Genomic DNA, 70,788 nt, shown 5'->3' with positions numbered 1-70,788 from the left:
GGCAGCACCAAACAAGGGATGTTTTCCACTGCCCAGGAGACCCAGCCAGGGACTGATGTGCTAGAAATATGTTGGGAAAAGGGACTGTCTGAATTGCCAAGGCAGGGAATGAACAATCTACAGTAACATCATTAACCACAGACACACTCTAGCCATGCTCCAGCCAGTAGGGAAAAGGGCAGGAATTCTTGCTGCTCAGCCATGGCCACATGTACAGAGCTGCACAACAGTGAGTGTGCTGGGGAAGCTGGTCTGAGCAAACAATTGGAAATGACCCTTCAGTGAGAACAGAACCAGAGTGTAGAAAGATCCACGTGTTAAGTGGTTGTGGCTGAGGGCTTAAGGAGCTGGGCTATGACACCATAGGGGTTTTTCTGTGGAAGTTTGATTCTTGCCAGCTAGGGAAGGCTGGTGTGTGGTGTCTCCATGGCTGTACTTTCAATGATGCAGATTTCTCTCTCCCATCGTTTTGTGGGCATCCTACTAGATTGCCAGCTGCCTTTCAACTGCAGTGTGGAGACTTTGTGTGTGTGGGGAGAGACAGTGAGTGTGTTGAGGTAGGTAGGAGCAGATCATTATTATCCATACTTGAAAGAGGGAGGAGCTAAGGCTGAGAAAAGAGAATTGACTTGTCTTAGGTCACACAGCCAGCCCATGGCAGAGTTGGGAATAGGACCCAAGAGCCCTGATTTTCAAACTAACCATCACATCTTGAATTTCAGACATTGAATGACCTGAATAAAGTGCTCTCGGATGAGCTCCAGACCAACAACCGTGCACAGTAATTATTCAGCAAGTATTTGAGGAGAACTGCAATGTTAGAGAGAATCATGAACTGCTCAGAGACCATTAATGCAGCAAAGCAGCAAAATTCATCAAACATATGACTGGTTCTGACTTATTTCCTTGGTCTTAAAAGAGAACAACAAGGACCTGAGTCTCCTCCCTGTCAATAACCCCCTGCTCAGCCAATCAGGGTAGAGACTGAGGATGGGAGGCTGAGGGTTCTCACCAGAGAGCCCAAAGGATGGCCCAGGCCACCAATGGGGATCACTGCCCGAGCACTATTTCAGCCCCACATTTTTGGGTGGGCCTCCCACAATGGGAGCTGTCGAGCACTCCCCCGCAACACACACACACACACGCACGCACACACACACTGCTCCTGGTGTTGGGAGGGGAACACGTGAAAGGACAAAAGAAGCAAGAGACAAAGAGAAAGGAGGAAGGGATGGATGGAGGAAAAGGTGAAACAAAAAGGACAAACTCTAATGACCACAGTGATTCTAAAGGACAAAATCCCAGGTGCGGAATAAAATTCTGCCTCCTTAAGTTTGTATTTTCCATGCCTAAAATTCAACTGTCACTAGATGGATCAGACTGAACAGGTTTCAAACCTCGAGGAGGCTCTTACCTTCTAAACTGGGATGGCTGTTTTCTAGTAAAATCAGGAAAAGGAAAGGAGAAAACTCTAAAGAGGTTCCTCCTGGCGCTCACGTACCTGAACCGGAATACTCTCTCTGTCCTCAAAGAGAGAACTGGAGAAGGAGACTTGCTGAAGCAAAGCCACAGGGAAACCTCTGAGGTTTCCCTGGCCCCTCGCCCCTGTCCTGCCTGGCTGATGTCAGCATCTCTCTGTGAAGTCACCACCTCCCCACCACCTTTGACCAATAGTCTGAGGTCCTGCAAAAAGCCTTTGTGATGTCACTGCCACACCCCTCCCTTGCTGTGCTAATGTCCTGCCCCTGGCCAGGCACTTTGGAGGATTGAGCTACTCCCTGTGGATCACCCCACTCAAGAAGCGTTCGTTCTAGGCAGCAAACCGGCTAGACAGGAAAACATCAGACACTTCTCCCAATGCTACACTCAGTTTTTCAGAAATTAGTCGACTTTATGGCCAGAAGAGACCATTAGAGCATCTAATCTGACCCCCTGCATATCACAGGCCTCCTATATGACACAATAGCTACTTTTGGGGCAAATACATTCTAGAAAGGCATCTAGTCTTCATTAAATGACATCAGGAGATGGCAAATCCATCACTTTCCTTGATAGCTTGTTCCTGTAGTGAATCATCCTGGCTGCTGAATATTTGTGTCTTATTTGTAATATGAATTTGTCTCTTTTCACCTTCCAGCCATTGGGTCTTGTTATACCTTTCTCTGCTATATTAAAGGGCCCTTTCATACCCAATCTTTTCTCTCCATTAAGGCCCTTAAACACTTCAATGAAGTCACCTTTCAATCTTCTTTTGATAAGCGAAACAGGTTGAGCTCGTTCAATAGCTCCCTAGAAGGCATTTTTCTCCAACCCTCAGAACATTTCGTGGCTCTTTGGTCATCAGACTTGTGAACTGCAGCTGGATGTGGTTCATAGAATCATAGAATCATAGAATTCAAGATCAGAAGGGACCATTATGATCATCTAGTCTGACCTCCTGCAAGATGCAGGCCACATAAGCCGATCCACCCACTCCTTAGCAAGCGACCCCTGCCCCATGCTTCGGAGGAAGGCGAAAAACCTCCAGGGCCATTGCCAATCTTCCCTGGAGGAAAATTCCTTCCCGACCCCAAATATGGCGGTCAGCTGAACCCCGAGCATGCGGGCAAGATTCTCCAGCCAAACCCTCTGGAAAAGGTTATATCATACCATTGACCCATTGTACTATTTACTAGTGTGGCACTTAATTGACCTATTGACTAAGCCCGTTATCCTATCATACCATCCCCTCCATAAACTTATCTAGCTTAATCTTAAAGTCATGGAGGTCCTTCGCCCCCACTGTTTCCCTCGGTAGGCTGTTCCAGTATTGCACTCAACTGATGGTTAGAAACCTTCGTCTAATTTCAAGCCTGAATATCCTGACTGACAGTTTATATCCGTTCTGCCTCGTGTCCACATTAGCACTGAGCTGAAATAATTCTTCTCCTTCCTGGTATTTATCCTCTGATATATTTAAAGAGTGTAATCATATCTCCTCTTATCCTTCTTTTGGTTAAGGAAAACAAACCGAGCTCCTCAAGTCTCCTTTCATACGAAAGGCCTTCCATTCCTCGGATCATTCTAGTGGCCCTTCTTTGTACCCGTTCTAGTTTGAATTCATCCTTCTTAAACATGGGAGACCAAAACTGCACACAATACTCCAAATGAGGTCTCACCAACGCCTTATATAACGGGACTAGCACCTCCTTATCCCTACTAGAAATACCTCGCCTAATGCAACCCAAGACCGCATTAGCTTTTTAACGGCCACATCACATTGCCTACTCATAGTCATCCTGCGATCAACCAGGACTCCTAGGTCCTTCTCCTCCTCCGTTACTTCCAACTGGTGCGTCCCCAGCTTATAACTAAAGTTCTTGTTAGACATCCCTAAATGCATAACCTTACACTTCTCACTATTGAATTTCATCCTGTTACTAATACTCCAGTTTACAAGGTCATCTAAATCTCCTGGAGAATATCCCGATCCTCTTCCGAATTGGCAATACCCCCCAACTTGGTGTCATCCGCAAACTTTATCAGCCCACTCCTACTCTTGGTTCCCAGGTCAGCAATAAATAGATTGAATAAAATCGGACCCAAAACCGAGCCTTGAGGAACTCCACTGGTAACCCCCCTCCAACCGGACAGTTCCCCTTTCAATACTACCCTCTGCAGTCTCCCCTTTAACCAGCTCCTTATCCACCTCTGGATTTTCATTTCGATCCCCATCTTTTCCAATTTAACCAGTAATTCTTCATGCGGTACCGTATCAAACGCCTTACTGAAATCCAGATATATTAGATCCACCGCATTTCCCTTGTCTAAAAAATCTGTTACTTTCTCAAAGAAGGAGATCAAGTTGGTTTGGCATGATCTACCTTTCGTAAATCCATGCTGTAATCTATCCCAGTTGCCATCGGCCTCATGCTCCGGAACCACTCTCTCTTTTAAGATTTTTTCCATGACTTTGCATACTACAGATGTTAGACTAACAGGCCTATAATTCCCCGGGTCACCTTTTTCCCTTCTTGAATATAGGAACTACATTAGCTAATCTCCAGTCAGTCGGTACAATCCCCGAATTTAGGGATTTATTAAAGATTATCGCTAACGGGCTAGCAATATCCTCGCCAATTCCTTAATATTCTAGGATGAAGATTATCCGCCCCGATTTACTTCCGTTAAGCTGTTCAAGTTTGGCTTCTACCTCAGATACCGTAATGTCTACCCCCATATCTTCATTCCCATCGGTCCCTCTATCACTATTCCTTAGCCCTTCATTAGCCTCATTAAAGACCGAGGCAAAGTATTCGTTCAGATATTGTGCCATTCCAAGATTATCCCTAATCTCCACTCCGTTTAAAGTTTTAAGCGGTCCCACTTCTTCTTTCTTGGTTTTCTTCCTATTTATATGGCTAAAAAACCGTTTGCTATTGGTTTTAATCCTTCGCTAGGTCCATCTCCACTCGTCGCTTTGCCTTTCTCACAGCTTCCCTGCACCCTCTGACCTCAATAAGGTAGGTTTCCTTGCTGATCCCTCCCATTTTCCACTCCCGGTACGCTTTCTGTTTTTCTTAATGACCCTCTAAGACGCTTGCTCATCCAGCTCGGTCTAAAACTGCTACCTATGAGCCGTTTCCCCCTTCTCGGGATACATGCCTCTGACAACTCCTGCAACTTCAACCTGAAGTAACCCCAGGCGTCATCTGCCCTTAGATCCCTAAATATGTTAGCCCAGTCCACTTCCCTAACTAGTCGCCTTAATTTAGTAAAATTAGCCCTTTTGAAATCATACACCCTAGTCTCAGATGCACTATTGATTATCCTCCCATTTATTTGGAAATGAATTAGCTCATGATCACTCGAGCCAAGGTTGTCCCCTACAACAATGTCCTCAACAAGGTCTTCGTTACTCACCAAAATCAAATCTAAAATGGCATCCCCCCTCGTCGGTTCAGCAACCACTTGATGAAGGAATTCATTAGCTATCACGTCTAGGAAAAGCTGAGCCCTATTATTATTACTAGCATTTGTTTCCCAATCTATATCCGGGAAGTTAAAGTCCCCCATGATCAAGCAGTTCCTATTAGTGTTTACCTCCTTAAAAACATTAAAGAGCTCCCTATCCATCTCTAAGCTAGATCCTGGCGGTCTATAGCACACCCCAATCACTATCCCGGGTGAGGCTCTGGTAGTTTTCTTCCCCAATGTGACCATTGCCCAAACAGACTCTGTATTGTCCATTGCAGTGCTAGTTATCTCATTACATTTCACCTCATTATTGATATACAGTGCTACTCCCCCACCTTTACCTTTGCATCAGTCTTTCCTAAATAGCACATACCCTTCCATACCTGTACTCCAGTCATGGCTACCGTTCCACCATGTTTCTGTTATTCCTACGATATCCGGTTCTTGTTCTTCTGCACAGCACAGCTCCTGGAGAGGAGGGATCTGCAAATGTACATTCGTATGATACCTTTGTTTAATTGATGAAAACATAAACTGGACACTTAGAGGATTGGAACTGATTTCAGCTGATGGACAGCTTCGCTAGGTTTTTATGCATTTGAACAGCAAAATGTTGAGTGTTTACATTCATATCAAGCACCCCCGTATAGAGGAGCTCCTGAACATAATGGAGAATGGAAATAAAAATGTTTTCCTTTTTTAAAAAAAAGAAAAAAGGTTATAAGAGAACACGGGGGTTTGAACTGAGGACTATTTGAACTGCAGTTAAGCACTTTAACACTGAGCAATATCCCCAATGACAACAGGAATATGGAATCATGATGTCCAGGACTTTGAAGGACAAACCCTGATTCATCGAGCTCCTTTGCCATTCCCAGACCACAGGTGGTTTTAAAAATGGGGTTTGATTAAACTTCTTAAATGTGGCAAACACCACAGCTTGCACACCCACCGATATAGCTTCTCCCACTGACAGAGCTGCCACCTCTTGGGAAGTGGATTAACTACACCCACAGGAAAACTCTCTCCCAGCAGCCTAGAGCAGTGGTTCTCAAACTGTGGGGCAAGACCCCAAAGTGGGATGTGACCCTGTTTTAATGGGGTCGCCAGGGCTGGCATTAGACTTGTTGGTGCCTGGGGCTGAAACCAAAAGTCTGAGCCCCACCACCCAGGGCTGAATCCCTCAAGCTCTGGTTTTGCCCTCCCCCAACTGGGGCAGGGCTCAGGCTTTGTCTCCTCTGCCTCTGCTCAGTGTAGAGGGGCTTGGTGTGTCTTTCTAGGGTCATGTAGTAAGTTTTTTGGGTTTTTTTTTGGCAAAAAGGGGTTGTAGTGAAAGGAAGTTTGAGGAACCCTGGCATAGAGCCTCTGAGTATGTCTAGACTTGGCTCCCTGTGGCAGATCAGACACTGAAAGTACAGCCGTGGAGACACCACACACCAGCCTTGCCTAGCAGGCAAGAATCAAATCTCCACAGACAAGTGGCTGTTGCTTTCTAACCCATCTCCCTAAGCCCTCAGCCACCACCACTTAACTAAGGAGCTTTTCTACAGGATGGTTCTGGTCTCACTGAAGGGTCATTTCCAATTGTTTGCTCAGACCAGCATTAGGGAAAATGGTGCCCTGGGCAAAGCTTGTACTTTGGCACTTCCCCATTGCCCCTGGACGATCCCCACTCCCCCTTTACCACTAGCTCCTGCACTCCCAACCCTTGCACCTCCTTCACCCCTAACTCCTGCCCCCTCCTGTGCCCCCTTTGCCCTTAATTCCCTGGGCCACCAGCCATTGCCCCTCTCCTGCAGCCCCTTCACATGGCTCCAGTGCTGGGGGCCCCGCACTTGTTCTCCCTTTCCCTGGACTTTGGCATCACTAGCCCCTGCTTAGCGAGTAGGGTTCAGTGGTCCCCAAAATGTGGGGCATGACTCTTAGGGGGACACAGAGGAACATTCATGGAGTCAATGAAATCAATTGAGCTTCTTCAGTTTCTCGCTGCAGATATTTCCCTTGTTTTTAAAGGCAAAAATCCTGATCTTTCCAACGGGAGCTGCTGCTTCAATGTTCAGTTTGGGGAGGGATTTGGCTGCGCTCAGAGATCTGCCCGCGGGTTACAATCTGCGATCCGAAGGGCCGAACGCAAACAGCGTTTAGATGGGACCGTTACTGCCGCCCCCATGTGGCCAAAGACTAGAACTGACCAGCAGAGTTTACAGCTGGAGCCTGGGACGCTCCTGAACAAACTGGGCACGAAGCCTCTCGCGTGGGATCCTCGCTGTGCAGCAGGAGGCGGAGGGAAGCTGATTGTCAGGGCTCAGGGCTGCTCCCTGCCAGGCTGAGCCGGTGTCTGTGCTAAGCTCGGCATCAATCAGGTGTTTCTGGGCAGTTCGGGGTCCCCGGGCTCCCACAGGAGGGTGAAGCAGGTCACCCCTGGAGCAGGTTAAAGCTGCAGGTTGACAGTGGGGCTGCTGCCCCTGTGAACAGCTGCTGTAGCACCGCCTGGGCAGGACAGGGAGAGCCAGTTATACCCCCCCCCCGCCGCCTGTATTGGGGGATGGGAGCACTCACACCCTGGGGACCCACCCACCAGAGATCTGCTGGGGGGGGGAGAGTGGTACCCACACACCCAGGATGTTGTAGGGGGGGACAAGGGCATCCACACTCCGGGATCCTCTGAGAGGGACGGACACCCACACATCCAGGATTCTGTAGGGGGGGCAGAGGTACCCGGACACCTGGGCAGGAGATGGGGGGCACCGAAACATCCGGGATCTTACCTGGGAGGACAGCGGCGCCTGCAGCTCGACATGAGATGGGGGCGGGGGGAGCAGGAGCATTTCCCAGTTCCAGGCTGTCCACGTCTGGCCAAGACACAGAGCTCACAAGCAGAGTTTAAAGCTCCAGGTGCCAGGCTGAGAAACAAGCTGGGCCCTGTGGCTGGTACCTGTGATCCCAGCTCCTGGGGAGACTGAGGCCAGTGGATCGCTTGAGCTCAGGAGTTCTGGGCTGCAGGGGGCTGTGTCGATCAGGTGTCCGCACTAAGTTTGGCATCACTATGGTGATCCCGGGGGAGTCTGGGGTCTCCAGGTTGCCTAAGGAGGGGTGAACCAGCCCAGGTTGGAAACAGAGCAGGTCAAAACTCCTGTGCTGATCAGTAGGGGGATCACACCTATGAATAGCCCCTGCAGTGTAGCCTGGGCAAGACAGTGAGACACAGTCTCTTTTTAGACACACACACACCCCGCAGAGCCTGGAAGGGGGGATGGGAGCACCGACACGATGGGGAGTCTGACACCGGCTGAGTGAGCTCTCTGTGTCTGTAAATAAAATGGAGGTTTTGGTTAGCTGCCTGCTCTCTGGCCTCAAGTGATTGTTTCCTACACCGGCTGCCCCAAGGATTTAACACTGGCGACGAGGATGGGATCCTGGTGCTGCTCCAGTAACAGAAGGAAGTAGAAATCAAGGTAAAGAACAAACAAAAAAAGCTGCTTGTTTGCACTGACTGTGAAAGTGAAACTAAAAATCATGGCTACTCTGACCAGGCCCCTGGAGCCTTTTGATGAGAATACAGAGCAGTGGCATGTGTATACTGAGCGTTTTGAGCTTTTTGGTATTGCAAATGACATTACAGAAGCGAAGAAGGTGCCAATATTCTTAACTGTTGTAGGGGCTAAAACCTACTCTCTGCTACACAGCTTACTGCACCCTGTTAAGCCTGAGACTAAATCTTACAGTGACATTGTGGAAATCCTGGGGTCTCATTTCTCCCCAAAACCACTGGTAATTGCTGAAAGATATAGGTTCCACAAAAGAGACCAAAAGGAAGATGAAACAGTTGTACAATTTGTAGCCATTTTAAAAAAGCTAGCAGAACACTGTGAATTTAAAGAGATGTTAAATGATGCCCTGCGTGACAGGTTAGTGTGTGGCCTGTACAGTGAAGCTATACGGAAGCGCCTACTGACAGAGGCTCAGCTTACATTACAGAAGGCTGTTGATATTGCTGTCTCCATGGAACTGGCTAGGGTGCAAAAAGTGTCACAAGAACTGACCCACAAAACGGTGCAGAGTCAAGAATGTTACCGCTGTGGTAAGCTGGGTCACCAGGCATCAGAATGCTGGCGTAAGGACCTGGTGTGTCGACACTGTGGCAAAAAGGGACACATTGAGTATGCCTGTAAACAAAAGAAAAAGAGGCCTGTGGTCTGGCCGACAAAAAGAGGAACCTTGCATACCCTAGAGCAGACCCAGGATGATCAAGGTGACACCTCCTCACAAGAGGAAGTGCCACTGCATGTTTTGTCTTTGGCAGCGGGCTCACATGAATACTGGGTAACCCCTTTATTGGAGGGCAAACCTATACGCATGGAACTAGACACCGGTGCAGCTGTCTCGCTGGTTCCTGAGACTGTGTATAAGGAAAAGCTACAGCATCTTCCGCTTAAGGCAACAAAAACTGTTCTGAAGACGTATACAGGTGAAGCTGTGCCCATGTTGGGCACTATTGATGTTAAGGTGGAGCTCAATGGACAGGCAGCTAAATTGCCACTGTTTGTGGTGAGAGGTGACTACCCAGCCTTAATGGGTAGGTCTTGGCTTGGGAAGATTCAACTGAACTGGGCAGAAGTGCACCGGATGACTAAAGAAGAAACCAGTCTAACCCCTATTCTAAGGAAACATGCTGCTGTTTTTGGAGATGATTTGGGAAGTATGAAGGGAATCACTGTGACATTGAACATTAAACCTGACAGTCCACCAAAATATCTGAAAGCCCGAACTGTGCCATATGCCATCAGGCCAAAAGTTGAAGCAGACCTGGAGCGCCTGGTCACCAATGGAGTCCTAATACCAGTTACCCATAGCTCATGGGCCACTCCTATCGTTCCAATAGTGAAGAAAGATGGCTCTCTCCGGATTTGCGGTGATTTTAAAGTCACTGTCAACCCAGTGTTGTGTGCAGAGCAATACCCGCTTCCCCGCATCAATGACCTCTTCGCAGGCCTGGCTGGGGGACAAAAGTTCAGTAAGATTGATCTGAGTCAAGCATATTTACAGATGCACGTCGATGAAAAGTCCCAAGAGCTGTTGACTATTGTGACTCATAAGGGGCTTTATCGATACTGTCGCCTACCCTTCGGAATAACATCTGCTCCCGCCCTGTTCCAGAGGGCTATGGACCAGATCTTGTGTGGCTTGTCAGGAGTTCAGTGCTATCTGGATGATATCCTGGTCACTGGAAGAAATGAAGAGGATCACTTAAAGAATTTAGAGGCTACCCTACAAAGACTGGAAGAGTATGGCCTACGAGTTCGCAAAGACAAGTGTGAATTCTTCAAGCCCTCTGTTGAATATTTGGGACACATCATTGATTCTGCAGGTCTTCATAAGGCCCTGCAAAATTTAAAGCTTTTGTTGTTGCTCCCCCAACTCGAAATGTTAGCCATCTGCGCTCGTTTCTAGGACTCCTGAACTATTATGGAAAGTTCATCTCACAGTTAGCCACACTGCTAAAACCACTTCATGAGCTCCTTGGGCAGAACAAGGCCTGGAAGTGGACTGAAGCCTGTGATGTTGCATTTAACAAAGCTAAGGATGCACTGCTAAATTCTGAAGTTCTAACGCACTTTGATCCATCCTTACCACTGCAATTGGCCTGCGATGCCTCCCCTTATGGAGTGGGAGCAGTCGTGTCACATATTATGCCTTCAGGAGAAGAGAGACCTATTGCTTTTGCTTCACGCACTCTAAGCAAAGCAGAAACTAACTACGCCCAAATCAAACGTGAGGCATTAGGAATTGTTTTTGGAATTCGGAAGTTTCATCAGTGCCTGTTTGGGCGAAAATTTACTCTTCTCACAGACCATCGACCTCTGACATCAATTTTTGGACCCTACACAGGCATTCCCCCATTAGCTGCTAGTCGTATGCAACGTTGGGCATTGTTACTTTCAGCACACACATATGAAATCAAATATCGGAAATCCACTCTGCACGGCAATGCAGATGGCCTCTCAAGGTTGCCTTTGCTGGTCAAACACCAAGATAGTGCCCAAAAGGAAATCTTCTACTTTGAACAGGTAGAGAATACACCCATCACTGCTACTCAGATAAAGAAGGCAACTTGCGTTGACCCAGTATTGTCCCACGTTATGGACCTGGTGATGCATGGAAAATCTCGACAAACCTCTCCGGTCTCATCCGACCTTGTTCCCTACATGTCCAAGCGGACGGAGTTATCGGTCCAATCTGGTTGTTTGTTGTGGGGGAGACGTGTAATTATTCCACCACCACTGAGATCACAGATGTTAGAACAGTTACATTCCGGTCACTGTGGAATAGTGCGCATGAAGGAAATTGCACGAAGCTATTTTTGGTGGCCTGGATTGGACAGCGCTATTGAAGAGAAGGCAAAAGCTTGTATGTCATGTCAGGGTGTGAGGAATGCACCCCAGTGGGCACCCCTACACCCATGGGACTGGCCTGAAAACCCGTGGCAACGTATTCACGTTGACTTTGCTGGCCCCCTTGAAGGAAGCATGTTCTTGGTGGCAATAGATGCCCATTCTAAATGGCCAGAAGTCTCTATAATGCAGTCCACTTCTGCAGAGAGTACTATCCAAAAACTACGAGGACTCTTTAGTCGTTTTGGTCTGCCAGAACAACTTGTGAGCGACAACGGACCGCAGTTCATTTCTCAGGAGTTTCAAAATTTTATGAAGGCAAATGGGATACACCATCACGTCAGCACCATATCATCCATCCACCAACGGATTAGCTGAAAGATTTGTGCAGACAATGAAAAACGCTTTGAAATCAGCAAGGGGACAACACTCCATTCAAAAGCGTCTGGATACCTTTTTACTTTCCTACAGAAACACACCTCATGCTACGACCCACGCATCTCCGGCCTTTCTAATGATGGGACGACAGCTGCGCACTTGCTTTGATCTGCTGAAACCTTCTGAACCCCGACAAATTGTACAACATCAGCAGCAATATCAAGTCATCAGACGGGCACCCAGAGCAAAAGACCGAACCTTTAGCCCGGGACAGCCAGTTTTGGCTCGGAATTATACTTCCAGAGCTAAATGGGTTCCGGCCACAGTCATCACTCAAACAGGACCTGTTTCCTACACAGTCCGGACTGCAGAGAATCTTACCTGGCGGCGACATGTAGATCAGCTGTTGCCAGGTCATGCCAGTCCTCAGGACCCATCTGCAGTTGAGGGGTCTGACTTCACCTCTTCTGGTGAGGGACCGAATCATGAGTCACCTGTTTCTGACTGTTCTCCTCCATTACTGCCGGCGGCTGAGATACCCCTTTGCCCAGCACGAGCTGATACCACCTCCTCACCTGTTCGTGCTGCGGACCCAGAGCCCCTAGTGCTTTCGGGTGCAATAACACCAGAAGTTCGCCGTAATCCACCTAGAGACAGAAGGCCTCCTCATCGGCTGGATCTTTAGCTAGGGCGAACCCACGGTTATGGGGCAAAATAATCCCCAGGGTTTAGCCGGGAATGGAGGCAGTCTACCCTCCTTCTCTAGTCTAGTGTGTGTTTTATTTAGGGGATGTTCTTATTAGTGGGGGAGGAATATGTTGTGTATTTGGTTGTCATGGTTTTTGTTGCTATGGCAACTGAGTTAGATTATTATGGGTTAGTTCAACCGGTTTCAACCGGCTGAGTGAGCTCTCTGTGTCTGTAAATAAAATGGAGGTTTTGGTTAGCTGCCTGCTCTCTGGCCTCAAGTGATTGTTTCCTACACCGGCTGCCCCAAGGATTTAACACCTGCAAAAAGCCTTTGTGATGTCACTGCCACACCCCTCCCTTGCTGGGCTAATCTCCTGCCCCTGCCCAGGCACTTTGGAGGTTTGAGCTACTCCCTGTGGATCACCCCATTCAAGGAGCGTTCGTTCTAGGCAGCAAGCCGTCTAGACAGGAAAACATCAGACACTGCTCCCAATGCTACACTCAGTTTTTCAGAAATTAGTTGACTTGATGGCCAGAAGAGACCATTAGAGCATCTAATCTGACCCCCTGCATATCACAGGCCTCCTGTATGACACAAGAGCTACTTTGGGGCAAACACATTCCAGAAAGGCATCTAGTCTTCATTAAATGACATCAGGAGATGGAGAATCCACCACTTTCCTTGGTAGCTTGTTCCTCTGGTGAATCATCCTCGCTGTTGAGTATTTGCATCTTATTTGTAATATGAATTTGTCTTTTTTCACCGTCCAGCCACTGGGTCTTGTTATGCCTTTCTCTGCTAGATTCAAGAGCCCTTTCATATCCAATCTTTTCTCTCCATTAAGGCCCCTCAACACTTCAATGAAGTCACCTTTCAATCTTCTTTTGATAAGCTAAACAGGTTGAGCTTGTTCAATAGCTCGCTAGAAGGCATTTTTCTCCAGCCCTCAGAACATTTATTGGCTCTGTTGGTGTCACTAGGCCTAAGTAAACCAAAGTTGTGACTACAGGCCTGAGTGAACCAGAGGTCTTCCATGCTGTGAACTTTAACCAGCCTAAGATGCTAACAGACAGCAAGCAAAATGTGTAACTGTCAGCTGTCTCAGCTTGCAAATGCAGGAGTTTAAAACAGCAGAAGCGGTGGGGAGGAGGGCGAGAGGGGGGAGGAAAATCTGTATGTGTTTGTGCTGTGAAGGCCATAGATAAGCATGCGAATGAGAACTTTTCTAACACGCTGAAATGTAATGTTTAAAGTAACTGCTGTTGTGAAGGGAGGGGTGAGGGGGAAAACCAAACAAAGGCTTCCACAAACAAGTGGGGTATAAATGCTGGGACCCTGCCTGCGCACGGGTGTGCAGGATTTGAGAATGCTTTTTCTCCCTGGCACCTTATTTGGACTCAAATAAACCTGGTTTTGCTTCTCCACCCTGGTGTGTCAATTAGTGCTACGCACACCGGGCAACGAACCCTGCTGTTGCTCCGCCTCAGGCTCTTTGAGCTGGCAACAGCTCTTTGGTTATCAGACTCCTGAACTGCAGCTGGATGTGACTCTTGTTCTTCTGCACAGCACAGCTCCTGGAGAAGAGGGATCTGCAAATGTACATTCATATGATACCTTTGTTTAATTGATGAAAACATAAATTGACACTTTGAGGACTGAAACTGATTTCAGCTGATAGACAGCTTTGCTAGGTATTTATGCATTTGGACAGTGAAATGTTGAGTGTTTACATCCATATCAAGCACCCCTGTACAGTGGAGCTCCTGAACAGAATGGAGAATGAAAATGAAAATGTTTTCCTTTTTTTTAAAAAAAGAAAGAAGGTTATAAGAAAACACTGGGGGTTGAATCAAGGACCACTTGATCTGCAATCAAGTACTTTACCACTCAGCTATACTCCCATGATGGCAAAAGTATGGACTCATGATCTCCAGGACTTTGAAGGACAGACCCTCCTTCATCGAGGTCCTTTGCCATTCCCAGGCTACAGATGGTTTTAAAAATGGGGTTTGATTAAACTTGTTAAATGTGGCAAACACCACAGCTTGCACACCCACTGATATAGCTTCTCCCACTGACATAGCTGCCATCTCTTGGGGAAGTGGATTAACTACACCCACAGGAAAACTCTCTCCCTTTAGCATAGAGCAGTGGTTCTCAAACTGTGAGTCAGGACCCCAAAGTGGGTCATAACCCTGTTTTAATGGGGTCACCAGGGCTGGCATTAGACTTCTTAGGGCCTGGGGCTGAAGCCAAAAGTCTAAGCCCCACCACCCAGGGCTGAATCCCTCAAGCTCTGGTTTTGCCCTCCCCCAACTGGATAAGAGGGCACAGTGTGAAATGTTTGGGGACCACTGGTTTAGGGTGATGTTCTCAATCACTTCTATGAAGTCCAATAAAAGCTATTCCTCACCCACCTACCCCTCCATCAGGACCGACTAGGTATGTTCTGCTGCCCTTCACTCATGCACGAAGGATAATAACATTTCATTCCACTCAATCCTAAAGTGATTTGTAACCTGCCACCAGCCAAAACTGGTCATTTTTGGGAAAGTGGCCCCATCATGCTGTATATCTAGGCAGAGTAGGTTTGTCTATGCAAACATCGTCTGTTCCTGAAGTCTTTCCCCCAGCTCCTCACTAGATGTGAGGAGGGAGCTCATTCAGCCCCTGCTTCCGCTTAGTATTTAAAAATGCCTTATTGCCCCTGTCTCTGCCGGCCTTAGATTTCTCCTCCTGTCCTTTTCTTTACAGTTCTGATGAGGTGGCTGAGTGGTTAAGGTGATGGACTGCTAATCCATTGTGCTCTGCATGTGTGGGTTCGAATCCCATCCTTATTGGATGCATTTAGTCTTCACCCATCCTTTATAGACAACCCTCTCCCCATTTGGTACAATGACAGATCAAACAATGGTACTTCTTGCAAACAGAAACTCAGAATGCCCTTACTTTAAATAAAATGTCTAAATCCCAGATTTCTAACAAAAAAAAAAATTCTCTAGTTCTGTATTTCTTAGTTTTTATCTCAAAAGGGAACATCCTCCTCATCTCCCTCAACCACCCTGGCACCTCCCCAAATTATTAAAATATCCTCAACCCGAGCAAGGCCAGAGCAGTGAACCAGAGCTAGTGTCTAGACCAAGCTTTTCTGAAGGAGGCAACTCAAACATTTTCTCCCTGCTTCCCTTGGCAAGGTCTGACTGAGAAAACAAAATTACCGAAACTGAAAATTTTCTGCTGAAACACCCATACTAGTCTGTTTGGGGACGTTGATTTGAATCTATTATTATTATTCTCTTCTGATTCATCTCAGTTCAGTGTTTGTCCTCCAGATGTGTTTACAGGTATTGAGGTGTGGGGGAGAGAGGCCAAGTCATGATGTCTCTTCCCCTCTTTCATAGTTTCTTCCAACTTGCTAGGAAGCTCCTTTGCTACGATGTGAGTCAAGCAGTGTCCATTGTCGCTGTGCTATCTCGGAGAAGTCTGCATTGTACACGGTTCCTGGGATGGTCCTTGGGAGTGTGGATACCTTGAATGGGCCAGCAGCGAGTCTGGCTCCTCCCTTGTCGCACCTGAAAGGCTGGTGGGGGCATTTCCCAACCTCATAACATATCCCAGTAACACACAAAGAGCAAAACTTCATAACTTCCCAACCAATGCGAGCACACATAATCCAACACGATATTAATGTTCAACAGATCAAGACTTTTGAAATAACACCTCACCAGGCAGACTTTGTACAAACCATCTCATCATTATATGAGAGTGGTGAATATGGGGCTTCCAGGTGCTGCTTTGAGCACAGCGTGCCACACCTGGGCTTACACTGCAATGGAGACATACCCTTAGAGTCCATCTCTCCTGGGATAAAGATGGCAGCAGGGATGGCCTGGGTCATCTGATTTGAGCTCATGGAGCTAAAGCTGAGGGGCTAAAAACTGTGGTGCAGATATTTGTGTTCACACTGAAGCCTGGGTGATCTCCAGGGCCTGCAGACATCAAACGATGAGGAATTCTGCACACAGAGAGGACCCTGCTAGTGGAAAATGCCTTTGGAAAAGCCCCTTCTGTCACCAGCTGTGGTCGTACAGTGCTCAGTGCTCTGCGTTGTGGCCTCAAGAGCCATGGATGCAAGTTGAGTTACAATGACCTTTTCCTTGTCTCCATGTTTCTTAGGTGCCTCCTTCCAACACTTTCAGAAAAAATGACTGGTTTCTTTTGGAAGCATCTGCACTGCAAGGCAAAGGCATCTTCTCTGCTTCATCAAAAGATTGACCAAAAGGTGGGAAGAGCAGACACATTTGGCAAGGCACCACTGGGTGCTGCATCCCTAACCTCCACTTTACCTGGCAGGTGCCTGGCCCAGCTTAGCCACAGTGCTGCTCTCTAGGACTTTTCTCCCAGCTGCTCCATTTCTCATCACTGACAATCAAAAGGAAGGTGACATGACCTCTGTGTGTGGACATCCCCAGCAAATCACAAGGACGTGTGGCACAGGCTCTTGTGTTGCAGCAATTGCAGTCGAAGCAACCGCCATGCCAATGCCAGTCACAGCAGCCTTTTCATCAACTCCAGGCTTGTGATTTGATTCTTTCCAATGCTTCTCTCCAAAGAAGCCTTTTCCTTAGCAAGCAATTACTTGGATACCAAGGGAGGTCTCTTCTGTTTCCTAGAAAGACACAGGAAAATGTGAGCAGAGGAGACAAAAGCCATGCAACAAGGCACCACTGGGAGTTGAACCCAGGATCTCCTGTTTACTAGGCAGGTGCTTTAGCCAGCTAAGCCATGGTGCCTGCCTTGCAAAAGGGTTTACAACTGTTCCATTTGATGGTTCAGGATAACACCTGCAAATTCCAAAGTACAGACGTTCCCCATTTCCCTCAAGACTTGCAGACCTTGAGGTGTCTGGCTCTCCGTGCACAGCAAGCCACAGCTGAGTTGACAGAGGGCTTCTAACATGTGCTTCTCCCACCAGCCACTGTGATCATATAGTGGTTAGTGATCTGTGTTTCAGTCGCAGCAACCTCGGCTCAGTTCTGAGTCATGGTAACCTTTCCTTCAGCTCTAGATTTCTCATTTGCCGCTTTCCAAGTGTGGTGGGGTGGCTGCCCCAAACAAGCAGAAGAAAGATTAAGGCAGCCTTGCAGAGGCTGTGCAGAACCCAGCCAGTCAGGAAAGGGCTTATTGGGAGAGCCAATCAGGAGAAGGCTTGCTGGAGCAGCCCATATATAAAGGGCTGCTCAGCACAGCAAGAGTCAGTCACTCCTTGGAGTTTGAGGAGGGAGGATTGGCTGCCCTGAAGGAAGGAGAAGGGAGGGCACCATGATCAGAGTAGTGCTGGGTGGGTAAGGGGAGCATGAGTGACCTCCTGGCCGACTACTGCCAGACTGAGGCCCTGATACAAAGGCGGAGGAAGGTGCTAGGTCTGTGGGGAAGTGGTCCAGAGAAACAGATGGCGGGGGTTGGAGGTGCACCCCTTTTGCCTCAGTCGCTGCTGACATAGGTGGCTACACCCTGGACTGCAGCTGGCCACTGAGGCAAGTGTCTGGGTAGAGGACGGCTGCCCCCTGGAAGGGGGGAGAGACCTGAGTGGGGCACAGCCAGAGGGCTGTGTCCATAAGAGGACTTTGAAGTCCTGAGAGCGACATGGGTCCTAATGATAGAACAGATGGCAGCCAGACGCCACTAGATGAAGGCGCACCAGGGGACCAGAGCTAACTGCCAGGATGGCCAACAGGAGGCACTGCAGTGGTGAGACATGCCCCTTGGCACCAAGACTTAGCCGCAAGGAAGGCTCTCTCTGTCTTGAACCACTACTTAGAAGGATTCCGCTGACAGGTCTTTTCTTTTTATGAAAAGAGATACAAAAAAGGAGCCAGCAGAGACATTAGGTGCAGCAAGGAAGAACTGTCAGGCCAAGCCAGGATTTCCTGGTTACTAGGAAGGCTCTTCAACCAGCTCTTCCCAAAGACCACTATCCAGAAGCCTTTTAACAGCCACTGCAGATGTTCATCAACAAAGAGATGCCAAAATAGAGTTCTCCACTGCCTGCAGCCATCACACTACCAGGAGTTCTGTGCACAGAGAGGCCCCTGCTGGTGGAAAAAGGCTTTGGCAGAGACTCTTCTGACACCAGCCATGGTCATATAGCATTTAGCACTCTGTGTTGTGGCTTCAGCATCCACAGATGCAAGTTCAGTTAGGGGATGTTTTCTTGTCTCCACATTCGTCTAATGGCTCCTTTCAACACTTGTCACCAAAAAGACCTGTTTCTTTTGCAAGCAATGTACAGCTAGGCAGAGGCAGTCTTCTTCATTTCCTCAAAAGATCACCAAGCTGCGGGGAGAGGAGACGCATTCAGCCAGGCACCACTGGGTGCTGCATGCTGAATCTCCTCTTTATTCAGCAGGTGTCTGTGAAGGACATAATCTACACAGTGTAGAGGTCAAGAATAGGAGTTTATTACACACAGCGCTGGCGGAGTGTCACCTTGCGTATTAGGCTCAGAGACACTGTCAGTCAATTGATTACAATAGAATATATAGATTTTCCATGGGCAGGGTAAAGTGACGGGGTAGGCAGTTCAACACCCCAGGATAGGTTCTGCACCAAGACAAGATAGCGCAGTAGCCAATGGCTAACAGGTTACATAATGTCTCCACCCATGGTCTCAAGTTAGCAAGTTAACATTTAATGAATAATTTGATAAAATGTGAGTAGTATAAAATATCTATGTTGAAATTCTGATTTGAGGTCCATAGGAAAGGAGCAACTCTTTTGATTGTCCAACAGGTACATTCCTAGGGGTTAAAGCAAAGAACCAGTGAAAGTATATGGCAATAAAGATTGTTTTCTGTGTGTCTAAAGGCAAGGCATTGGTCTCTTGGGAGGGAAGTGGAAAGATGCCATATCTTATACTGACATGTGCCTACTTCTCATAAACTCAAGATTGGATCTGTGGGAAGAACGTCTCTCTACAGAAGAGATTAACAGAAAAGGAAAAGGGATTCTTTGCTGAATTTGCAACTCTGAATAAGACACAATTATTTACTTCTTAGCTCCAACACCTGCCAATTTGCTGACCAGGCCTATCTTAGCAAGCAAGGCTTTCTGTTTACCCCAGTTTTCTCTTAGCTGATCACGATTTGCTAGGCCTCTGGTCCCTTGACCATACTCTGGACTTTGGCTCTGGAAAAGAGCTGGCACAATCCATAGATCAGGTTGTTATATAAACTGCACATGGATTTGAACCCTTCACATCCAGTAATGGCAAAGTCCTTGGTTGCGGCTTGTAGCAGTGATGGAATAAACTGCAGGTTGAAATCAAGTCTCTGGAGTACATCCACACCTGGGATGGGTCATTCAGTCCTTTGTACAGAGCTTCAGTTTGTAGCAAAGTCCCTCCAGGGGTATGAAGCAGGACTGAAGACAAGATGGAGATGAGGCGTCAGTCTTTTATAGTCTCTTGCCATGTGTTCTTTGCTTTCTTTGTCCCAAGGACACTCTATCCAGCACGTGGCATAGAAAAACTTTAGAGTTCTGTCCATAGGGCAGATCCCTGCATACCTTGCTGAGTCACAAGGCATATCTGACTTCTCTCAGTGGGCCAGTTGTATAGCTGATGGTCCTTAATGAGCCATCAAGCAGGCTAGGCAGAATTGACACCAATTTGTCTGGCTGGAGTATTCCCCGGAAGCAGAGCACAAGTTTGAAATACGGGCAGCATAGAGCCAATATTCATAACGTCAACTACAAAAATGGTACACATCCAGAGATAGCATAATTCTAATCAGCCAATCATAACCTCTCCATAGACCCCTTACACGACAACCTTTCTATAATACTGGCTGCAAATATAGAACAGTGGTCGCAACGGTGATCTATACAGTTACAGATTATGTCAATAACGTCACAGGAGATGACACGGCATCAGTGAGACTGATACTGGAATACTGCCTCCAGTTTTGGTGTCCTCATTTGAAAAAGATGTTGTGAAATTGGAGCTGGGTCAGCAAAGAGCCACCAAATGTTGTGAGGGCTGGAGAAAAATGCCTTCTAGGGAGCTATTGAACAAGCTCAACCTGTTTAGCTTATCAAATGAAGATTGAAAGGTGACTTCATTGAAGTGTTGAAGGGCCTTACTGGAGAGAAAAGATTGGCTATTAAAGGGCTCTTTAATGTAGCAGAGAAAAGTATAACAAGCCCCAATGGCTGGACGGTGAAAAGAGACAAATTCATATTACAACTAAGGCACAAATATTCAACAGCGAGGATGATTCACCACAGGAACAAGCTACCAAGGAAAGTGGTGGATTCACAATCTTCTGATGTCATTTAATGAAGACTAGATGCCTTTCTGGAATGTGTTTACTCAAAAAGTAGCTATTGTGTCATACAGGAGGCCTGTGATATGCAGGGGGTCAGATTAAATGCTCTAATGGTCTCTTCTGGCCATAAAGTCGACAAATTTCTGAAAAACTGAGTGTAGTATTGGGAGCAGCAGCTGATGTTTTACTGTCTAGCCGGCTTGCTTCCTAGAACGAACGCTCCTTGAGTGGGGTGATCCACAGGGAGTAGCTCAAACCTCCAAAGTGCCAGGGCAGGGGCAGGACATTAGCCCAGCAAGGGAGGGGTGTGGCAGTGACATCACAAAGGCTTTTTGCAGGACCTCAGACTATTGGTCAAAGGTGGTGGGGAGGTGGTGACCTCACAGAGAGATGCTGACATCAGCATGGCAGGACAGGGGCGAGGGGCCAGGGAAACCTCACAGACCCCTGTGGCTTTGCTTCAGCAAGTCTCCTGCTCCAGGTCTCTCTTTGAGGACTGAGAGTATTCGGGTTCACGTATGTGAGCGCCAGGAGGAACCTCTTTAGAGTTTTCTCCTTCCCTTTTCCTGATTTTACTAGAAAACAGTCGTCCCTGTTTAGAAGGTAAGCGCCTCCTTGAGGTTTGAAACCTGTTCAGTCTGATCCATCTGGTGACAGTTGAATTCTAGGCATGGAAAACACGAGCTTAAGAAGGCTGAATTTTATTCTGCACCTGGGATTTTGTCCCTTAGAATCACTGGGGACATTTGAGTGTGTCCTTTTTGTTTCACTTTTTCCTCCATCCCTCCCTCCTTTCTCTTCTTCTCTTGCTTCTTTTGTCCTTTCTCCTGTTCCCCTCCCAACACCAGGAGAGAGGGGTGTGTGTGTGTGTGTGTGTGTGTTGCGGGGGAGTGCTCGGCAGCTCCCACTCTGGGTGGTCCACCCAAAAATGCGGGGCTGAAATAGTGCTGGGGCAGTGATCCTCACCGGTGACCTGGGCCATCCTTTGGGCTCTCTGGTGAGAACCCTCAGCCTCCCATCCTCAGTCTCTACCCTGATTGGCTGAGCAGGGGGTTATTGACAGGGAGGAGACTCAGGTCCTTGTTGTTCTCTTTGAAGACCAAGGAAATAAGTCAGAACCAGTTCTATGTTTGATGAATTTTGCTGCTTCGCTGCATTAATGGTCTCTGAGCAGTTCATGATTCTCTCTAACATTGCAGTTCTCCTCAAATACTTGCTGAATAATTACTGTGCACTGTTGTTGGTCTGGAGCTCATCTGAGAGCACTTTATTCAGGTCATTCAATGTAGGAAATTCAAGATCCGATGGGTTAGTTTGAAAATCAGGGCTCTTGGGTCCTATTCCCAACTCTGCCACTGGCTGGCTGTGTGACCTAAAACAAGTGAATTCTCCTTTCTCAGCCTTAGCTTCTCCCTCTTTCAAATAGGGATAATAATGATCCGCTCCTACCTACCTCAACACACTCACTCTTCCCCAACATACACGTTATCTCTCCCCCCACACACAGTCTCCACACTGCAGTTGAAAGGCAACTGGCAATCTAGTAAGATGCCCATTGAGCAATGGCTTAGGGAAACCTGCTGGCATTAGACTTGTTGGGGCCTGAGGCTGAAGTCAAAAGTCTGAGCCCCACCACCCAGGGCGGAATCCCTCAAGTTCTGGTTTTGCCCTTCCCCCTCTTGGGCGGAGCTCAGGCTTTGGCTCCCCCCTGCCCTGTGTGGGAGGGGCTTGGTCCCTCTTTCCAGGGCCATGCAGTAAGTTTTTTTGGCAGAAGGTGGTTGCAGTGAAAAGAAGTTTGAGAAAACCTGGCCTAGAGCATCTCCATTACTGAGCTGCAGCAGCAATGTTGCGGGGGAGTTTGAAATGTTGACGTGTCTTTAGCCTCTGAACACATCTAGACTTGGCTCCCTGTGGCACCCTGGGTGATCAGACACTGAAAGTACAGCCATGGAGACACCACACAGCCTAGCTGGCAAGAATCAAACTGCCACAGAAAGACACCTCTGGTTTCCTAGCCCAGCTCCCTAAGCCCTCAGCCACAATCACTTAACAAAGGGGCTTTTCTACACTCTGGTTCTGTTCTCACTGAAGGGTCATTTCCAATGGTTTGCTCAGACCAGCTTCCCCAGCACACTCACTGTTGTGCAGCTCTGTACGTGTGGCCATGGCTGAGCAGCAAGAATTCCTGCCCATTTCCCCAGTGGCTGGAGCATGGCTAGAGTGTGTCTGTGGTTAATGATGTTGCTGTAGATTGTTCATTTCCTGCCTTGGCAATTCAGACAGTCCCTTTTCCCAACATATCTCCAGCACATCAGTAATTCCAATAACGGGCAGGTTTTCTCTGGGGCACTGAGATTTTTCAGGGAGTTGGTGGCTCCTTTCTTTCCTCACCCTGGAGTAAACTCAGCTTTTTATTCTGTGGTTCATGTTTTATGGAATAATAGCAGCAGCTTGAAGAAAGAGAAGAGTGAATATCTCACTGTCAGGGCTGAAGGTGGTCACGTCCTCTCTGTTTGACCATCGCCATTGCAGGAGAGAAGGTTTCAATGGAATCGAATGCCCTGGCTCAGACAAGAGATACAGGGAGGTTTTGCTGTTCATGGATCTGTGCAAAGGAAATTGTGTCTCTGTGTGAAACTGAGGAGGGAAATGAAATGCCCACCGGGTGGTGCAATGCCCTAAGCTAAGGCAGGAGGGGGAAGGACTAGAGCTGAGGAATGACTGAAGTGGACTCACGTGGGATTGAAATGACATTTGTTTCTGTCAGGTAGTGAGAAATGTGACATTAATTCAGATGCGGGGTTGAGGCTTCCTTAGCTCCTTGTAAAAACTTGAACTTGATTTCCCAGAAGGGAGAAAGGGAAAGTCTGGGGCTGCCTTTAGTCCCTGGTTGGGGTCTCCTCGCCAGTGGAAAACATCCCTTGTTTGGTGCTGCCAAGGGGATCGTGCAGAGCTGAGACGTCCCTCGGCTTGGATCAAAGGGGGAGTTGGATGGAATTTATCACACAACCCTCCCTGCTCCCCAGAGCCCCATGGGGAGAATCTAGAGAAAGGGGAGTCATTCCTCCCCTGCGCTCCCAGAAGAGCTGCTAGGGCTCCTTCCTGCCAGCTACTCACCCCTGGATTCACCCTCAGCTCCTGGGATCTTTCTACTCCAAAGGCACCAGAGGCCTGGGGCGGGGAGGGTGTCACTGCACAGTCTGAAACACAAGGGAGGTTTCTGGAATTGAAGGAAGGAGCAGCAAATGGAGAGGAAAGAAACAGAGAGAAAACGCCTCTTCTCTCTCCCCTCCCTCTCCCAGCAAGAAATGTGACCAAGGAGCAGCGTTAGGGGAAATGGTGCCCTGGGCAAAACTTGTACTTTGGCACTTCCCCATCACCCCTGGGCAATCCCCCTCCCCCTTTAGTGCTAGCTCCTGCACTCCCAACCCTTGTGCCTCCTTCACCCCTAACTCCTGCCCCCTCCTGTGCCCTAACCGCAACGCTGTGTCCCCTTTGCCCTTAACTCCCGCACTCCCCTCCTGTGCCACCAGCCACTGCCCTGCTCCTGCACCCCCTTCACCCTAACCCCTGCACCCACGTGGGGACACTGACCTGTGTGCATGGCACAGCTGGCATTGCTGCCTGCTCCTCCCTGGGATGCTGCTCCTCCGGGCACCCCGAGGGGCTGCAGGGCGTGGGGAGGGGCGAGAAGTGACATCGTCTGCGCTCCCTGCATCCAGGTCACTTTCCTCAGCCGGGCTGTATTGGGGAGGGCAGAGAGCAGCAGCTTCTGATGCTCCCCTCACAGCACAGCCCAGGTGGGGACAGCAACCAGGACGCATTGAGCACGTAGTGTTGCTCCTCGCTCCCCCCAGCCTCTGTGGGGCCACGGAGGAGCACTGGGGCAGGGGAGAGCAGTGAGCATCTTTGCACTGGCACACGGTGCCCTTTGACCCCATGGAGCCCTGGGCGGCTGCCGGGGGGCCCCACCCCTAAGGCCGGCCAGGCTCCCCAGCACGAACAGCAGAGAACACAGGGAGACTGGCCCCACACTGAGCAGTGGTAGCCTGGGCAGCTCGTAATGGAGGCTCGGTGGGGGAGGGGTTGCTCAGCTTCCCCAAACCTTGCGTCGCCCAGGGGGCAGTGGGGCCAATAACTAGGGGCCCTGGCCAAATTGGGCCCCCCTGGAAAAGTCTCCCCCATGTCAGCCCCAGGGCTGGAGGAGCTCCCACTCCCTGCTACGGCCCGGGGGCTGCAGCAGGGCACAGAGCGTCTCTGGTCTCAGGGCCACAGCGGGGCAGGGGTAAAGGAGTGACAGGGTGGGGCCAGTGGGGGAAGGGGTGGAACAGAGGTGACAGTGGGTGGGGCTGTGTGTGGAAGGTGTGGAAGGGGGCGGAGCCACAGGCAGAAGTGGGGGGTTATGGTTCCACTTCAGGGGCTCCCGCACTTGTTCTCCCTTCCCTGGGCTTTAGCATCACTAGCCCCTGCTTAGCGAGTAGGGTTCAGTGGTCCCCAAAATGTGGGGCATGACTCCTAGGGGGACATAGAGGCAAATTCATGGGGGCAGCAGCACTCAGCCCCAGCTCTTCCCCAACCCCACCCTCAGCCTGGGCCCCTGACTCCCAGCCCAGCCTCGACCCCCTCAACCCTGTCCGCACCCCTCTCTCCCCAGCAAGCAACAGCCCCACTCCCAGCCCCAGTTCTCAACCGTGGTTTCCAAGGGGCCACAGCCATGGATACGAGGGCACAGTGTGAAATGTTTGGGGAATCACTGGTTGAGGGTGATGTTCTCAATCACTTCTATGCAGTCAAATAAAAGCTATTCCTCACTCACCCCTCCATCAGGACGGACTAGGTATGTTCTGCTGCCCTTCACTCATGCAGGAAGGATAATAACATTTCATTCCACTCAATCCTAAAGTGATTTGTAACCTGCCACCAGCCAAAACTGGTCATTTTGGGGAAGCGGCCCCATCATGCTGCATACCTAGGCAGAGTAGGTGTGTCTGTGCAAACACGATCTGTTCCTGAAGTCTTTTCCCCAGCTCCTCACTAGATGTGAGGGGGGGAGCTCATTCAGCCCCTGCTTCCGCTTAGTATTTAAAAACTCCTTATTATCCCTAGCTCTGCTGACCTTAGATTTCTCCCTCTATCTCTTTCTTGACAGCTCAGATGTGGTGACCAAGTGGTTAAGGTGATGAGCTGCTAATTCATTGTGCTCTGCAGACATGGGTTGGAATCCCCTCTTCCTGGAATGCTTTTAGTTTTCACCCCTCCTTTGTAGACAACCATCTCCCCCTTTGGTACAATGACAGATCAAACAATGTTACTTCTTGCAAACAAAAACCTTCTCAGAAACTCAGAACTCCCTTGCTTTAAATAAAATGTCTAAATCCCAGATTAAAAAAAAAATTCTCTAGTCCTGTATTTCTTAGTTTTTATCTCAAAAGGGAACATCCTCATCATCTCCCCCAAACACCCTGCGACAGCCCCAAATTATTAAAATGCCCTTAACCCGAGCAAGGCCAGAGCAGTGAACCAGAGCTAGTGTCTAGGCCAAGCTGTTCTGAAGGCGGCAACTCAAACATTTTCTCCCTGCTTCCCTTGGCAAAACACGACTGAGAAAACAAAATTCCCCAAACTGAAAATTTTCTGCTGAAAAACCAATACTAGTCTGGTTGGGGACTTTGGTTTGCAAGTATTATTGTTATTATTCTCTTCTGATTTCTGAATCAGTTCAGTCTTTGTCCTCCAGGTGTGTTTCCACCTGCTGAGTTGTGGGGGAGAGAGGCCAAGTCATGATGTCTCTTCCCCTCTTTCATAGTTTCTTCAAACTTGCTAGGAAGCTCCTTTGTTACCATGTGAGTCAAGCAGTGTCCATTGTTGCTGTGCTATCTCAGAGAAGTCTGCATTGTACATGGTTCCTGGGCTAGTCCTTGGGAGTGTGGATCCCGTCAATGGGCCAGCAGCGAGTCCGGCTCCTCCATTGTCACACCTGAAAGGCTGGTGGGGACATTTCCCAACCTCATAACATATCCCAGTAACACACACAGAGCAAAACTTCATAACTTCCCAACCAATGCGAGCACACACAATCCAACACGATATTAATGTTCAACAGATCAAGACTTTTGAAATGACACCTCACCAGGCAGACTTTGTACAAACCATCTCATCATTATATGAGAGTGGTGAATATGGGGCTTGCAGGGTGCTGCTTTGAGCACAGCGTGCCACACCTGGGCTTCCATTGCAGTGGAGACGTACCCTTAGAGTCCATCTCTCCTGGGATAAAGATGGCAGCAGGGCTGGCCTGGGTCATCTGACTTGGGCTCCTGGAGCTAAAGCTGAGGGGCTAAAAACTGTGGTGCAGATATTTGTGTTCACACTGAAGCCTGGGTTCAGAAACCCTCATGGAGCCTCAGAGATTGGGCTCAAGCCCATATGTCTGCACTGTAATTTTATAGAGGTTGGGAGGGAGTTTAGCAAGTGGAAACGGTAAAACCACATTGAGGGAACTGGACCACTGACCTGTCAGCTCTTAACACCCAAACTTTCAGTAACTCTATTATCAGTGCCTGTGAGTGTAATTTAAGCCATAGGTCCATCTAGCTCTGAATCTTGTCTTCTGACAGTAGCCAATACCAGGTGCCACAAAAGCCACTCCTCAAGGTACCACTGGGAGTTCAACGAGGATCTCCTGCTTCCAAACAAAGGTTTTAACCAGCTAAGCCATGGTACCTGCTATTATTTAAAGTATCATGTTTGCCCACACCTGATTTTCTGCCAATCCCCACTGGGCCCTGACAAGCTTTGCTCATGTTTGGATTCTGTAAAGCAGAGGAGCAGGTGACGTTTTGCTCCCAAGGTGTGTGTGTGATTCTTTGGACAGGTCTACACTACAAAATTAGGTTGGTGTAATTACATTATCTAGGCTGGCAATGCCGTTATATAAACGTAATCCCAGTGTAGATAACAGCTCAGCAGTCAGAACTTTCTGGAACTATGAAAGGGGAGGGACCCAGCCTCTGTAGCAGGAATGCAGGGCAGGCGAGTTCACGGCAGGCATAGTGGGATACTGGTGGAGACCAGTTATGGTGGTATAATGACCAGCAGCATTTACACTGACAATTTGTCACTTTAAATTTGCTGCAAAAAGCTCTAGGCCTCTCGTCGAGGTGGTTTTATTTTGTCACCAAAACAGGGCAGTTTTGTCGCCAGACGTGGCATTGCAGTGTGTGCACCAGCCACAAGCTGCCGACCGAGGGAGCGTTGTGTGTTCTTCACACACCTGAGCAATATAATGATGCTGAAACAACTTTGTAGTGCAGACCTGGCCAAAGATTCACACACACACACACACACACACACACACACACACACACACACACACACACACACACACACACACACACACACACACACACACACACACACACACACACACACACACACACACACACACACACACACACACACACACACACACACACACACACACACACACACACACACACACACACACACACACAGCTTGCAAGGAAAACCTCACCTGCTCCTCTGCTTTGCAGAATCCAAACACAAGCAAAGCGTGTTCAGGCCCCAGTGGGGATGGCAGGGAGTCAGGTGTGGGCAAACATGATACTTTAAATAATAGCAGGTACTATGGCTTAGCTACCAGACTGCAGATTATAACCCAGCAGGCAGATTATAACCCAGGAAGCCAAATCCTTCCCCAAACTGACAGTTGAAGCAGAAGATCCCCTTGGAAAGATCAGGATTTTTGCCTTTAAAAACAAGGAAAATGTGCATTGTTCTCTTCTGTCTACAGCGAGAGATTGAAGAAGCGCAATAGATTTCATTGACTGGAGGTTAAGAGGGGATTTAATCACTGTTTTTAAATACACAGTTTTAAAAATTCCCAGAGGGGGGAATATCTGATTTGAAAGGGTTCTTTAATTCACCAGATAAAGGTTGAACACGACCCCATTGGTTTGCAGTCAATGTCACAAAATGCCAACTGGAAATTACCATTTTTTAACCGTGAGGCTAATTATCTAGTGGAACAAGCTCTGCAAGGGACGTGGTTAATTCCCCATCACTGCTCTGTGTAAATGAAGACGGCAGCTCTTGCTGCAAGACACCTGGTGTGTGGGTGTCCCTGTTCCCCCTTCAGAACCTCTGGTACATGGTGCTTCCCTCCTCCCAGTTCAAGATCCCCATCACGTGGGTGCTCCCATCCAGGATCCCCGGTGGGTGTCTCTGTCCCCCACCCCATGAACTAGCTTCAGTGTGTGGTTTCCCCTGCCTGCCCCCATCCGGGATCTGTGGGTGTCTCTGTTCCCCTTTTCAAGATCCGTGTTGCTTGGGTGCATCCCTCCCCCCAAATCAGAATCCCCAGCGTGTGGGTGCTCCCATCCCCCCATCCAGGCTCTGCAGGGGGTGTATGTATAAAAAGAGACTGTGTCTCACACAGGCTATGCTGCAGGGGCTATTCACAGGTGCGATCCCACTACTGATCAGCATGGGAGTTTTGACCTGCTCCGTTTCCGACCTGGGCCGGTTCACCCCTCCTTAGACAGCCTGCGGATCCCAAGCTTCCCCGGGACCACCATATTGGTGCCAAACTTAGTGTGGACACCTGATTGGCACAACCCTCTGTAGCCCAGAACTCCTGAGCTCAAGCGATCCACCAGTCTCAGCCTCCCCAGGCGCTGGGATCACAGGCACCAGCCACAGAGCCCAGCTTGTTTCACAACCTGGCAGCTGGAGCTTTAAACTCTGCTTGTGAGCTCTGTGCCTTGGCCAGACGGGGACAGCCTGGAACTGGGAAATGCTCCTGCTTCCCCCGCCCCCATCTCATGTGTTGAGCTGCAGGCGCCGCTGTCGTCCCAGATAAGATCCCGGATGTTCCGGTGCCCCCTTCCCCCGCCCAGCTGTCCGGGTACCTCTGCCCCCCAGACAGAATCCTGGATTAGCAGACAGACCAATGGAGAAATGCCGTTGAGTCCAGGGTAATACTCCACTGCCATTTTACCTTTTTCGCTTGCTAAACTCCTTCCCAACCTTGTGGGGTCCCAGAGCCCAGTATTGAGCTAGAGCCGAGATGACTACAGTGAAAATTTACCACCACGCAGCGCAAGTCCCGGGAGCCTGCACTGGCACGGGGCAGCCGTGGGTGTTTCATTGCAGTGTGGACATAGCCCAGCATTATGTCTACACTGCCATTAACACACCCAAGTCACTATTCTCAAACCCTGGGTCAGTTGATTCAGGCTTGTGGGGCTTGTGCTGCAGGGTTATAAAATTACAGTGTAGACACTTGGGCTTCAGCCCAGCCTCCAAGACCCCACGAGGGGTGAGGGTCTCCGAGCCTGGGCTCCAGTATGAGCCCCAGGAGCCCAAATCAGACCATCCAGGCCAGCTGGGCCACAGGGATTTTATCACAGTCTAGATGCCCTCTCAGGGTATGTCTACACTGCAATGTAAGCCCAGGGTTAGCAGAAGTCACGTCAGCAACCCCAACACATAAACATAAACCACGAGGGAAAGACCCACCCCCCAAATAAGCTGGACAGTGTCCTTCTCCCTACGATTCGTAAGTCCAGCAAACAAAAGTCCTTTAACATGAGCCATCCCCTCTCTGCACCCCACTCACAGCTGTTGTCCTTAGTCAGAGCAAGCTCCGAGGTGCCTCTGTAGAGTTCACCTGCCATCCTGGGTGGAAAAGGGGGAAAATAAGAAGGCTCTGTACTCACTATGTTGTCTAGGGACTCACTCATCCCTCTACAGCCACCCTCTCCTAACGTTGGTCTAACACCTAAATTTTAGCACTGGGACCCAGACCCCAGCCCACTTGGCTTTGGAACCCGTGTCCCCTGCCTAGCAAGTGCTATTGAATTGAAAGTGAGTCCCTCACTCTGGGGCTGCCAAGCACAGTTGTGCTGCCCTCAATTCACACAACAAGGATAACAACCCTTTACTCCCTATAACATGGAGACTGGGAATCCAACACCAGCCACAAGTGATCATTTCGGCAAGCAACCCAAGCTATTTCCAACATACTGTAAAATCCACATGCAGACTCATACACGAAACCTTGCAAGAAAATCTTCCTGAGGGGGTCTGAAGCACCTGCTGCTGGAGGGAAGGAGGGAGCCGTGGGTTGGGATTGAGGGGCACTGGGAATAGGAGGGCACCGTGGGTTGGGATTGAGGAGCAGCATGAGGAGGAGGGGGCCTGTGGGTTGGGATTGAGGGGCACTGGGAATAGGAGGGGGCTGTGGGTTGGGACAGAGGAGAAGGGTGAAGAGGAGCAGGCTCTGGTTGGGAGTGAGGAGCAGTGAGCATAGGAGGGACTGAGGGTTGGGTCTGAGGGGCACTGGGAAAAGAGGGGACATGGGTTTAGGCTGAAGAGCATCTTCATTTGGGGATCCAGCAGGACAGAGGAAGGCAGCAGGTGATTCTAATTCCTTAGGGATATTCTGTGTGTTTGTATGTGTGTGTGTGTGTGTGTGTGCAGGGAAGGAACATGCTCTATGCCCAGAGGCTTTATTCCTCCAGGCTGCAAGGACAGAGGGGCTGTCAGGAAGTTGCCCCTTCAAACCCAACACAAAAAGGCCCTTCTGAGGAAAGGGAAAATCCTGCAGAGAAAAAGAAACATCAAAGAGGACTCCAGCAAGATATTTTAAGATCTTGGTGAGCAGTTTATCACCTGACCAAGGACTTGAAACCTGGACACTCAGATTAAAAGTGTGATACTCTGCCAACTGAGCTAGCCAGGCTCACAAAGCAAAAGAGCAAGTTGGTGCAGAGGAGAAACTAGTCAAGAAAACAAGCGCGGGAAACAATAGGGGAAACCTGCTGCTCTCTCTGGCCTGGTCAGAGGGCTGTGCTGATCAGGTGTCCGCACTAAGCTCGGCATCAACATGGTGATCCCGGGGAAGCTTGGGGTCCCCAGGTTGCCTAAGGAGGGGTGAACCGGCCCAGGTTGGAAATGGAGCAGGTCAAAACTCCCGTGCTGATCAGTAGTGGGGTCGCGCCTGTGAATAGCCCCTGTAGCGTAGCCTGGGCAAGACAGTGAGACACAGTCTCTTTTTATACACTCCCCACCCCCGCAGAGCCTGGGTGGGGGGATGGGAGCACCCATTGTCGGGATCCTGAACTGGTGGGAGGGAGGCACCATGTACCAGGGATCCCAAAACACAGAACAGGGACACCCACACACCAGGTGTCTTGCAGCAAGAGCTGCGGTCTTGATTTACAAGCTGCAAGTGATGGGGAATTTACCACCTCCCTTGCGGAGCTTGTTCCACTAGATAATTAGCCTCACGGTTAAAAAACAGTCATTTCCAGTTGGGATTTTCTGACATCGACTACAAGCCAAGGGGTCTTGTTCAGTGTTTGTCTGGTGAATTAAAGAACCCTTTAAATCACATATCCCCCCCTCTGGGAATTTGTAAAACGTATTTAAACCAGTGATTAAATCGCCTCTTAACCTCCAGTCAATGAAATCAATTGAGCTTCTTCAGTCTCTCGCTGGAGACATTTCCCTTGTTTTTAAAGGCAAAAATCCTGATCTTTCCAATGGGAGCTGCTGCTTCAATGTTCAGTTTGGGGAGGGATTTGGCTGCACTCAGAGATCTGCCCGCGGGTTACAATCTGCGATCCGAAGGGCCGAACGCAAACAGCGTTTAGATGGGACCGTTAGTGCCGCCCCCGTGTGGCCAAAGATTAGAACTGACCAGCAGAGTTTACAGCTGGAGCCTGGGACGCTCCTGCACAAACTGGGCACGAAGCCTCTCGCGTGGGACCCTCGCTGTGCAGCAGGAGGCGGAGGGAAGCTGATTGTCAGGGCTCAGGGCAGCTCCCTGCCAGGCTGAGCCGGTGTCTGTGCTAAACTCAGCATCAATCAGGTGATTCTGGGCGGTTCGGGGTCCCCGGGCTCCCACAGGAGGGTGAAGCAGGTCACCCCTGGAGCAGGTTAAAGCTGCAGGGTGACAGTGGGGTTGCTGCCGCTGTGAACAGCTGCTGTAGCACCGCCTGGGCAGGACAGGGAGAGCCAGTTATACCCCCCCCCAGCCTGTATCGGGGGATGGGAGCACTCACACCCTGGGGACCCACCCACCAGAGATCTACTGGGGGGGAGAGTGGCACCCACACACCCAGGATCTTGTAGGGGGGGCAGAGGTACCCGGACACCTGGGTTCCTGGACCGGGGATGGGGGGCACCGAAACATCCGGGATCTTACCTGGGAGGACAGCGGCGCCTGCAGCTCGACATGAGGCGGGGGCGGGGGAAGCAGGAGCATTTCCCAGTTCCAGGCTGTCCCCGTCTGGCCAAGGCACAGAGCTCACAAGCAGAGTTTAAAGCTCCAGCTGCCAAACTGCAAAACAAGCCGGGCTCCGTGGCTGGTGCCTGTGATCCCAGCGCCTGGGGAGGCTGAGGCTGGTGGATCGCTTGAGCTCAGGAGTTCTGGGCTGCAGGAGGCTGTGCCGATTGGGTGTCCACACTAAGTTCAGCATCAATATGGTGATCCTGGGGAAGCTTGGGGTCCCCAGGTTGCCTAAGGAGGGGTGAACCGGCCCAGGTCGGAAACGGAGCAGGTCAAAACTCCCGTGCTGATCAGTAGTGGGATCGTGCCTGTGAATAGCCCCTGCAGCATAACCTGGGCAAGACAGTGAGACACAGTCTCTTTTTATACAGACACCCCCCGCAGAGCCTGGAGCGGGGGATGGGAGCACCCACACGCTGCGGATTCTGAATTGGGGGGAGGGATGCCCCCTTGCCACATGGATCTTGAAAAGGGGAACAGAGACACCCACAGATCCCAGATGGGGGCAGGCAGGGGAAACCACACACGGGAGCTAGTTCATGGGGTGGGGGACAGACACCCACCGGAGATCCTGGATGGGAGCACCCACATGATGGGGATCTTGAACTGGGAGGAGGGAAGCACCATGTACCAGAGGTTCTGAAGGGGGAACAGGGACACCCACACACCAGGTGTCTTGCAGCAAGAGTTGCGGTCTTGATTTACACAGGGCAGTGATGGAGAATTAACCACGTCTCTTGCGGAGCTTGTTGCACTAGATGATTAGCCTCACCAGGTCAACACTACGAGTTTATATCGAATTTAGCAGCGTTAAATCACATTAACCTTGCACCCCTCCACACAACGAAGCCCTTTATATCGATATAAAGGGCTCTTAATACTGATATCTGTACTCCTCCCCGACGAGGGGAGTAGCGCTGAAATCGGTATTGCCCTGTCAGATTAGGGTTAGTGTGGCCGCAATTAGACAGTATTGGCATCCGGGCGCTATCCCACAGTGCACCATTGTGACCGCTCTGGACAGCAATCTGAACTCGGATGCACTGGCCAGGTAGACAGGAAAAGCCCTGCGAACTTTTGAATTTCATTTCCTGTTTGCCCAGCATGGAGCGCCGATCAGCACAGGTGACCATGCAGTCCCAGAATCCAAAAAGAGCTCCAGCATTGACTGTAGGGGAGATACTGAAGCTGATCTTTGTATGGGGAGCTGAATCCGTTCTATCAGAACTCTGTTCCAAAAGACAAAATGCCAAAGCATTTGAAAAAATCTCCAAGGCCATGATAGACAGAGGCCACAACAGGGACTCAACACAGTGCTGAAACTTAAGGAGCTGAGACAAGCGTACCAGAAAGCCAAAGAATGAAATGGACGCTCACGGAGGGAGGGGCAACTGACGACTGTAGCTATCCCACAGTTCCCGCCCTCTCCGAAAACCATTTGAATTCTTGGCTGATTTCCCAAAGCCTGAAGGGTCAAAAACATTGTTGCAGGTGGTTCAGGGTATATGTCATCCCCACACTCCCCCCGTGAAATCAAAGGGAAAAAAATCATTTCTTGCCTTTTTTCAATGTCACGTTATGTCTACTGGATGTTACTGTCAGACGCGGTGCTGCAGTGCTACACAGCAGCATCCCCTTCCCTTCCCTTCCCTTCCCTAGATGGTACAGTAAGACTGGTATCTATCATCATTGTCCAGTGAGTGCTCCTGGCTAGCCTCAGTGAGGTCGCCTGGGGGCGCCTGGGCAAAAATGGGAATGACTCCCAGGTCATTCTCTTCTTTAAGCTTTGTCTAATGGAGATTCAGTCCTGCCTGGAATATCATAGCAGCTGGAGGCTGCCTTCCTCTCCCCCTTTGAGCTCTACTTGCACAGGCAATGAAGTCAGTGTTGTTTCAAATTCATGCATTCTTAATTACTTCATGACACAAATGGGGGGATAACTGCCACGGTAGCCCAGGAAGGGTGGGGGAGGAGGGAAGCAATGGGTGGGGTTGTTGCAGGGGCACCCCCTAGAATGGCATGCAGCTCATCATTTCTGTGGGATGTCTGGGGCTCTGACCTGGAACGGCCATTTGCTTCTCTGGTTCTTTTGTAGGCTTGCCTGATAGAACTGACTCTCCCTTTAGACAAAACTTAAAGAAGGGAATGACCTGGGGAGTCATTCCCATTTTTGTCCATATGCCCCCAGCCAACCTCACCAAGGCCAGCCAGGAGCACCCATGACAGCAGTAAATGATACAGTATAACTGGCAACTGTCATTGTCAACTTGCAAAGCAGCAGACGGGACAGTATGGCTGGTAACCATCTTTGCTAACTTGCAAAAGGCAAGGGGATGCTGCTGTGTAGCGCTGCAGTACCGCGTCTGACAGCAGCATCCAGTAGACATACGGTGACAGTGAAAAAAGGCTGAACGGGCTCCATGGTTGCCGTGCTATGGCGTGTACCTGGGCAATCCAGGGAAAAGGGCGCGAAATGATTGTCTGCCGTTGCTTTCACGGAGGGAGGATTGACTGACGACATTTACCCAGAATCACTCACGACACTGTTTTTGCCCCATCAGGCATTGGGATCCCAACCCAGAATTCCAATGGGCCGGGGAGACTGTGGGAACTACGGGATAGCTACGGGATAGCTACCCACAGTGCAACTCTCCGGAAATCGACGTTAGCCTCGGTACATGGACGCACACCACTGAATTAATGTGCTTAGTGTGGCCACGTGCACTCGACTTTATACAATCTGTTTCCAAAAACTGGTTTCTGTAAAATTGGAATAATCCCGTAGTGTAGACATACCCTGTGATTAACAACTTTGGTGGCTAATTGAAAGGCTGATTGTTCAAACCCAAGTGAAGATGGAGGTGGGTTTTTTTTTAGTGATGAGAATCCAGTATATTTTAACAAGCAGAAAATCTCCTCAATGCTGCTCTAGCCTCATTGGGCAAGCATAAGTGGCATTTTTGCCAGATGCATTGGTGGTATAGTAGTGAGCATAGCTGCTTTCCAAGCAGTTGATGTGGGTTCAATTCCCAGCCAAAGCAGAGATACGATGCTTTCTCCCCTGAGAATTGGTTTAATTTCAATCACATTGTATCAGTTTATCAAGGGAATGAGAGAATCGATGTCCTGCAGGTCATTCAACACACAATGAAGGAAGAAAGGGGCAGGACTGTACAATGAGCTGTTGGAGTTATCCTGGTATTACAATGTTTTTATTTTATTTTTTTTTAAATCTTTACTTCCCTCTCCCTTTTAGACTCAGAGCCTTTAAGGTCAGAAGGGACCAGTGTGATCATCTAGTCCGACCTGCTGCACCTTGCAGGCCAAAAGACCCCACCCACCCACTCCTGTAATAGACCCGGGAGGGGAGGCAGCTCTGTGCACTGCCCCTACCCCAGGCAGCACATGGAGGCCCTCTGCTCCCCTCCCCCCATGGGTGTGCAGAGATGTGCCAGCAGCACTGAGGTGGCTCCCTGCCCACTCTGCCTCCGTCCCTCCGTGCCACTCCCAGAAATGGCCGGCATGTCCCAGCATCCCCTGGGGTGGGGGGAGTGTCTCCATTCACTGCCTCTCCTCCGAGTACCAACTCCGCAGCTCCCATTGGCCAGGAACTGCAGCCAATGGGAGCTCTGGGGGCGGCGCCTGCAGGCAGTGGCACACGGAGACCCCCTGGCCCTGCCCACCTAGGACCTGCTGCCGGAGGGTTGTGTGTACCACTCACTTTGGGAGCTGCAGTGCCCGGGGTAAGTGCCACCCCTCCTGCACCCCAACCCCCTCCCCCAGCACAGAGCCTGCACCCCGCACCCAAATTTCCTCCCAGAGCTTTGCTTGTCTTCCTTTCACCCAGAACCATCCTTCTTCTCCTGGGCTGCAAGTAGCCATCGCTGGGAAGCCAAGAGGCAGGCACAGGATTCTACCTCCCAGGAGCCAACCGCACCTCCCCAGGCTTTGCAGAACGAATGGTGGTGCTTTACTAACCCCACGTAGCCACCCTGAGACACTTAGCTTCTGCCCTGCCTTCCTCAGCTCGACTTTCCTCTTTTGCCCCATTCCCGCCTCACTCCCTCCTTTGGCAAGTCACACAGAGGAGGCAGCAGGAAGAGCCGGCCGCCATAGGCCAACCTCCCAGGGCAGAGGAGACCAAGCCACAAGGCTTCAAAGGGTGACTGGCCAAGGTCCTCTAGCTTTCCCCTGCTGATGCCAAGGCTTTTTCTCAGCTCATTTCACCACCCTCTATCCTGCAGGGGTTGGGGTTATCGCAGGTGTTACCCAAAATTGGGCCAGCTAGTCAGCGTAGGGAGGACTAATGACCCAACAGAGTTTGGCAGAAAGCAGCACGTTTATTATACTGACAGCTAAGCTCAAAAGAAGAAGCGGGGGGGGGGGGGTGTCACACTCACACTCGCATACTCACGCTCCCAGGACTGGCACAGCACTGGAGATGTCAGGATTCTGCAAGGTAAGTGTCCCACAGCGCAGCTATGGACGGTACAATGAAGGTAAGTCTTCCTGAGTCACAATGAAATACAACGCGGAGAACCACTGGCCAGGCGGTCCGGGCAAAGGGCATTCACTGGAGGTACAAGCTTGTGAGTGCTCTCCTGAGCACAGGGCCCTTCCCCTTTTAAGGGCCTGCACCTCATGGCCTGCGACTAGAGATGACTTGGCTGCATCTGGTTGGTCACACTCCACCTTGGGCAGTGTCCATGCTCTGGGTGTGTGAGTGCTGCCTAATTAGAGTCCCAGACACCTTGTCTACCTGGAAGCTCTTCTGCTCTTCAACCAGAACATTCATCCCAGGAGCATTCCAGGGGGGAGCGGGAGGGGGAAAGCCACTTCACAGGCATTCAGAGAGGGAGAGGAGACAAAAGTGGGAGCGGGGGAAGTATAACAGACCTTCTGCGCATAGAAATCACTGCTGCTCCTACAACAGCTGGGATAGGCCACTAGGAGCTGGGAAAATTAAGCCATTGTGTTTCTGCCTGGTTTCGAACCAGGGACCTTTTGCGTGTTAAGCAAACATGATAACCACTACACTACAGAAACTCTGTCGCAGGGTTTTACCCCTCCCTTCATAAGTACATAAGAATGGCCATACTGGGTCAGACCAAAAGTCCATCCAACCCCACATCCTATCTGCCAACAGTGGCCAATGCCAGGTACCCCAGAGGGACTGAACAGGTAATGATCAAGTGATTTCTCTCCTACCATCCATCTCAACCCTCTGATAAACAGAGGCTAGGGACACCATTCCTTACCCAGCCTAGCTAATAGCAATTCATGGACTTATCCTCCATTAATTTATCTGCAAAAAGAAAGAGGAGTACTTGTGGCACCTTAGAGACTAACAATTTTATTTGAGCATAAGCTTTTGTGGGCTAAAACCCACTTCATTGGATACATGCAGTGGAAATACAGCAGGAAGATATATATATACACAGAGAACATGAAAAAAAATGGGTGTTGCCATACACACTATAACGAGAGTGAACAGTTAAGGTGAGTTATTATCAGCAGGAGAAAAAAACCTTTTGTAGTGATAATCAGGATGGCCCATTACCAACAGTTGACTGGAAGATGTGAGTAACAGTAGGGGGACATATAAATATGGAGAAATAGTTTGACTTTGTGTAATGACCCATCCACTCCCAGTCTTTATTCAAGCCTAATTTAATGGTCTCCAGTTTGCAAATTAATTCCAATTCAGCAGTCTCTCGTGGAAGTCTGTTGTTGAAGGTTTTTCGTTGTAATATTGCGACTTTTAGGTCTGTAAATGCGTGACCAGGAGATTGAAGTGTTCTCCAACTGGTTTTTGAATGTTATAATTCTTGACATGTGATTTGTGTCCATTTATTATTTTACGTGGAGACTGTCTGGTTTGGCCAATGTACATGGCAGAGGGGCATTGCTGGTACATGATGGCATATATCACATTGGTAGCTGTGCAGGTGAACGAGCCTCTGATAGTGTGGCTGAAGTGATTAGGTCCTATGATGGTGTTCCCTGAATAGATATGTGGACAGAGATGACATTGGGCTTTGTTGCAAGGATAGGTTCTTGGGTTAGTGTTTTTGTTGTGTGGTTGCCGGTAAGTATTTGCTTCAGGTTGGGGAGCTGTCTGTAAGCAAGGACTGGCCTGTCTCCCAAGATCTGTGAGAGTGAGGGATCGTCCTTCAGGATAGGTTGTAGATCCTTGATGATGCGCTGAAGAGGTTTCAGTTGGGGGCTGATGGTGACGGCTAGTAGTGTTCTGTTACTTTCTTTGTTGGGCCTGTCCTGTAGTAGGTGACTTCTGGGTACTCTTCTGGCTCTGTCAATCTGTTTCTTCACTTCAACTGGTGGGTACTGTAGTTGTAAGAATGCTTGATAGACATCTTGTAGGTGTTTGTCTCTCTGAGGGTTTGGAGCATATATGATTGTATCTTAGAGCTTGGCTGTAGACAATGGATTGTGTGATGTGGTCTGGGTGAAAGCTGGAGGCATGTAGGTAAGTATAATGGTCAGTAGGTTTATGGTATAGGGTGGTGTTTATGTGACCATCGCTTATTAGCACAGTTGTGTCCAGGAAGTGGATCTCTGGTGTGGACTGGTCCAGGCTGAGGTTGATGGTGGGATGGAAATTGTTGAAATCATGGTGGAATTCCTCAGGGGTTTTCGTTTCCATGGGTCCAGATGATGAAGATGTCATCAGTGTAGCGCAAGTAGAGTAGGGGCATTAGAGGATGAGAGCTGAGGAAGCGTTGTTCTAAGTCAGCCATAAAAATGTTGGCATACTGTGGGGCCATGCGGGTACCCATAGCAGTGCCCCTGACTTGAAGGTATACATTGTCCCCAAATGTGAAATAGTTATGGGTGAGGACAAAGTCACAAAGTTCAGCCACCAGGTTTGCCCTGACATTATCGGGGATACTGTTCCTGATGGCTTGTAGTCCATCTTTGTGTGGAACGTTGGTGTAGAGGCCTTCCACATCCATAGTGGCCAGGATGGTGTTTTCTGGAAGATCACCAATGGATTGTAGTTTCCTCAGGAAGTCAGTGGTGTCTCGAAGATAGCTGGGAGTGCTGGTAGCATAGTGCCTGAGGAGGGAGTCTACACAGCCAGACAATCCTGCTGTCAGGGTGCCATTGCCTGAAATGATGGGGCATCCAGGATTTCCAGGTTTATGGATCTTGGGTAGCAGATAGAATACCCCTGCTGCTTTTTTGGCCTGTCTGGGATGTTTTTGTCAGCCCTGGCACACAAAAAGGGTATCATTGCGAGTGCCCACGAAGGTGAGATGAATTTTTGCCTGCCTTGCTCAGCTTGACTTGCTTCCTCACCCCATTCCTGCCTTAGATCCTGGGTCGCCTGGTGGCTGAAGATGGTCCATTGTCTCAAGCGGTGCCAGAGCCTGACACAGTGCCCCGGGCAACCTTTGCTCTGCACATGCCGGCCATGCACATTTGCAAATACTTTAACGCTCTTGTCAGTAAGTTCTGGGAACAGTTGCTCACCTTCAGAGGAAGCTCCCTAAAATTGGCCTGTCTCACCCAGTGGTACATTGACCTGTGTTCAGACTGAGCCGAAGTGGGGTGGGGTGGGCTTGCTGCTGTGGCTGCCACTGCTGTGAGGGTGGCCACGGTTGCGGATGAAGCCATCCTGGAAGTACCTTCCACCTAGCCACCCACTGAAAATCCTGTAGGATGTAAGGTGGGAATAGAAGAACACGGCGGGGGGGGCCTTCCTAATCTCCTCCCCCTTCCGCCACTATCGGCCATCCCATATCCGGTGCTGCACCCAGTGGGGTAAAAAAAAATACGGCCATATCGGAAGAGTCAGTTGGGTTCTTTATGGTTACCCTGCCATTCCCCTCGGGCCTGTCCTGCCCTCCAGCTCAGCCACCCACTGAAAATTGAAAAACAAAACAGTAGAGCCGTACAAGGCTTCAAAGCCCACCAGGCCCAACCACCATTTCTAATACAGCAGAAAAGCCGCACTTCTCCTGGCTAGGTAGGGACGTCCTATGGCCCCACAAGAGGTGGAAGGCCATCGTGTTCGGTCTCAGCAGCATTCGTGGAGCAGGGGGAAACACATGACTGAGGTTAATGACAAGGTCCCCTTACGCCACCGGCTGAGCCATTCCTCACAGGCCAGCAACCATTTCTCCCAGTTCGCGTTCCCCACCTCATCCCCAGCCGAACACTAGAAGGCCCAGCCATCAACCTGCCCACTCTTGTAGCCCTCCTCTTCCGCCCTGACTGATAGGGGGGAGTATTGAGCCTCCCTCCCTTAGGCCCTTCAGCATCCCTGGGGAAAGACAACACCACCCAAGTGACTTTGGGCCAGTAGGTCAACCAATAGGGCTGCCTCCCAGGCCAGGCTGCAGCCCAGCTTCAGGACTCAGAGGAAATGGAGCTCACATCCCTACCTACAGGACTCCAGTCACGGCCAGGCTTCTGGATCAAATGTCCCCTCTTGTGCTCAAGTCACAACAGCTAGCGGGCAAAAGACAGGCTTTCATGGCCTTTGAGAGAGCAAGACAGAGCCTTGGAAGACCCAGCAGGGTTTGTGGCACAGGAATTGTCCTCAGATCCCACCGAGACTTCAGCTCAGATTGCAGGATTCAAAGTCCCGAGTGCTGCCCTTACACCATGGGACCAATAGGGAACCCCCAGACCTCTGCTGAGCTCTGGTGTGTATGACCCTGTGCGGGCAGCCCTGCATTTGCTCACCAAGTTGTCATGCAGCAGTTTGCTGCAGCTCCCAGAGGCCTTTCTTAATCCTGACTGAGAGGCCAGTGGGCATGTGAGGAAGTTGCCCCTTCAGTCCAGGGCAGTACATGGCCCTTCCTAGGAAAGAACAAGTCCTGGGGAAAAAGGTGATGTCAAATAACATCTTGGAGAGATGCCTTCTTTCCTTTTGTGGCGAACTATCCCCTTTTTACCTGACCAGGGACTTGAACCCTGGACCCTCAGATTAAAAGTCTGATGCTCTGCCAGCTGAGCTAGTCAGGCTTACATGTAAATGAAGCAAATTTCACTCAGAAGAGAAACTACTCATGAAAATGAGGGCAGGAAACAATACAGAAAACCTGCTACTCTGGCTCTCTTAGCAGTCCTAGCCCCAGCCTGCTCCTCCATCCGGCACCCTGAGGCCTTATTCTTTTTTTAGTTAAATATCAAATCCCTGAGAAAACACAGTTATACAAAGCAAAATGAAATCACAAACAGAAATGTCATTGGAAATACAGAAATAAAAAAGGAAAATGCAATTCCCATCACTTTATCGTGTCGGGGCCATTCCTGTATCGAGAGCACCCGCTAAGGTCCTTGTGTGCTTACAAGAAACCTGGAGGAACTCATACCACAGCCTGAACATGAAACTCAACTGCTCCCAGGTGCCGCAGTAAAACCCTTTCCCTGCTGTGACCTTGCACTCCATAGGATTTTATGAAAATATGCTAATGAGTGTGAATATAAAGTGACTGGACTATGCTTCATGCAAAAGGTCTCTTGTAAGGTATCATTACAAAGCTTATAATCTACTGTGTGTGTTCATCCTATTTGTATGAACTGATCATTCTTGAATCTGAAACTAGAAATATGAACTATAACTCTGAGGTCCTGTTGTAATGATGCAAAGTGTGGGCCATTAATAGTGGTTTGGACTCTTGATGGCTCCCATTAACCAGGACAATTGACTGGAGATGGCTCTGTCCTGCACCATCTGTGAGTCAGGCCAGGAAGAATGAAGGCTTGGGGGTCTCACAGGACATGTGATCATGTCACCTGGTACAGGAATCCATCTTAAACCTGGGGCTTTTCCCCAGGAGAGAGACAAAAGATTCCTGCCTTGTACCAAAGCTGTATAAGGGGGTGGAACTGAACAAACATGGCTGCAGTCATGAGACATCCCCTAGCTACCACCTGAGCTGGAACACGGACTATACGAGGTGAAAAGATTGGGTCCAGACATAAAATAAGTCTAGTCTGCCAAAGAAGCTTATTGAAAGATCTCTGAGGGTGAGATTTGATCTGTATTGAGTTTCATACTGTATTAGGCTTGGACTTGCATGTTTTTGTTTTATTTTGCTCTGTGAAAAATACAAGGCCCATAGAGAAGGAAAAGAAAATGCCCTAGAAAAGTCTGTGTGTGTGTGTGTGTGTGTGAGATGGGTGGGAGGGTGTCTAGAAACCACTTTCCTCTAGTTTCTTTTCTCTGATTTCCTGTAGAAAATCTGAAGCAGGGAGCAAAAGCCATTGCCTTCTCTGAGGCTTGAACTCAGGACCGTCAGATTATGAGACTGACACGCTGCCAACTGCGGTAAGAAGGCTTGGAAAAGTTTTAGGCTCAGTGTATATAGGACCCTCCTACAGCAGTGATTGGGGCAGGGAAGGAGCCAGAAATGTGCTGGAAGAAGCAGGGAGCTCTGGTGACCAGAGACTTTTCATGGCAGCTTTCACAGCAGCAAAGAAATCAATTCAGGCTGCCAGTGAACAATCTACTGGAACTAATGGCAGCACAGGGGGGATGTTTCCAAGCTATGCACCTACTGCCACCTTTTAGAACTTACTCTCCTTTTCCTAGTAGGACACTTTCCATGCAAATTAAGCAAAGCAAGTTGGGGAAACTACACAGGTAATAAAAACCAGTGCTCCAAATAAGGCTTGAATTCATAATCCCAGCAGTAGCCCCCTCTGCGCTAACCAGTTGCACCAGTGCAGGTGCTTCTCAGGCCTTGGCTACACTTGCAAATTTGCAGCGCTGCAGCAGGGTGTGAAAACACACCCTCTCCAGCGCTGCAAATTGCGGTGCTGCAAAGCGCCAGTGTGGTCAAAGCCCCAGCGCTGGGAGCGCGGCTCCGAGCGCTGTCCGTTATTCCCCACAGGGAGGTGGAGTACGGACAGCGCTGGGAGAGCTTTCTCCCAGCGCTGGAGCTTTGACTACACTTAGCGCTTCAAAGCGCTTTGAAGTGCAAGTGTAACCAAAGCCTTAGGCAAAGCTGGGCAGCAGGCAGTTATCAGTCTCTGTGATTCACACCTTTGCCTGGTAATTGAAAGGTTGATGCATCAAACCTAACTCAAGATGCGGCTTTTCAGCCATGAGACTCCAGGACATTTTGACAGAAAGAAAATCTCTGTTTTGGGTTAGCCCCATTTGACTCCTTCTGCCCGTCTTCTCCCCCTCCCTCCAGTCTCTTTCCTTCCCCACTGGGGCCGTGCAGAGAGGAGCCCCAGTCAGTCTCTGTCACAGAGTCGGTATCCCATAAAGGGAGGGAGGGAGGGAGGGGTTGCTCCAAAACATTGATAATGGGGGGGGGGGACGGGTGGGCATGGTTAGGGGGAGAAAGGATGGAGAATTAACAGTGGGGCCCAGAGAGATTCCCCCAGATTGGGGAGATCCCCTGCTGCCCCCCATCAGCCAGCTGTGGGAAGAACAACTTGGGATTGCTTGGGGAAGCCACCTTTAAAAACACAAGTGTAACATGCTAGTTACATTTTAATAAGACCAAAGCCTCCTCAATCCCAGGGTCACAATCACTAGAATGATTTTGCCTTGATATTTTACCAGCCGCAGACACAAAGCAAGTCAAATTACAGTTTCCGTTCGGAGTCAGTGCACACACAAGAATCCGGAGGCTTTTAATTCTTAGGTTCTGCTGCCATTTCATTTCTGTCCTGTTCCAAGATTTATCATTGTGCAAAGCAACGTTAGGCCCTTGGGAGTGTCCACCTCAGTGCTGCCTGCCACCCTTGGGCAATTTAAAAGGGCCCGGAGACCCCCGCCACCACCACCAGCAGCACAAGGGGACTAAGGCAGTTTCCTGCCCGCCCTCACTCCATGTGGCACGTCACTCCCGGAAACAGCTGGCACCTCCCTGGTGTGGGGGAGGTCTCCGTGCGCTGCCCCGCCCTGAGTGCCAACTCTGCCAGCTGTGGCAATGGGAACTGCAGGGGTGAAGTCTGCGGGCAGCCATGCACAGAGACACCCCTGGCCTCCCGCTTAGGGGCTGCTGCCAGAGGAGGGTGCAGGTTGCTTTTGGGAGATGCCCGAGGTAAATGCTGCACCCCTCACCCTCTCCTGCACCCCCAACCCCAACCCAGACCCCACACCTGCACCCAAACTCCCTCCAAGAGCTTGCCCCCTGCACACCCTCCTGCAGCACAACCCCCTGACTGAGCCCAGACCCTGCACCCAAACTCTCCCAGAGCCCAGCCCCTCTCCCTCCCACACCCAAACTCCCTCCCAGAGCCTTAGGCAGGTGTGTGTGGGGCGGGGGTGGGGCAGGACTTGGTCCCATTCTGGGCACCACCAAAAATTGTACAAACCTGCCGCCCCTGTCCAGCCCAACCTTCTGCTGATGCACCTCAGCCCACACCCCTGCAGGGTTTGAAGCTTCTATTGCTTAAACTCCAGGACACTGAGGGATTTCAGCTCCCCTTTGCCCAGAGGGAACTTCACCCCACTCCCAGCCAGGTTCTTGTCCATGGGATCACTGTAGGGGGCTGGGTCCCGCTGGGTCTTTTCTCTCTCTGTGACGGGCCAGGGTGCAATAACTGGGGCATCTGAGCACCCAGGACCTTCTGTGGGGCTGCCATTCCCCTTCCCCTTCTGTGGTCTCGTCTGTCATTGACTCCAGACTCTTTTCTATCCATCGTCAGCACCGTCCCAAGCCAGCTGCACTCACCTCAAAAAGACAGTGTCCCCTGTTGGGTGTGAATCACTGACCTCTCTCCTCCCTGAGCACTGACTGCCCCTCTGTTTCCTGGCCTCTCAGTCTGTGCAGATGGGACCTTTCCCTCCAGTGCTGGAGGATTCTCCTCTCTCATCTACCCTTGTCCCAAGCAGCACAGCAGGTGGGAATCTTACATGTACTGAGGTGACTTAGGAGCAGAAACCCCCCCAGACCTTCCATGCAATTGGCACTTGCCCCTGACTAAGCAGGATTAAAACTCCCGCAGGGAGACTGCTGGGCCACATCCCCTCTGGGCATGAGCAAAGCACCAGGGTGAAAAAATGAACTTGGAGATGCGGGGGATTGAACCCAGGGCCTCATACATGCAAAGCATGTGCTCTACCACTGAGCTACATCCCCAGATGGGTTAGGTGCACTATGGGTTACACTCAGAGCCCTCCTGGTTCCACTGCATCCAGTGACCTATAAGCCTCACGAGAAGCCCATTCCCCTCTCTGAGGGCCATTCCTACTCTCCTGGAGGTTAATTGTTCATAGGGGTCATTTTGCAGCAGGGCCAGATTCTATGTGTGGGGCAGAGAGAGTTTGTGCCCTGGACTCAGGGTGCAGAGATACACTCAGCCCTCTCCCCTGCATTGGGTGGGGGGTGCTGCCACCCCCTGCTGCAAGGTCATGGTGGGGGACGCTGTGAGCAGCTCAACACCTCACCATGGCGGCAAAAGTGGGGTGGGGAGCTCCAGGTGTTTCCACCTGCCTGTGAAGTCCAGCTTTCCCCAGCACATTCACTGCGGTGCAATTGGGTCACTGTTTCCATGGCTGAACAGCAAAGAATCATTCCCAGTTTCCCTTCTATCGGCAGCAGGATTAGCCTGTGTCAGTGGTTAATGAGGTGGATCTTGTGGTAGATTGTTATTCATTCCCCACCTTGACAATTCACACCCTCCCTTTCCTACTCAAATCCCCAGCACCTCGGTGATCCTGGTAGCAGGGGTTGGGTCCTGAGATTTTCAGGGTCCTTTTTCCCCTCCACCTGGAGTGAACTCAGCTTTTCCCCCATCCCAGACAATCCATGAAATAACAACAGGGGCATAAAGAAAGAGGGGAGGGAACATCTCACAGCCAGGGCTGGATGTGCCCAGGGCCCCCTGCTTGTCCATTGTTTCCATGGAATTTCGCCCCCTGCTTTGCACAAGGGACAGAGAAAGATCTTGCTGTTCCTGTGTCTCTGCAAGGAAAATTGTGCTTCCCTAGGAAAGAGAGGCGGGAAATGGCCCCATGATGAGACAATATCCTCAGGATTAAGACCTAAGGACTCAGGCTGAGAACTGATAGAACTGCACTCATCTGGGATTTAACAAATTGTCTTCCATGGAGCAGGGCCAGATCCAGCGTTTTTGCCGCCCCAAGCAGAGGGGAAAAAAAAAAGCTGCAATCAGCAGCAAGTCCTTCCCTCCAAGAGGGCCAAACTGCTGCTGAAGCCTCCCCTTTCCATTGGTCGCACCAGGCACCTGCTTGCTGCTGTGGTGCCTGAAGTCAGCCCTGCCATGGAGACAGTGGGAAGATGGGGGGAATCAGGAAAATACCATGGATTCGTTTACATTGCAAGTGAAGAATAACTGAAGCATTTCTGGTTTAAAGTCACTTTTCCCTGACTAGGAATCGAACCCAGGCCTTGGCAGTGAAAGTGCCAAATCCTAACCACTAGACCACCAGGGAGCTGATGTTGTTTTTCTTCTCTCTTATGCTACACTTTCTTAGGCTACTTTCTATCCACTTTCTGAAGCTGCTCCATTGTCCATTCCCTGAGGGGCTAGGAGCAGAAAGTGCAAGAATCCCTGTACTCAGGGTCACAACCTGAGCCCAACCCAAGCCACTGAAACAAACTCAAATCATGCTTCCTCCAGTAGGATCACAGAGACACACAAAAAACCCCATAAGGAACAATCCTCCTCTGCCTTCATTTAACCCATTGCAACCCTCTCAGCAGCCGACTCTTGCAGGAAGGACACTGATTTGATAGGAGCTCTGGCATAGAGACCAAGGGAGGAGTGTTGCTCCCCCTGAGTGTGAGCTGATCACATTCTGACTCCATGTAACGGGGCTCTGAGCTTTGCCATCTTGTGAGTTCTGAGTGCTGAGCCCCCCGGACCCTTCTGCTGGGAGCATGGGGATTGCACAACAGCTGCAAGCCCTTTTCCCGTCTCCTTGTCCTCCTCGGCTTCCCCAGATCTTCCCCACAAATGGTTCTATCAGGCGCTGGAGGGATCTAAGGACCTGCAGGTTTCCCTCACCTACCTCTTAAGGCAAATAGCAATTCCCTTCTCTGACACTCCTGGGCCTGGGCTTCTTTTGAGTTTTTCCTCAGGGGACCTGATTCCCTGTGAAAATGTGTGTGTGGGGAACTGGCTTGTCTACCCCCTCTCTGGACGCTGAGAAGCTTTTTCAGACTCTACCCCACTAGATGAGTCCAACAGCACCTCCCACTGGTGGGAGAATCCTAAATGCCACCCTCCCCGCTGGTTACTCTGACCAGCTGATGGCGACAGCATGTTAAATCAACCCCAGCTCTCTGGGCTAGAGAGCAGCATCTAACCAGCCTTGTGACAGCTCCGGTTTGCTCGCTGGAGACATAATGAACCAGGAAAGAAGGCAAATGTCAGACAGGGAACCTCAGCTCCGCAAATAAATGCCCTCAGGCTCCTTCCACACTGCAACTGGGCACTTGACTGACTTCAAATCCGGCCAGCCCAGTTGGTAGAGCATGAGACTCTTAATCTTGCCATCATGAGTTTAAGCCCCATATTGGGCAGCAGCAACAGCTCTTAGGTGTCACTCTTATGCTTATAGTCACAGCCCAAAATGAAATAAATTCTCTGTCCGCTCTACAATCTAAGGCAGATCAGGTTCCTTCCTCTCTGAGCTTCAGTAAAACATGAAGAGAGAACAAATAGAATTTTCTCCTCTTCCATTCTACCCCAGGCAAGAAGAGGGGATAATAACCATTTAATGGATGACTGCAGAGAGAAAAGTTTGGTCTTTATGAATAGGACGATGATCAATTGTTCTCCATGTCCACTGACGGTAGGACAAGAAGTAATGGGCTTAATCTGCAGCCAGGGAGATTCTCGTTAGATGTTGGGAACAGCTTTCTAACTCTGAGTGTAGTTAAGCTCTGGAATAGGCTCCCAAGGGAGTCTGTGGAGTCTCTGTCCTCGGAGGTTTTTAAGAACAGGTTGAACAAACCTCTGTCAAGGATACTCTGCATATACTTGGTCCCATAGACAACCTGCTCTGGCTCTGGTTCCCTCCTTCTGCTCCCTGCCTGGGCCGGCTGCTGTAGGCACTTGACCCCACATGGCCCTGACACATCGTCTCTGCTTGGCCCTGCCTCAGCAGAGGGGGCTGGATTTCATGACCTCTCCAGGGCCCTTGCAGCCATACAGCTCTGTAATTCGATGCCATTGCAATATAATATAAACAACAACAAACGTGGAAACACCCCAATCTAACAATTCAGTGTGAACTGACATTCCACAGCACAAAGTGACAACACGTAGGAGTGCAAAGCCTGACAATTCAGCACCATGCAAAAGAAGGCCCCATGGGGCAAAATGACACACTGCAAAAGAGCTCAGCTCAAACCAACGCAACACAAGGCAGTGCAAAAAACATACAACAAGAAACAATGCATCAGAGTGCAAAGTGACATGTGCAAAACAGCTCAGTGTGGAACAACGACACAGCACAAACCCACACAACAGAATCCTATAGAAAGGTAGGGCAGGGAGGGACCCGGAGAGTCAGGACCAAATCTCCCTTAGGCCACCCCTGATGGTGTTTGAAGAACAGGGAAACAAAGGGCACCATGAACTTATGTTTTTTTGGATGAGTCAAGAAAAGGGAGTAGCATTGTCCCCCTCGGGCAGCCCCTGTTCAATTCCAGATCAGAAAGCAAAACTCTTCTGCAAGAATATCCAAAAAATGTTGTGTTTCACTTCACTTCATAAGTACAGTTGTGTGGCAATTAAATGATGACCCTAAAGTTTCATAAAAGTGTGGGAAATACGGACGTATCTGAGAAAATGGCTTGGAATGAAGGAAGACAAAAATTGATCGGTCGAGGGAACAGGCCCTGTTTCCCCCTGGTTTGGAGCTTCTCTCACAACAACTACTGGAATAGAAAAGCTAAGCAAATGTGGTTCTATTGTTCCAAAGGAGATTGAAGTGAGGCCATTTTCTCCGGAGAGAATTCAATGGTAATGTCAGGAGTGGGATGTGAAACCACATCTCTATGCAGAGACCAGAACACTCAAGGAACTGGAAAAAAAAGAGTTTTAAAACTAGCACTTTAGACCAGTCCACCATCCTGATACTACAAAGAATGTGATTTATCAACCCTAGTTTTCATTAATAGTTGATGGACTCTTTAGGGAGGTCAAGATGGCTCATCTCTTTCAACCCCTAGAGACCTTCTACAGCACAGCTGATTTTTAGACACACTCACCCAGACCTAAAGTTGCACGTTTCCTGGAGCTCCATGACTTCTGTGGTAATCTCCCTGCTCGCGTCTTAAGTGAACAAAAGATGAGTGCTGGCATTCTGAGACAGTAATGGAGAACCTCAAAATCCTGCCCTGGGGGCCAGACAGTTAAGCAACCAGCACCCACAACCCCTACCATGATAGCATCCTGTCTGGCAACAACTCACTTACCAACAGCTGGGGCGTGAAATCCCCATTTCTTTGTTGTTCTGTCACTGTAGTCCCCACTTTCCTATTGCTTGTCTGTATAATCTCTGTCTGGTTCTGTGACTGTTTCTGTCTGCTGTATAATTAAATTGTTGGGTGTAAACCAATTAAGGTGGTGAGGTATAATTGATTAGATAATCATGTTACAGTATGTTAAGATTGGTTAGTTACATTTCAGTAAAATGATTGGTTAAGGCATAGCTAAGCAGAACTCAAGTTTTACTATATAGTCTGCAGTCAATTAGGAAGTAAGGAGGGGAATGGGAATGGGAATGGGAAATTAGAATTATGTTTTGCTCAGGGCTGGCTCCAGACCCCAGCGTGCCAAGCACACGCTTGGGGCGGCATCCCGCGGGAGGGCGGCAGGCGGCTCTGGTGGACCTCCCACAGGCATGCCTGCGGAGGGGCCGCTGGTCCCGCGGCTCAGATGGAGCATCCGCAGGCATGCCTGTGGGAGGTCCACTGGAGCCGCGGGACTGGAGACCGCCAGAGCACCCCCAGCGGCGTGCCCCCCGCCGTGGGGCGGCGGAAATCCTAGAGCCCCCCTGGTTTTGCTAAAGGGGGGAATAGGAACAGGGAAGGGGAACAGGACACAGGCAAGCCTCTGTGGTGTCAGAGCTGGGAAGGGGGACACCGAGGAAGGAAATTGGAATCATTGCTTGCTGGAAGTTTACCCCAATAAACATTGAATTGTTTGCACCTTTGAGCTTCCTGCATTGCTGCTCTCTGGTCACATGAGAAGGACCAGGAAATGGGAAGGTGATGGGATAAACCCTCTAACAAGTACGTCTTTCAGTGTGTGAAAACCCCAGAACCAGTATAATTAAGCTGACCTAAGCCATGGTTAGATAGTGCTAAATGAAAGAAAAGATTGTTCTGCCAATGTAGCTACTACAGGGATGCAAAACCCCTCCAATCACTGTAACAACTGTCTACTCCACAGTGCTACAGCAGTATTTTAACTGTAGCCGGCCTCACAGTGAGACAAGATCTGGCGCCATGGATGCTCAGGCACTAACAGCATACTAATGCCTCCATAGTTGGCAGTATGCAAACCTGTGTGGGGAGACCCCAATTGATTTCTAGTCTACTGCCTTAACCACTCAGCCACAACTACTTGATGTACAAGTGCTTTACTACACAATGTTTCTGTTCTCACAGAATTGTCACTTCAAATAGCTCAGACCAGCTTCCCCAGCACACTCACGGCTGTGCATTAGTGTAAGTGTGTCCTTGGCTGAACAGCAAGAGCTCCTGCCCATTTCCCTTCCAGCTGGAGCATGATTAGAGTGTGTTTGTGGTTAACAACATTGCTATAGATTGTTGTTCATTCCCCACTCTGACAATTCAGACAGTCCCTTTCCTATTCGAATCTCCACCATATCATTCCAATAGCCGGGGGCAGGATTTCTCTGGGGCACTGAAATATTTCAGGGGATTGGTGCGTGAGCTCAGCCTTGCATTCCATCCCTGATGTTTCATGGACTAACAACAGCAGCAGAAAGAAAGAGCTGAGCCAATATCTCCCTGCCAGGGATGCAGGTGCCACGTCCCCTCTGTCTGACCATCGCCATTGCAGGAGAGAAGGTTTCAATGGAATCGAATAACCTGGCTCAGACAAGAGACACAGGGAGGTTTTGCTGTTCATGGATCTGTGCAAAAGAAATTGTGTCTCTGTATGAAATTGAGGAGGGAAATGAAATGTTCACATGGTGGCCCAATGCCCTAACGAATGTGGGTGAAGGACTTGGGCTGAAAAATGATTTTACAGGAGTTCGTATCGACTTATTGCCCTGATTAAAATCTATGGCTAAAAGGCAGCCACTGTTGTTAGTACTTGAACCTGTGTAGGGACACCCGAGTGGATGTCAAGTCCATTGCCTTAACCAGGGGTAGTCGATTATTTTATCAAGATCCAGATTTCTTGGTCAAGGTCTAGTCAATGTCTAGACTCCAGAGAAAATAATACACTGATGATAATAAGAAGAATTTAGAAATATTTTGCAGTCACTATGGACATAACTATAATGATCGTCTCGTGTTTCACTCTTTATATCTGGCACCACCGCTGCCTTTCCCTTTAGTCTTGTAGTTTACCAAGGGTAAAACTAAACATCACTTCAGATACAAGGGAGTGTTTGTGTTCATTCCTGCAAGCTACACAGGGGTTTGATGTAGCTGCTTTCAATCCTCCGGCTCTGCCCTGATAAGTAACATTTCAGGGTGTCACTGAACTGAAGGAGAGAGATCATTTTTTGACAGATGACGCCTTCTCTTAAAAGTGTTTGCCTGGCTGGCAGCCCTGGTTCCCAGGTCTCTCCTGAGGGAAGAAAGTTTCTGTGCAAAATACTAAAACTTTTAACAGAGAGGAGGGAAAGGCGATGGCCACATGATGGGGCCAGTATATACCACAACATGGTTCTTTTATGTGGGATGGCTCTGAACACTGACTGATCTCCACTCCCTTGTGTTTGAAGAGATGTTTAGTTGTGCACTTGGGAACCTGTAAGGCTGAACCAATGTTATGGATGGTGACACTACAATTGAAGGGTTATTTAATGTTGTAGAAATTGTTAAAAACACTGAGCTTAAACTGGAACTGCCTGTTATTAAAGGCTGGTTTCCCCAAGTCAGTTCCATAAGCTCTGCTAGAAAGGCCCTGGGTTCTCTCCTGCCTTGGTGGGAACTGGAGGGAATCGTCCCCTGCTGCCCTTGGCTCCAGGCTGGTTTTTCTGGGGAGGGGACGTGGAATTGATTTGTTCGCTGTTGAGAAGGGAGCCAGGCCAGTTCTCAGGGAACGAGAACTCCCAGCATCTTCCCAGCCCAACCCAGGCTGCTGCCCTGTCCCAGCCTCTGTTCCCCTGGGGGCCCTGCGTGTTTGACTCTAGAGCAGGCCGGGAGCAGCAGCTGAGGCAGAGAACAGCCTGGGCCAGGCAGATAAAAAGGAGTTTAGCAAGCAAAAAAGGTAAAATGGCAGTGAGTATTACCTTGGACTCGACGGCATTTCCCCATTGGCCTGTCTGCTTTGTGGCAGGGACAATAACACGTCCTGCTGCATTTGTTATTTCAAAGGGCGGTTTAGAATTTTCATTCTCACACACGGTGCACGAAGCAGGATCCAACCTTTGCTGTAAACTAAACAAGCAGCTCACAGATTCTGGCAGCCACAATGAGCATTTGGGTGAGAGCTCAGACCTGCCCCTGTCTCATAGGCAGGGGGTCATCTGTGTGGGGACTGGACCACTGACCTACCCGCTCCTAACTCCCAAACATTCAGTAACTCTATTATCAGTGCCTGTGAGTGTTATTTAAACCATAAGAAAAACCACACTGGGCCAGACCAAAGGCCCACCTAGCTCTGAACTTTGTCTTCTCACAGTAACCAATACCAGGTGCCCCAACAACCAGTCAACAAGGGACCCCGGGAGTTGAACCCAGGATCTCCTGTTTACAAAAACAGATGCTTGAGCCAGCTAAGCCATGGTGCCTGTAAGAGACTAAAACACTCTGTCTGCCCACACCTGACTCCCTGCCATCACCACCAGGGCCTGATAAGCTTTGCTTGTGTTTGGATTCTGCAAAGCAGAGGAGCAGGTGAGGTTTTCCTTGCAAGCTGTGTGTGAGTGAATATTTGGCCAGGTCTGCACTAAAAAGTTGTTTCAGCAGAATTATATTGCTCAGGTGTATGAAAAACACACTAAGCTCCCTCGGTCAGCAGCTTGTGGCTGGTGTACACACTGCAATGCCATGTCTGGTGACAAAACTGCTCTTCGATGAGAGGTCTAGAGCTTTTTGCAGCAAACTTAAAGTGACAGAGTAGACGCTGCTGTTCATTATATCACCATAACTGGCCTCCTCCAGTATCCCACAATGCCTGCCGTGACCTCGCCTGCCCTGCATTCCTGCTACAGAGCCATGGGACCCTCCCCTTTCATTGCTCTGGGAAGTTCTGACAGCTGAGCCTGCTGCTCTGCTCCGGCAGCCAGGAGCAAATCACTGCCGTGGATGCTGCTCTCTCCCACCCTGCGAACACAGAGCAGGGTGGTGGGAACTTCCTTACATTGCGGGGGGTCATCCGAACTGTGACACGCCCATGACACCCCTTCCCTTGAGGAGGCTCTTACCTTCTAAACAGGGACGGCTGTTTTCTAGTAAAATCACTAAAAGGAAGGAGAAAACTCAAAAGAGGTTCCTCCTGGCGCTCACGTGCCTGAACCCGAATACTCTCTCAGTCCTCAAAGAGAGACCTGGAGAAGGAGACTTGCTGAAGCAAAGCCACAGGGGTCTCTGAGGTTTCCCTGGCCCCTCGCCCCTGTCCTGCCTGGCTGATGTCAGCATCTCTCTGTGAGGACACCACCTCCCCACCACCTTTGGCCAATAGCCTGAGCCCCTGCAAAAGGCCTTTGTGATGTCACTGCCACACCCCTCCCTTGCTGTGCTAATGTCCTGCCCCTGCCTAGGCACTTTGGAGGTTTGAGCTACTCCCTGTGGATCACCCCACTCAAGGAGCGTTCGTTCTAGGCAGCAAGCCGGCTAGACAGGAAAACATCAGACGCTGCTCCCAATGCTATACTCAGTTTTTCAGAAATTAGTTGACTTTATGGCCAGAAGAGACCATTAGAGCATCTAATCTGACCCCCTGCATATCACAGGCCTCCTATATGACACAATAGCTACTTTTGGGACAAACACATTCCAGAAAGGCATCTAGTCTCCATTAAATGACATCAGGAGATGGAGAATCCACCACTTTCCCTAGAAGACATTTTTCTCCAGCCCTCAGAACATTTGGTGGCTCTTTGCTATTGAACGAGCTCAACCTGTTTAGCTTATAAAAGAAGATTGAAAGGTGATTTCACTGAAGTGTTGAATGGCCTTAATGGAGAGAAAAGATTGGGTATGAAAGGGCTCTTTAATCGAGCAGAGAAAGGCATAACAAGACCCAATGGCTGGAAGGTGAAAAGAGACAAATTCATATTACAACTAAGGCACAAATATTCAACAGCGAGGATAATTCACGACAGGAACAAGCTCCCAAGGAATGTGGTGGATTCTAATTCTAATTCCTTATGAATATTCTGTGTGTTTGTGTCTGCAGGGGAGGAACATGCTCTATGCCCAGAGGACTTTATTCCTCCAGCCTGCAAGGACAGAGGGGATGTCAAGGAGTTGCTCCTTCAATCCCCCCTACAGAAAGGCCCTTCTTAGGAAAGGCAAAATCCTGGAGAAAAAGAGTAACACTGAACAAGACTCCAGAAAGACAGATTTTTATAATCACAGTGAGGAGTTTTTCACCTGAACAGGGACTTGAACCCTGGACCCTCAGATTAAAAGTCTGATATTTTGCCAACTGAGCTAACCAGGCTCACATGTGGAAAGTACAAGTTGGTGCAGAGGTGAAGCTAGTCAAGAAAAAGCGAGATGGCCACAATAGGGGAAACCTGCTGCTCTCTCTCTCTTCCCAGCCCTGGCCTGGCTGGGTATTAGTGCTGGTTAAAAAGACGGGAAAGTATTAGCATCTACCAGCCATTCATAGCTGTACAAGACTCAGGCACAATACAGAGGTGCCCATCTGCAAGTGCCAAATGGTTGGATTGGCTAATGCAGCCTGTAGACGTCCAGGGCACTCTGGGATATACAGCCAAGTGTCCATCACCATCATTATTTCAAAGGGATAATGATAATGGTAGCAAGGTTCACAACTGACTCAGCAGTTGCATACAAAGGTGCACGTTTGGCAGTTACGTTGGCTCAGGTTGGCCACCCCAGTCTAGATGTAGAAGTTACAACATTTAAACTTGAAAGAGGGGCCAATTTCCCCATCATTTCCCACCTTTACATCCAAACACGATGAAGGTAGCAGATAGAGCCAGAGCAGGTTGTCTATGGGACCAAGTATATGCAGAGTATCCTCGACAGAGGTTTGTTCAACCTGTTCTTAAAAACTTCTGAGGAGAGAGACACCACAGATGCCTTTGGGAGCCTATTCCAGAGCTTAACTGCACTCAGAGTCTGACATTGGTGAAGTAGGAGGCTGAGGAAAACAACACTGGCTGTCAGAGAAAAACAGTCTTCCCTGGTGCTTTAAGCAGTGGGTTCTAGAGTTTTAACAGCCTTGGCCTGGGTTCAATTCCCCCTAAAAACCAGAAGTTTTTCAATGAAAATCTCCATTCATTTTGCATGTGAAATGGAAAGGCAAAGAGGGCTTCTTGTCATTATCAACAAGGCAAAGAATGGGTTTTTGCTCACTAAATATTTTTAAAAGGCGCTGACTCAACCTGAAGATCTCATTGCATTTGTATTTACAATGGAATGATTCTCTCTAGGACAGACAGAAATTCTTTAGCTAGACTCGGATTCCACGGGAATACGAGAAGCGATAGTGTCTAACACCTGCCTTTTTTCGGACAACAGTGATGTCCAGGTTTTCCATGGACATTTCCCTTTCAGCACCTCAGGCCCCATCCAACAATACAAGAAACTGAAATGCACAGAAAGTTTCTCACCGTAGGATTCACTGACCAGGCCGGGGGAAAAGTTTTGCCAGAACACTTGGTTATAATATCCCTCCCTGACCTTAAATGGAAAGCAAGGGGATAACTCTCAGAGCACATAACCACAGCTTATGAGTCTCACATTCTACACTGTCAATGTACCCTTCTCCCTCCCGCTCTATATTGACCAGCCAAGCCTGCCCCCCTCAAGCCAGGCCAAGACTCTTCTGGGTCAGGAGCTTGGAATTTACCCAGGTAGGGACTCTACACGTACCACTTTTGAAGATGTTTGAATTCCCTCCAACTTCTCTCCTACAAATGCTAAATAGTTGGTGGTGTAATGTTACAGGAGAGATTGAAATTAGGCTATTTCATCAGATAGAAGACAGTGATTGTGTCAGGAGTGGGATGTGAATGTGCACGTACATATGGAGCCTAGAGCAACAGATGACAGTGTTAGAGGGCTTATTCCTTCACCCTCTCACTTCCCTGGTCCTTCTCACATGAACAGAGAGCAGCAATACCCGAAGTCCAAAGGCGCAAACAATTCAATGTTTATTGGGGTGAACGTCCAGCAAGCATGATTCCAATTTCCTTCCTCAGTATCCCCCTTCCCAGCTCTGACACCACAGAGCCTTGTCTGTGTCCCTGTTTCTGTTCCCATCCCCTGTTCCCATTTCCTCCTATAGCCAAACATGATCCCAATTCCCCCATCCCCAGTCCCTGGTCCCATTTCCCCCCTCCCCCCACCTTCCTGATTGACTGCAGACTATATAGTAAAACCTGAGTTTTGCTTAGCTATTCCTTAACCAATCATTTTACTGAAATGTAACTAACCAATCCTAATATACTGTAACGTGATTATCTAACCAATTATATTCCACCACCTTCATTGGTTTACACGCAACAAAATGAATTATACAGCAGACAGAAACAATCACAGAACCAGACAGAGACCATGCAAATAAACATACAAAACAATACAGAAGGGAGGATTTCACAACTACATCTATACAGACATAAGGGTTTTCCAGCTGTGTCTATTGATAAGTGAGTTCTTGCCAGACAGGATGCTACCAAACTAAGTTTCCCTTTCTCTGGAGGTGATGGAATATCAGGACAGGATTGTATTCCTCACAGCCCAATAGCACCTTATTTCAATGTGACTAGTTGGGAATGTGAGGATGTGACCAGACACTTCCCAGCTTATGGCTGCCTTTGCTGCTTAGCCGAAGAACCAGGCCTCAGACTGTCACAGTAAGAGAAGGCCATTACACAGACAGACAGTGATTTTTTATTCTTTCTTTTATATCTTTATAACTAGCTAAGTGATAAAAATACACCTAAATTCTTAAAGTACAGGCCTTTGCAGACAGGCCTGAATATCTGTATCCTAACAGTCCTCGAGGTCAGGCAGCCTCTGGGTAAGGGGGTGGGGACTCAGATCCTTCCCCTGGCCAATTCCACCAGGGTCGTGTATAAACCAGGGAAGTTCTCCACAATAGCCAGACCAGATGCCCCCTGTACACTTGTGCTCTGTCTTCATTGCTTCTCTCTCTCCCTTCCCCCCATCTCTGCTGCTCCCCCTCTGGGCTTTCTCAGCACCTGGCCCCACAGCTCTCCCTGCCAGCCAGAGACTGCGCTATCTGCACCTGCTCCTGTGGATGTGGCCTCTCTCCTGATTCCTGAGGAAAGGAACCTTGTCAGGAAATGGCCACAGCTTCTGGGAATCCCTGTGTAGCTGTGAAAAGAGTTTGGCTCCTGGCACCTTAAAAGCTGAGCACCCAGACAGGGGCTTGAACCCTGGACCCTCAGATTAAGAGCCTGGTGCTCTAACAACTGAGCTACCTGGGCTTGTTAGGAAACATCTTCACCATTCACCACAAGAGTGATTATCCCAGTGTGCAGGCAAGAGTGACCAGACAGGCAAAAGAGAGGCAAAAAAAAGTCCCAGGAACCCCTCCTCTTTTTCTGCACAGCCAGTGCCTGTCAGCAGGATTCCCCTTCTCCTCCTCCCTCCTGTGCCTCAATGTGACTGAATCTCCACACCTAGACAGCCGGTCCGTCCGCTGCACCCCAATCCCCCATGCCTGAGCCTCCCTGTCAAAACCCTGCACCTGGCTCCAGAGAATTAAGTCTCACGTGTCGCTGGGAACTCGACTTCTTGTGCCCAAAGAGTCTCGGCCCCCTCAGCAGATGACCTGAGAAACACAGTGTCCGGCTTTTCCAAAGAAGTGTTTAGATCCCCTCATCATGTGGCCTAAAGGATAAGGCATCTCCCTGTGGATCGGATGATTCAGGATTTGAGTCCCCTCGTGGTTGTGCTCACTTTGTGCTGAAAGTCCTGCTTTCTTCACAGCTGGAACCTCTTCTTGGCCGCTCAGGCCAATGCTCTGGCTTCAGCTAGAGCCCCAGGAAGGAGTTGGGGGTTGGGTGTCACAAAGGCTGGGGCATGAGCCCCAGGGGCTTCCAGTCTCGCCTTTGCCCTTCCTGACTTGCCAAAGAAACTGGGCGGCTTCACTGCCAAAGTGAGCACCATGAGTGGGAACGGTCAGAGGCCCCACCAGGGGGCTGGCCCTGCTTTCCTACCATCTTCTGATGTTGGCCACAGAGCATCAGCAGCCGCCCTGCAGGCTGGTCTGTGGGTGGCCTTCAGTCGGGGTTTGGCATGGCAGGGAGCAGGGAGCAGGCTGGCCTGGTGTCTCTGTGGCTGTCTGGTGGCCACGCATAGGCATGGTCCTGCCCTCGTCTAGCTCGGCCTTCCATTGCTCTGTGGCTTTTAAACCTTCCCTTGGAGCTATCAGCACCAGCCGCCTCTGCTCTAGGTGCCCAGAGGAGGAGAGGTGCTGGGCTCCCACCTGGGACTCTGCCTCCCTCCTGCCTAGCCCTGACTATCAAACCTGGCCCTGGCCCTGGCCCTCCTTCCTTCAAGTGCCAGGTGGACAAGAGGCAACATGTGGCTGCAAGCAAAATGGCCAAACTTGTGGGCATCAGGTGAAGCTGTGAGAATCCCGACCCTCAGGTGTCAGTAGCCAGTTCTAGAGCCCTGACCCACCACAGCCATAATAACCCAACAGGATGGGAAAGACTGGCTCTTGAACAACTGGAAACAGGGAAGTTGAGCACTGTGAGCTCCAGGGCTTTACCACAAGCCAACACAAGGTCCCATTGAGAATTGAACTCAGGCCTGGTCCACACTAAAAAGGGGGTTCGAATTAGGGTACGCAAATTCAGCTACAGGAATAGTGTAGCTGAATTCGAAGTAGCCTAATTCGAACTACTCACCAGTCCAGACGCGGCGGGGTCGAACTCCGCGGCTCCCCTGTCGACTCCACCACCGCCGTTTGCAGTGGTGGAGTACCGGAGTCGACCGCGGCGCTTCCGGAGTTCGAACTATCGCGTCTAGATCAGATGCAATTGTTCGAACTCCGTGAAGTCGAACTCACCGCGTCGACCCGCGCGGTGAGTATGGACCTGCCCTCAGATTGCAGGATTCAGAGTCCTGAGTGCTGCCCGCTACACCATGGGACCAGCTTGTGCTGCTTTTCTGCACATCGGTGACCCTCACGGGGCCGGCTTGTATAAGGGACTGTTGTCCCCTTAATGAAACTTAGTGGGGGTTTGGTTGGTAGTTCCCAGTCCCAATAGAAGGGGGAAGGGCCAATGGGAAATCAGGCACCTGAGACTGACAGTCCGCAGGGGCAATGGGGAGAGGCTACCTGCAGCAGTTACTGAGACCTGAGGTTGTTCTTATTTGCTGACTTGTCCTAATTGGCTAAAACTGGACAGTGGTTTCTCTAGCAAAGGCCAGTCCCTGGCCCTGTGGTCCAGACATCCTCATTCACATCAGGCTTCAAGTTGAGAATCATTTCCCCTTCCCGCTCTGTGGAGGGGAGACTGTTAAATGCGCTCTCTGTGCGACTGCACATGGCTAAGCAAAGAGAACAAACCCCCAATCCCACCTGTGCTTTGGGGGCCAGGTTTGCGGTGGGAATCCTGTAGTTCAGATGACGTCACGCCTGGGCATTGTGATTCTTTACCAGTTTCTCTGGCATGGGGGAAGTTTTGTGCTCACAGCTGTGATGGCCGAGTGGTTAAGGCATTGGAGTTGAAATCCAATAGGGATCCCCTGCGCAGGTTCGAATCCTGCTCACAGCGAGGCCTGTGTTTTAGCCAGTTTCTCACTGGGGCAACACCTCTGTACAACACCCTGAGACACTCTCAATTCTCTCTCCACCCCAAGGAAATTCCCATCCCCCTGCCCTCCTCCTCCCCCCCCCACCCCAACCTCCTTCCCCCCTCAGCGCCCCGCCCCTAATTGATTCCAGCCCATTTCCCATGGCTGGGCCCCACTTTCCCATCCCCCCACTGCCCCACTCCATCCCCAGGGTGTGAGGTTCCTCAGCTCCAATCTCTGCTGCCCCCCAACCTGCCGGGTTCCCCTTTTCAGCCACTGGGGGGTCCTCCAACCCGCCCCCACCCATCCACTCTGGGCTCTCTAAATCCCACATTCCCACAATGCACCTTGGTAACCCCACCCTCCTCTATCCCTAATCCCCCTAGTCCCTTCCCTGGGGTCCCCCTGGACACCCCAACCCACAGTCCGGCCCCCACATACATCCCAGTCCCTCATTCACACGCTGAGCTAGTCCTTCAGGGGCCCCCACAGCCCCCCAAACTCCTCCATCCATGAGCCCCGTGGGCCTGTGGCCGGGAAGGGGGGGAAGCTCCCACTCTGATGCCCAGAACCCCCCTTATCACCCGCTAGCTCCTGGTATTCTGGCAAGTGTCCAACTTCCCCTTCGCTGTTGGTCCTCAAACCTCCTCCAAGCAATCCCCCACCTCCAGTCCCTTAAGCTGCCAGACCTCCCCTGGAGCCTAACTGGGGGGGGCACCCCACCTGAAAACCCCACAGCACCATGGGGGTGGTCGTGTCTCCTGCTTCCATTTCCTGACAGCCGCTGCCAGGCCCGGCCCAGACTTCCCATTTCTGGTGCGAGTCCGGCAGCAGATGCTGCCATGAGGCGGTGCTGGGAAGGGTGGTGCTGGTGTCAGGAGAAAGAAGGAGGAGCAGGTGGGGTCTGTGCTCCTGCGGGGAGGTGCTGCCCTTGCTGTGAAAAGGCCCCGCCCTTAGGGGAGATGTCATCTCCCTGCCCTGCCACACTCTGCACCAGCCCCTGCTTGTCACGGGAGCAGGGCTGGCTCCAGGCACCAGTGTAGCAAGCAGGTGCTTGGAGCGGCTAATTCAAAGGGGCGGCCTGTCCGGTATCGGGGCAGCACGTCTGGGTCTTTGGCGGAAATTCGGCGGCGGATCCCTCATTCCCTGTGTTAGTCTTTGAGCTGCCGCCGAATTGCTGCCAAAGAGGAAGGGAGGGAGGACTCGCTGCCGAACTGCCGCAGAAGCAGCAGTGTGGTTGAGCTGCCGCCGAAGAGCCACAGCTTGTCTTTTCCCCCCCTCCTGCTTGGGGTGGCAGAAAAGCTGGAGCTGGCCCTGCACAGGAGGAGCAGGCTCCAGTCTGCAGAGCTGCAGCAGGGAACCCTGCAGCAGGGAACCCCGCAGCCCAACGCCTGTCAGGCACCCCCGTTCTCCATGCCCCTAATCCCTGCTGCCCCCCCCCATCAGTTAGAGAACAGGAGGCAACTTAACTTCTGCTCACTGTTCCCGGTGGGACTCTAACAGCGCGCGTCCCGGAGCCACTTAACTTCCATTCGCTGTTCCCTTTATAGACGCACAGTCAGAGCTCTCACAGGCTGGGCAGCAAGGAGCTGATGCCGTTTGTCTCACCCCAGTGGATATTGCAGCCCTTAGTATAGAGGTTTGTTCTTTAAACATGGGGTCAATCTCCTGTGGGGTTGGGCCACGCCCCTAACCCTGTGCCCCCCTCTGCACCCCTAACCCTGTGCTCCCCCCTGCACTCCCTCCGGCACCCCTAACCCCTACATCCCCAACCTCTGGCTCCTCTAACCCTGCACCCCCTCCAGCACCCTTACGTGCCTCACCCCTAACCCTGTACCCCCCTCGAACCCTAAACCTGTGACCTCTGGCACCCCTACACCCCAACCCTGCCCCCCTCACCCTGCCCCCTAACCTCTGCACCCCTAACCCCTGTGCTCCCTCTCTGGCACCCAACCCCTGAACCCCTAACCCTGCACCCCCTCTGGTGCCCCCAAGCTCTGACCCCAAGCTCTGCACCCCTAAACCTGTGCCCCGCCTCTGCACCCCTAACCCCTGCCTCCTCCCACACCCGTAATCCCTGCACTGTGCCCCCTTTTCCCCTAACCCCTGCACCCCCTCCTGTGCCCACTTGGGGAAACTGACCTGGATGCACGGAGTAGCTGGCATTGCTGCTTGCTCCCCCCGCTGCCCCTGAACACTGCTCCTCCGCACATCGCTAGGGGGCTGTGAGAGGGGGAGCAAGGAGTGACATCAGGGCTCCCTGCATCCAGGTCACCTTCCCCACCTGGGCTGCTGCTCTCTGTCCTCCCCTTATGCAGCCCAAGTGGTGGGGAAGGTATGAAAGGCTGGTAGATGCCAATATTTTCCCGTCTTTTTAACCTGCACTAATACCAGGCCAGGCCAGGGCTGGGAAGAGAGAGAGAGCAGCAGGTTTCCCCAATTGTTTCCCGCTTGCTTTTTCTTGACTAGCTTCACCTCTGCACCAATTTGCACTTTTCCTATGTGAGCCTGGCTAGCTCAGTTGGCAGAGCATCAGACTTTTAATCTGAGGGTCCAGGGTTCAAGTTCCTGGTCAGGTGATTAAACTTCTCACTGTGGTTGGAACAGTCTGACTTTCTGGAGTTTTCTTTGGTGTTACTCTTTCTCTTCAGGATTTTCCTTTCCTAAGAAGGGCCTTTGTGTGGGGGGGATTGAAGGAGCAACTTCCTGACAGCCCCTCTGTCCTTGCAGCCTGGAGGAATAAAGGCCTCTGGGAATAGACCATGTTCCTTCCCTGCACACACACACACACACACAGACTATCCCTAAGGAATTAGAATCACCTGCTGCCTTCCCCTGTCCTGCTGGATCCCCAAATGAAGATGCTCTTCAGCCTAAACCCATGTCCCCTCTTTTCCCAGTGCCCCTCAATCCCAACCCTCAGTCCCTCCTATGCTCACTGCTCCTCACTCCCAACCAGAGCCTGCTCCTCTTCACCCTTCTCCTCTGTCCCAACCCACAGCCCCCTCCTATTCCCAGTGCCCCTCAATCCCAACCCACGGCTCCCTCCTTCCCTCCAGCAGCAGGTGCTTCAGACCCCCTCAGGAAGATTTTCTTGCAAGGTTTCGTGTATGAGTCTGCATGTGGATTTTACAGTATGTTGGAAATAGGTTGGGTTGCTTGCTGAAATGATCACTGGTGGCTGGTGTTGGATTCCCAGTCTCCTTGTTATAGGGGCAGGAGAAATAAAGGGTTGTTATCCTTGATATGTGAATCAAGGACTCAACCCTGGGTGCAAACTAAATGAGCTGCCCACAGATTCTGGCAGCCACAATGAGCATTTGGTGCAAGAGCCCAGACCTGCCCCTGTCCCAGAGGGTGGGGGTCATCTGGGAGGGGACTGGACCACTGACCTATCAGCTCTTAACTCCCAAACTTTCAGTAACTCTATTATCAGTGCCAGTGAGTGTTATTTAAACCATAAGAAAAACCACACTGGGCCAGACCAAAGGTCCATCTAGCTCTGTATTTTGTCTTCTGACAGTAGCCAATACCAGGTGCTCTAAAAGCATCTCAACAAGGCACCACTGGGAGTTGAACCCAGGATCTCCTGTTTACAAAACAGGTATTTTAACCAGCTAAGCCATGGTGCCTGCCTGTGGCTAAAGTACAGTGTCTGTTCACACCTGACTCCCTGCATCTCCATCTAGGCCTGACAAGCTTTGCTTGTGTTTGGAAAAGCAGAGGAGCAGGTGACATTTTCCTTGCAAGCTGTCTCTGTGTGCGAATCTTTGGCCAGGTCTGCACTACAAAGTTATTTCAGCAGAATTATATTGCTCAGGTGTTTGAAAAACACACAACGCTCCCTCGGTCGGCAGCTTGTGGCTGGTGCACACACTGCAATGCCACATCTGGTGAGAAAACTGCCCTGTTTTGGTGACAAAATAAAACGACTTTGATGAGAAGCCTAGAGCTTTTTCCAGCAAACTTAAAGTGGCAGAGTGTCAGTGTAGACGCTGCCGTTCATTATATCACCATAACTGGCCTCTGCCAGTATCCCACAATGCCCGCGGTGAACTCGCCTGCCCTGCATTCCTGCTACAGAGCCATGGGCCCCTCCCCTTTCATAGCTCTGGGAAGTTCTGACAGCTGAGCCTGCTGCTCTGCTCCGGCAGCCAGGAGCAAATCACTGCTATGGATGCTGCTCTCTCCCACCCTGCGAACACAGAGCAGGGTGGCGGGAACTTCCTTACAGTGGGTGGAGGGGGGGCACCGGCATCCGAACTGTGACACCCCCAGGACACCCCTTCCTTCGAGGAGGCCCTTACCTTCTAAACAGGGATGGCTGGTCTCTAGTAAAATCAGGAAAAGGGAAGGAGAAAACTCGAAAGAGGTTCCCCCTGGCGCTCACGTACGTGAACCCGAATACTCTCTCAGTCCTCAAAGAGAGACCTGGAGAAGGAGACTCGCTGAAGCAAAGCCACAGGGGTCTCTGAGGTTTCCCTGGCCCCTCGCCCCTATCCTGCCTGGCTGATGTCAGCATCTCTCTGTGAGGTCACCACCTCCCCACCATCTTGGACCAATAGTCTGAGGTCCTGCAAAAAGCCTTTGTGATGTCACTGCCACACCCCTCCCTTGCTGTGCTAATGTCCTGCCCCTGCCCAGGCACTTTGGAGCCTTGAACTACTCCCTGTGGATCACCCCACTCAAGGAGCATTCGTTCTAGGCAGCAAGCCGGCTAGACAGGAAAACATCAGACGCTGCTCCCAATGCTACACTCAGTTTTTCAGAAATTAGTCGACTATATGGCCAGAAGAGACCATTAGAGCATCTAATCTGAGCCCCTGCATATCACAGGCCTCCTGTATGACACAAGAGCTACTTTTGGGGCCAACACATTCCAGAAAGGCATCTAGTCTTCATTAAACGACATCAGGAGATGGAGAATCCACCACTTTCCTTGGTAGCTTGTTCCTCTGGTGAATCATCCTCGCTGTTGAATATTTGTGCCTTAGCTGTAATATGAATTTGTCTCTTTTCACCTTCCAGCCATTAGGTCTTGTTATGCCTTTCTCTGCTAGATTAAAGAGCATTTAATAGCCAATATTTTCTCTCTATTAAGGCCCTTCAACACTTCAATGAAGTCACCCTTCAATCTTCTTTTGATAAGCTAAACGTGTTAAGCTCTTTCAATAGCTCACTACAAGGCATTTTTCTCCAGCCCTCAGAACATTTGGTGGCTCTTTGCTGACTGAGCTCCAATTTCACAACATCTTTTTCAAATGAGGACACCAAAACTGGAGGCAGTATTCTAATATCAGTCTCACTGATGCCGTGTCACCTTCTGTGACGTTATTGACATAATCTGTAACTGTACAGATCACCGTTGCAACCACTGTTCTATATTTGCAGACAATATTGTAGAAAGGTTGTCGTGTAAGGGGTCTATGAAGAGGTTCTGATTGGCTGATTATAATGATGCTATCTCTAGATGTGTATCATTTTCGTAGTTGACGTTATGAATATTGGGTCTATGCTGCCCGTATTTCAAACTTGTGCTCTGCTTCCGGGGAACACCCCAGCCAGACAAGTTGGTGTCAGTTCTGCCTAGCTTGCTTGATGGCCCATTAAGGACCATCAGCTATACAATCAACCCATTGAGAGAAGGCAGATACCTCTGGAGGGACTTTGCTACAAACTAAAGCTCTATACAAGGGACTGAATGACCCATCCCAGCTGTGGATGTACTCCAGAGACTTGATTGGAACCTGCAGCATTTGCGGCAGAAGCTGTTCACGATGGCCGAGAAACGGCGGGGAATTGTTGCCTTCTGTAGCCTCCACAGGAGCCCAGCACAGACAATCTGGAGAAAGTGTTGGAAGCTGTCTGGCTCTGTTCACGATGAGTGAGAAATGGCATGAAATGGTTAGATGAAAACGTAGCTAGAAAGAGGAGAGGACATTTGAAGTGGATTCAACATACCAGGAGACAGGCGGTGCACCGTGCTGCACCATATGCTGGCAGTATGGCGTCTGCCGTAGCTTTCACAGAGGGAGGAGTGAGTGACGGCACACACCCAGAAACACCTGTGAGAATATTTTTGCCCCATCATGCACTGGGAGGTTAACCCACAATTCCAATGGGTGGCAGAAACTGCAGGAACTGTGGGATAGCTACCACAGTGCAACGCTCCGCCACTCGATGCAGCCTTGGTACTGTGGACGCACTCCCCCGAATTCACACGCTTTAGTGGGGACAAATAACATTGAATGGATGAACTCGATTCAGGAAATTCGATTAAAATAACGTTGGGGCACTTCGGTGGTGGGTCCCGGAGTGGAAGGACCCCCCCGCCGCCGAAGACCCGCAGCGGAAGAATCTCCAGGGGCCCGGGTCCCACGAGAGTTTTCCAGGGCCCCCGGAGTTAGTGAAGGACCCCACTCCAGGAGCCCCGAAAAATTCATGGGGTCCCCTGCGAGGCCCAAGGCAAATTGCCCCTCTTGCCCCCCCTGGGCAGCCCTGATTGGACCTGGAGCTACTGATATTTCAGGACTCCTGTGAGACCCTCAGCTGGTCGGTTTGCACTCTGCTCTCATTGCTTCCCTCTCAGGACTCTCTCTCCTCCTGCGTCTCTGCTGCTCTCCTCCCCTAGACATTGAACCCAGCCCTTGCTGCTGCCAACACCAACTGGCAGAAGGGCCTATAAGTCCCCTGCCTGAGGGGAGGCCAATGCATTTGGTGGGCCATAAGCAATATGATACTTTCTGTCTTATTCTCTATCCCTTTCTTAATGGCCCCCAAGATTCTCTTTGCTTTTTTGACCATTGTTGCACACTGAGTGGATGTTCTCAGAGAACTATCCGCAGTGACACCAAAATCCATCTCGAATGGCAACAGCTATTTTTGGCCTTGTCATTTTATATGTATAGTTGGGATTATGTTTTCCAATGTGCATCACTTTGCATTTATCAACAAATCTGCCATTTTGTTGCCCTTTCACCCAGTTTTGTGAGCTCTTTTTGTAACTCTTCGCAGGCTGCTTTGGACTTAACTTTCCTGAGTAGTTTTGGATCATCTGCAAATTTTGCCACCTCGCTGTTTACCCCTTTTTCCAGATCATTTATGAATATGTTGAATAGCACTTGTCCCAGACCCCCTGGGGGGCACCACTATTGACCTCTCTCCATTTTGAAAACTGACCATTTATTTCTACCTTGTAACCAGTTATTTACCCATGAGAGGACCTTCCCTCTCATCCCATGAGAGTGTAATAGAACAGAATAGGGCTTCCTTGGGAGGGGGAGTGAATTGAGAATATATCAGGGGGTTGTGCACATTTACTGTCCTGGTGAAAAAGTGTGTCTGATACTCAGTCTTTGCTGCTCCTGCCGGCTGTGACTGCTGAGGACATTTTCCTTCTCTACTCCAGGGTCTCTCCTCTGCCAGATTCTCAGCAAGTCAGGCCCCCTGCAGACTATGGCAGAGCAGTTTGGTAATAGGCTGCAGGACTCACCACGTAAGAATGTAGCTGCTGTAGCACCTTGACTGTCCATGGGCCAAATCCGGCAGCCCTGGCAGCCCTGGATAACCTCCCACTGCTGGTGATGGGAATTGAGCCTTTGTAACTAGCTGCTGGTACCTGAGGTCTCAGCTATTAAACTGGTGGCAAACACAGCTTCAGCCAAAGCAGTGAAGGCTATAAGTGAAAGAGCAAAGCCGGCCATCCGGGGAGCTGCTGCAGTCCCGTAACCACAGCTGGAAGGGAGAAGAGGAAAAACTCCCTAAAGTGCTGGGAGCAGCCCCGAGAAAAGGAAGTTTGTCAGTGAGATCAGTAGCAATAACTGTGAAATGAAGGAGTGCTTTCTCCTCTGTGCCGACATGGCTGAATTGTGTTACTTTACTGTGAGATAAAGGTTTAAAATATCCTGCTCCAATTTCAGGATGGGTCTGTAACCATAACTGGACTCTGTGGGAAGTGGCCTCTAGATAGTGATCTTTGGGCAGAGCTGGCTGAAGAGCCTTCCTACTCACCAGGAGATCCTGGCTTGGCCTGCCAGTTCTTCCTTGCGGAACCTGGCTTGTCTGTCAGGCTCCTTTCTTTTATTTCTCCTAATGAAAAGAAAAGACCTCACTGCACAATCCTTGTAAGTGCTTGTTCAAGACACAGAGACTCTTCCTTGCAGCTAAGTCTTGGAAAGTGTTAAGTGGTAAGTCTGGAGCTGATGGAAAGGTTACCATGACTCAGAGTTGAGCTGAAGCTGCTGTGACTGAAACACAGAGCACTAATCAGTATCTGATCACAGCAGCTGGTGGGAGAAGCACATGTTAGAAGCCCTCTGTCAGCTCAGCTGTGGCTTTCTGTGCACTGAGCCAGCCTGCTCAAGGTCTGCAAGTCTTGAGGGAAATGGGGAACATTTTTACTTTGGAATTTGAAGGTTTAGTCTTGGACTATCAAGTAGAATGGTTGCAAACATCTTCTTGGGGAAGGCACCATGGCTTAGTAGGCTAAAGCACCTGTCTAGTAAACAGGAGATCCTGGGTTCAACTCCCAGTGGTCCCTTGTTCTGTTGCTTTTGTCTCCTCTGCTCACATTTTCCTGTGCCTTCCTAGGAAACAGAAGAGACCTCCCTTGACAATCCAAGTAATTGCTTGTGAAGGAAAAGGCTTCTTTCCAGCAGAGCGTTGGAGAGAATCAAATCCTCAGTCTGGTGTTGATGAAAAGGCTATTGGCATTGGCAAGGAGGTTGCTCCGGCTGCAATTTGCTGTGACAGGAGACCCTGTGTTGTGTGGCCATGCAATTTGCTGGGGATATCTGTGCACAGAGCCCCTTCTAGAGGGTTCTCTGCAGGGCTTGCAGGAAATGGAGAATGACTGTCCTTTCACCTTTCATGTTATTGTTGATGAAAAATGGAGCAGTTCGGGGAGAAGTCCCAGAGCGTGGCACCATGGCAGAGCTTGCCAAGAGAGCTGCTGGATAAAGAGCAGATTCAGGATCCAGCATCCAGTGCTGCCTTGCTGAACATGCCTCCTCTTGTTACCTTTTGGTCAATCTTTTTTGTTAACGGAGAAGCCCGACTCTGGCTAGCCATACAAATGCTTGCAAAAGAAACGGGTCTTTTTGCTGACAACTGTCAAAAGGAGGCTTTGGATAAACATGGAAACAAGGTCAAGGTCACTGTAACTCATCTTGCATGTGCAGCTGTTGAAGCTACAAGGCAGAGCACTAAGCACAGTATTACCACGGCTGGTCACAGCAGGATCTCTGTGTGGTGGGATCCGCGGGGTACAATTCCAAACTGTGGAACTGCTCTGTCCTCTTCTCTCTCCAGCCTGGGCTGTGTCTTACAATGCTGCACTAGTGACAAGCAGCAAAACCCCCTCCATGTGCTGTGATCACTCAGCCAACAACATGCAGCAATGCACCCAACTAAGTTGCATGAATGCTCTATAAGCCACTCCTCAATTATACATAGAGAGACATCAGCATATCTCCCCAGCCCTCAGCCTTGCACCTCAGAAATGTACCATCTCACACTGCTCAAAACCTCTTGAAAAGTGCAAGCTCATTAATTAATTCACCACTTCCTCAAAAAGAAAGTGAACATGCACCAGCCTTTTTAATCTGAGCAGCTTTCCCAAGCACTTTGGACAATT

General features: G+C 50.0%; 10 non-coding genes across 10 annotated transcripts; 3 read left to right on the top strand and 7 right to left on the bottom strand.

Moving 5' to 3' along the window:
* Positions 1–15,175: 15,175 nt before the first annotated feature.
* On the top strand, positions 15,176–15,257 carry TRNAS-GCU. The gene has a single exon. It is a non-coding gene; the product is annotated as a tRNA-Ser (tRNA).
* Positions 15,258–17,136: 1,879 nt separating this feature from the next.
* Positions 17,137–17,210, bottom strand: TRNAT-AGU. Its single transcript has one exon. It is a non-coding gene; the product is annotated as a tRNA-Thr (tRNA).
* A 20,823-nt stretch (positions 17,211–38,033) lies between these two features.
* TRNAV-AAC lies at positions 38,034–38,106 on the bottom strand. The gene has a single exon. It is a non-coding gene; the product is annotated as a tRNA-Val (tRNA).
* Positions 38,107–41,981: 3,875 nt separating this feature from the next.
* On the bottom strand, positions 41,982–42,054 carry TRNAK-UUU. Its single transcript has one exon. It is a non-coding gene; the product is annotated as a tRNA-Lys (tRNA).
* A 1,246-nt stretch (positions 42,055–43,300) lies between these two features.
* On the bottom strand, positions 43,301–43,373 carry TRNAM-CAU. Its single transcript has one exon. It is a non-coding gene; the product is annotated as a tRNA-Met (tRNA).
* A 2,691-nt stretch (positions 43,374–46,064) lies between these two features.
* TRNAA-UGC lies at positions 46,065–46,136 on the bottom strand. The gene has a single exon. It is a non-coding gene; the product is annotated as a tRNA-Ala (tRNA).
* A 1,244-nt stretch (positions 46,137–47,380) lies between these two features.
* TRNAE-UUC lies at positions 47,381–47,452 on the bottom strand. The gene has a single exon. It is a non-coding gene; the product is annotated as a tRNA-Glu (tRNA).
* A 13,601-nt stretch (positions 47,453–61,053) lies between these two features.
* Positions 61,054–61,135, top strand: TRNAS-UGA. Its single transcript has one exon. It is a non-coding gene; the product is annotated as a tRNA-Ser (tRNA).
* Positions 61,136–64,712: 3,577 nt separating this feature from the next.
* On the bottom strand, positions 64,713–64,786 carry TRNAT-UGU. Its single transcript has one exon. It is a non-coding gene; the product is annotated as a tRNA-Thr (tRNA).
* Positions 64,787–69,619: 4,833 nt separating this feature from the next.
* TRNAT-AGU lies at positions 69,620–69,693 on the top strand. Its single transcript has one exon. It is a non-coding gene; the product is annotated as a tRNA-Thr (tRNA).
* Positions 69,694–70,788: the final 1,095 nt, after the last annotated feature.

This window comes from Mauremys reevesii, unplaced genomic scaffold (assembly GCF_016161935.1).
Source record: "Mauremys reevesii isolate NIE-2019 unplaced genomic scaffold, ASM1616193v1 Contig4, whole genome shotgun sequence".
Lineage (NCBI taxonomy): Eukaryota > Metazoa > Chordata > Testudines > Geoemydidae > Mauremys > Mauremys reevesii.
This window is presented reverse-complemented; position numbering and strand designations above follow the sequence as displayed.